Source organism: Lagopus leucura, unplaced genomic scaffold, assembly GCF_019238085.1.
Source record: "Lagopus leucura isolate 7727_CA_CO unplaced genomic scaffold, USGS_WTPT01 Super-Scaffold_100014, whole genome shotgun sequence".
In the NCBI taxonomy this organism is placed as follows: Eukaryota; Metazoa; Chordata; class Aves; order Galliformes; family Phasianidae; genus Lagopus; species Lagopus leucura.
Genome location: NW_024962268.1, coordinates 17,356,581 through 17,428,669, shown reverse-complemented (window position 1 = coordinate 17,428,669; position 72,089 = coordinate 17,356,581). Strand labels below are relative to the sequence as shown.

Genomic DNA, 72,089 nt, shown 5'->3' with positions numbered 1-72,089 from the left:
AGAATCATAGAATCACTGAGGTTGAAAAAGACCTCCAAGATCATGCAGTCCAACCATCCATCTACCACCAGTATTTCCCCACTAAACCACGTCTCTTGGTACAACATCTTAATGTTCCACAAACACTCCCAGTTCCATTTCTTCCACAGTTTTCCAGCCCCTGTGCCCCAAGCCTGTAACGCTGCCTGGGGTTGTTGTGGCCGAAGTGTAGGACCTGGCTCTTGGTCTTGTTGAAATTCATCCCATTGGCCTCAGCCCAGCAATTCAGCCTGCCCACATCCCTCAGTAGGGTCTTCCTACCCTCTGGCAGACTGACAGTTTCTCCCAGCCTGGTGTCATCTGCAAACTTACTAAAGGTGCACTCAACCCCCTTATCCGGGTATTCCACCAAGATACTGAACAGGGCAGGCCCCAGTACCACCCACCCCTTTGGGAACGCCACTCAATTATAGAAGTGTGACGTATCAAATGATTTAAGAGAATGTACTCCAGAGAAATAGGAGTAAGTAATTCCGGAGAACCAAAATTAATTGGAGGAGGAAGAATATTTTAATTGATATATCTCTAGACTGCAAAGTGGCACTTAAGTGATAGGCAATTACACGTCGAGCAGCTTCTGCTGTACCGCATACAGTAGCACAAATACAGCAGGAAGGAGTAAACAAGCCTAAATTCACCACAAAATAAAATTTATGTGTGCTGCCCATATGATCAATGTAAATAACCACAAATATTTGCATTAAAATAGTGCAGTAAATAATCACCCCACAGCTGAGACATTTACAGCCGCATCAGTAAATACAATTCTGCTTTTTCAGAGAGGGTGGTAATTCGTTAAACCACCCAAACAAGACATCTTGCAATCAGCAGTCATGCTTTAATTAGGAAGGATCCTACTGAAAGCAAAGCAAAAGGCTAGATGACCCAGCAGGCCCTTCCCGTCCTGGTTATCCAGGAGCTGTCATTCACCATTCTTACTACTATGAACTTCATGGAGGTTTAAATCCTTTGACAAACATGTTGGCATGGACTGAAAGAAAAGGCTGTAGGCCAAGGAAAGCTCATTACACCCAGCTCCCCATAGACCCACAGCTGTCAGGAGCAACAGAACACCAACTAGAATAATCTATTTGTGCCACCCACTTCCTATTTATTTCCTTCCAAATGAGCTAAGGGACAGAAATTGTGTACGGGAAATAGTTTTATTCAGAGGAGAAGAGGAAGAAGTCTGTTACTCCATGCAAGAGGTAAGGTGGATTGCTGATGGAACAGGATGTGCCACATCTCATCCCGCAGCCCAAGCCCCATCATACCAGCAAAGATACATCCTCATCACAAGTGGAAGATTCAAATGCAGTGAGTATGGAGGAAGCTTGCACAGTGGTGTGGATGAAATGCTTTGTTTGTCTGATGCAAAGACTAGAAGAGTGAAGGGCAGGAAAGATAATGGAAGGAAAGGTTATATAATCTCTGCTGCTGGACCTGGAGGGCAAACTGAAAGTTGGCCTGAAGTTAGCTCACCTGGCTGTACTGCCAGATAAACTTGGCAAGCATGTTCCCAGCAGAAAGAACCATAGATGCTCAAGAGCTGAAAACTGTACATTTGGGATACAGAAGACCGTGTGATAGCTAATCACTCATGGAAACATCAAATCCTTCATATTTGATCATTTAAGAAAGAACATACGACCAGGATTTGTATTTTAAAACCAAGCAGCTGGTTAATGACTAATACCTGTCCCCACTCGTCATCTGACATCCTTCACATTGCCGTTTCAGCATGGGCGAGACAGGACCTTGGTTTTCAAATAAGGCCTGATGCTATCACAGCTCCTGCTGGCTGGATTAAAGCCATGCACTACAACAAGCATGGTGCTGCCATGTGTCCCCTTCACCGTCTACCAGCACAGCAGACACTGAGGAGTTGCTGAGGCTGCATCATTGCATCAGCGCATCAGGCTTGCATTAAGTAAGCAGAGCCTTTAAGCTTCGGGCTTTGGCACACCTTTGGATAAAAAACTTTCCCAAAACCCAGTTTTGAAGTCCTTTTTTGATTTTTGATTATACTAACACCAAAACATTGCAACAGATCACACTCCCTGATCATCTCAAGACCACCACAATGACTCGAATACATAGTTCAGTATTACAGCTAGACCTACCCCACACTACCAGGCAACACTTTCGCTCTTGGAGAAGAGAGAAGCAGCAGTGCATCAACCCGAAGCTGTGGTCAGACAGTGATGACTGATTTATATAGCTGTTATACCTGCACACAGCTGGAGGTGAGGAAAACCATGTTCCAGTGGGGCACAGGCTGCACTTTACCCATCTACCCTGGGGCACTGTCAAGAGCATTGCAGAACTTCCAAGACAACCTTCTATGGGACGATGGTACTGTTAAGATGGTATATCTTAGCAGGTGTAACCACAGTATTTGCAGAAAAGCAAGCATCTGGACTGCTCTGGTGCAGATGTCAAACACCCGAGGGGCAACAGCAGGTTGTTCTTCCCTGGAAGACAACTGCGACCAGAGAAGGCTCTGCATGTGTTTTAACTCTGTCAATCTTCTTGGCAAAGCCTGTTTGTCTGAGACTTTGGGAAGCGTGAAGCGAGCATCAAAGCTCTCCTTCATTTTGTAGGTCAGGGAGGCTTTGGGGTTGGTGCAGTGTCAGTTCACATTTATTCTGCAAAGTGCGCTCCAATTTTTCATTTTAACAGCACCTACAGACTTTGATTGAAATAAATAATGAACCGATTTGTATCACGGATCTAAGAATCACTCTCTTCTGGTCCCCATCACGGATGGGATTTTCTTCCCAGTGACAAGCGTTAATGCATTTATGCCCTAGTTTTGCACGGTGGAAGGCACGATTGAAGTGTCAGGAAGGAAGGTTAGCACTGCTTTTTCAGACTGCTCCAGTCAGCCGCAGCAGTCCATTTCAGATGAAAACATCCCGACAGAGCACAGGCTGAAAGGAGCCTGGATTTTAAACAGCACAGCAAAAGTCTTTTGTGTTGAATATGATTAAAAAATAAGACTGAATAGATTTTTCTCCTGTCTGAGATGGGGAGGATGGCTCCACTCTGTCAAATTGTAGGCTTTTTTGCAGAGTAGAGGATGTTTCACACATCTTTAATGCGGTTACAGACTCTTTTTTCTACACTTCCCCCATTTTTCACTTTGGAAGATCCTCCAGCATGAATCCTGGCTGCCACCACCCCACTTCTGGGAGCTGACAGAGGACACCTGATCATCAGCTACAGTGTGACCCAAAGCACCAGGCAAAATCGGCCAACTCCAAAGACCCAGTGAGGTCCTCAGTGACCCACTTCAGCTGTGTGAAAAAGCATCATTTTAATAACGTGCAGTTACTCACTTGGAAAAAAAAAAATCAATTACCAAAAGCAGCCTCATGCCATTTCAAAGTTTTGCCAAATTAGTTTAATACAATTCCATTTCAAGAGGAATACAGATTAAGCACACACAATAAGCCACCCAGGTATTAATCCCCTTTGGTAACTGTAACACTGCAGGGAAAATTAATCAAGTGCTGGCCACAGCAAACAGTAATGAAATTACAGTGCAAGTGGCACAGCTACCACCAGTTTCTAGCAATGTATTTGGGAGGCTGCACCAAAGGGAGCAGCAGCAATTAGCAGGTGTGACAGGGGAAGCATCACCTTGTGGAATTACAGAACTGCTCCTGTCTGCTTCTCAAAGATTTACAATGGCAAGACAGCAATATCAGCATACCAATAATAGACCAGGAGCCCTTTTATAGCAGAAAATAATTACTATTTTTTTAATGGTGAGTAACCGCAAATTAATTGTGTTCACCCACACCACCTCTGTCATTGCTGGGATTGCTGCTCAACAACACAGGCTGCCCCAGCCGGCACGCTGCACGCAAACCTTGGGCTCTGTGGCACGAGACACGATGTCTTATGACATGGCAAGGGCTAGAACAGACTGCTCGACCTCCAGGCTGAATGGATCAACCTAGTAAAATGTCTTTGTACCACAGTTTTTAATGAAGACTACACAATGCAGGGCAGTGTTGCCTGGTCCACCACAGATCTGTATTAAAGCGCAATATTTGTGTAACCACTTCTGTACACGATCCAGTCAAAATTAGCCAGAAGAGCTGTTACTGCAGTGCATGGGCACTGGGAGGAGAAGGAGGAGCTCAGCAACATGAAGCCGTGGCACTTTGTTACGAGTCCATGGAGGCCACATTGGCTGGGAATTACAAAATGTGGACCACACTGTGCAACATACTGAGTGAATGAAACAAAGGAGCTCATAATTTGGTATTGTTTCCAAAGAACCAAAACCCAAATTGCTTATTTGTTGCAGTTACTTGCACTCCGTCAGCACACAAATACGTCTGATCTGGTGTCGAGCACACTGTGGAGCACAGTGCAAGGCAGTGCCAGGCTCCCCCAAAGCCCACAGCAGCCAGCTTATGCATGGACAAGTGGGTCAGACTCAGAAAAACACTCTTTTCTGCTCTCTCTCTGCATATATTACCCTACGTGCTTATTCCTGTATACATTATGAGATGTATGCCATTAAGAGCGCACAGGATGTGCACTGCAGCCAAGTTAATATTGCTGTTGGAGCCTCAGCCCCTGCATTTCCTGACTTCATGTTGCCTGGTTCAAATTTTGTTGATTTTTTTTTTTTTAATTCTGCATTTGTCTAACAGAGTTTCTAACGGGTTTGAACACATTTGGGACAAGAATGCTATGCTGAGCACCTACTAGCACCTGCATGAAACCTGGCAGAAGAACAAGCCCTATACTGAAGGCAAGAATAACAGAAATGTCAGTACAAAAATGTGTACAACACAGCAAAGCAATATATGTTTAGCAGTAACATTCAGAAAAAAATGTAGGACTGTTTGCATTGTAGTATTTCTTTGTATATTTCTACTGATAAAATCCACAGCTTTTGACTTAGCACAACTGACCTGTCAAGAGCCACAGTGTGTGGTGTACACAAGTCTTATAGCTAAAACAGTGACAAAAACCAAGAGCAAGATTTTTTTTCACAGATGTCATGACTTGGATTTTAAAGGCAGGATGTAGAAATTTGTTTCTACTGAAAATAAATGGAACCAAGCATTTCACAAGGCTTGTGACTAAGGCAGGACCTTGAGGTCCCATCACACACCGTGCACACCTGCACACATCCAGACTTCCACCTAGAGCTATTCTTTATTCTATGAAACTACCAAGAACCTTGCAAGACACCAACAGCATAAAGATGTGCAACTCTGAAATCCTCTGAAATATGGCTCTTACAACACAGATGTTGGGCTTCACCAGCACAGCCAAACAACCCCACAGGAGACACCCACAAGGAGAGGTTGCTGCTGCTCTTCACACCTCCATCAAAGCTTTTCCAATGCAATGTCTGCTCATATTGCTTAGAGTAATGATCCCCCAATAATGTGGTAAAGGTAACACAAAAAAAGGCCTCCCATCTGGAAAATCAGAAGGCTTAGCCTTTTTCTTTTTTAATAATAAAAAAAAAAAACACATCCTACTTCTGTAAAATGTTGGTGAGTTTTTAAAAGTGAAGAAATAGATTTCCTCTAGGCGAAGCACTGAATAATTTTAAAGAAAAGAAGACTTCAAAGGCGTGTTTTACATTCTATTTGCATTCAAGCATTTTGTTGTTGAGAAAGTTAACTCAATAACGTTGCAAGCTGCATGTCTGCACACTGTGAGCTCTGCCCAGCAGACAACTTTTCCAGTGCAAGGACCACATGAGACATGCAGAAGCTATTCTATAAACAGCAAAGTTGGTGAGTTCTCTGGAGGAATTAGCACAATCTTTGCAACTGAGTGCATTCTGGATGTGAAAGTAAGGGTTGCTAAGCACACAGCTACTTGCCTTAAAATGAAGGTAAAAGAATTTTGACCAAGCTTTACTATCCGCTCACAGCTGCTCCTTTGCCAGCAGCAAGTGAAATGCCTGAGCTGTGATGAATGAAACCAAGAGGCTGATTTAGGGACATCAGGATGGTGCCCCAGCACACCGATCCATCTTATCCCTGTAGCTCCCAAGGGACAGAGGTGAGGTGGCACTGAGATTTCCCTTCACTTGCCCTCCCAGCCAGCACAGGGACCTGACACATTGCCAAAGGATGATCAAGGAGGTTACTGCTCATTAAAAGACTACCGAGGGGAAACATGGATGTTAACGGGCTGGGCTGTATGAAGTTCATCTATAGCTTAATGGCACTTTCAAAGGGGCAGAAGAGTTTTCTGCAGTAAAGGACAATGGTCAGGGGCTTAAAGACAGGTTGAACTGCAGACCTCTGCCACCCAAGGAGGGGCAGGACAATTAACTTCAGAGGTCGAGGTCAGCTCCTGATGCTTTCCTCTAATAAATCTCATTCATAACTGCTCCCAGGCTTACAATACGGCATGTATCACAGCTTGCTTTGCGTGGATAGGAATGTTTCACAGTGTAGAGAACTACTTTATTATTATTTGGGTGGGGGGATAGTGGAGAAGTGAGGGAGAGATCAGCCAGATGTTTCATGCTGTCTGATTTTATTACTCTGCTGCATGCAGAGTATGTGACTGCACCTCTCTTGCTCATATCCCCAGCACCCTGGTGCACTGCAAGGTGCTCACACACACACGATCACAGTGGGATCTAATCCACACCACAGGGAGAGAGCATAAAGCAACACAATGGGGACAGAGCCCCTGCCCTCCACGTCAATGCATTGGGGTCAGCAAAGCCAGCTCAGGATCCCCTCGGACCAGGGGATGTACCCCACTCAACTAGGGATAAAACCAAACGAAACCTTAGAGGATGGACCGACCCTCCTGACACCTGTGGGGCTGTGACCCACTGACCGGAGAGGGATGCACCCTGCTGGCCACCGGTCACAAAGTCGTACTAGTGCCTGGGAAAGAATCCCACCGACCCCCGGGGGTTGCGGAGGTGAAGCACCCCAGTCCCTCGGCTGCGGCGCGCACTCTACAGACCGCAGGAGACGGAGCGGCAGGCAACGGGGGAGGCACCCACCGCCCCCTGGAGATGGAGAGCCCGGGAGCACGCACCTCACCGACTGCCGGGGGACGCAGCCCGCCGCTGCCGGGGGGGGCAGCAGTCAGCCCAGCGCAACCCCGTACGCCCGCTGCCCGCGGGAGCGAAGCTGCCACCGGCGCCAGCACCGGCCGCCTCCCCGCTCCGCGCTCCCCACTCACCTCGGAGGAGACGCGGGGGAGCACGCAGCGCCCCGATCCCTGCCCGCCCCTCAGGGCCGGTCGCCCCCCAGCCCGGCGTCGCTCCTTCGCCGCACCGCTCCGCTTCTCCGCGCCGCCCGCCTGGCCCGGCCCGGGGAGCGGCGGGGGCGGCCCCGTCGGGGCGGGCAGCGCCGGAGCCCTGCGCGGGGCGGTGCCGCCAAACCCGCCCCGCCGGGAGCCAACCCCCCCCTCCTTAGCCCTCCGGGAGCTCGCTCCGGTGGTCCCCCGGGGCAGGAGCGGGGATGCGGGGCTCGGTGCCCGAAGCCCCCGCCCCTGAGGGGAACGCATCGTGCGGGGCGGGGTGTCTGTGTTTTCGGGTGTTCACTATCGCTGTTTCCCCTGTGTTGCGTGTATCTCTGGTTCTCACTCAGCAGAAAGTGCAGTTTCCAAAGAAGATTCAAATGAACATTGAATTTCCCATTAGAGAGAGCTAAAAGAATACCTTTTTCTTTTTTAATTAAAAAGTTGCTTTTTTATTCAAAACTTCAGATTATTACAGTGAAAGTGTGTTTTCCAATGTTGGGTTGCTATTCAGGTTCACTTTTCCAGGCAGCAGGAAAGGAAGAGGTCAGCAGCTCTGATTTCTGTTGAGCCAGAGTCCCTTCCTGACTTGCACCCTGTCCAAGGTTTACAGGCCTAACATTAAGTCTTAAAAAAAGAAAAGAGTTCAGGATAACCAGAGAACCTCTCAAGGACTGCCTTTATTGAAGGCTGTGACAGGTAGCCACACAGCAAGGTTTTCCACAACTCTCCTTTGAAGCTGATTGCTCTCAATAGTTCCAGCACTGATCACATACCCAAGGCCGATGCTGGGAGCAGGGCTGCCTGGAGCTGCTTGGCACAGCAGCAGCAGCAGCACCCATGGGATGCCCCGTGCCCTGCCAGGCCCTTCTGAGTTTGCTATTGGACCGACTCAGACCTCTGCTGTGATTTTTCTACTCTTTTTCTGGGGATTTGACTGTAAGTAATGCTCTGTTCATGGTTTGTCCCCGTGAGAATGCCAGATTGGCCCTCCTGTTCCCAGGCAGCTCTCTGAAGTAGCGTCAGCTCAAAACAAGGTGGGTGAGGGGGGTGAAGCAAGAGAAACAGCAAACATGTTTCCCCCCACGTCCTCTAAGATAACTCTATGAAGCAGTGAGAGTCCGGGGCTCCTTCTGCAGAACGTTTGGCTCCAGGCAGGATCACACCAACAAAGCAAAGCTGATGCTCAAAACCAGCAGTTTTTCTGTATGCTCTTCAAGGCAGCTACTGGCATTCGGTTTTGTGATGTGAAATCTATCATTGCTTCTACTTCTTGATAACAGGCCAAAAAGTAGAAAAGATACTACACTGCATGCATTGGGTTATTTTAGGACAAAAGGTAATGGCCTCAAGTTGCGCCAAGGGAAGTTCAGGTTGGATATGATGAAAAATTTATTCTCAGGAACAATGGTGAGGCACTGGCACAGGCTGCCCAGGGTGCTGGTGGAGTCACTGTCCCTGGAGATGCTCAAGAAACATGGAGATGTGGCGCTGAGGGACGTGGGTTAGTGGGCATGGTGGGGGGGTTGATTGTTGGACTGCATGATCCTGATTCTGTCCTCCAACCTAAATGATTCTATGATTTTATGTTGCAGATCTCTGTGGAAAGGTTGGCTTTATCCACAGCTGAAGTCAGGAATTCCAGAGGCTGACGGCAATATTTTACACTCTTCTGTTATACGTCAGACAAATACTATTTTTCTCCTGCTCTTCCTGAAGGTTATACACCTCTTCTGCAATGTGAGCATCAAAGTCCTGATTAAATAAGGTTTCATGAGTATGGATCTCCCAACACTGATGGATCGGATTTGCAATATTTGTATTTTGCATCCTGGTTGGATGTCGATAGCATTAGCAGCATTCTGTGTTTTTCTCGGACACCAGCTGGGCAGAGATTAAATCCATCCCTTGGTGTTTTCCGTGCTTCGCCACACAGGGAGTGCCCCACATCTCTTTTTACTTTGCTTTAGATGTGGTAATGATAATGAAAGTAAAACACCTATCTGGATGCTGGAGGAATCTGGAAGAGGAGCTGGACCATAAAAAAGGAGAGACACTGGCAAAGCACGGGGAAGATTGGTGTAAGCATATGGAGCAATATGCAGCTTTCAGGATGCAAATGCTGCTCACATCATAGAATCCAGTGTGATTGCATCAGCAGGACTGCAATTCAGTGGCCTCTTTCCTGAAAGCAGGAGCAATTTCAAAGTCATGGTACAGCAGATTTTGCTCATGCTAACAACATTTAACCCAGATGCCAGCTTCAGCAGTCTGTAATTTCGTCACAGTCCCTCGCACAAGCAGTGCTCTGCCCTGACCTATGGCAGTGTCCAGGCACCCAGGCAGATGTGCTGAGCTATCCGTGCCCTTGGTGACCCCCAGTCCCCCATTGGAGGGGGGTCATACAATGCTGACACCATCCTGCAGATAGTTGGACGCTGCTTTGGTGTGGTCTGCTGACCTGAGGCTGGCAAGAGGCAGAGCAGAAAGTGCAAAGGAAAAAGTGAGTGGGCTGTGCGTGGTGCTGCTGCCTGCACACTGCAGAGCAGGGTTGAGAGCTTCTGGGGCTGTGTGTCTGCAATTCTGTCTTCTCCACAGCAACTTCCGAAACTCAGGCTGTGATTCTAAAGCTACTGAGCAGCTCCTGACATGCTATGAGCTCCACTACTAGCGCTGCTGTTCTGTTTGCATGGAGCAAAAGCTTCACCACTCACACTGGTCCTCTCTGACCTTTTTGCACGCACGCTCTCTTGTGTATAAAATATTTGTGCTATTATAATTTCCATTTATAAGGAGACTAAAATGAACTATCCCGTTGATTTCCTTATCTGTGTGGAAAAATTAACCAGCAGGACGATGGTAATAACCTGGAGTTATCTTGGTCCTCAGGTGGATGCTCCATTTCAATTTTGTTTGGAAATAATTATCCCAAAAGTGGAGTAATTTCTCCAGGATGGTGCCTGGTTCTGCGCACATCCCACACCCCTTCCCCTGCAGCAGCGCTGACAGCAATTTGCTTTGCATAAGCAAAGCCCAAGAGAGCACACATTGCATGCATCTCCTCCACAACAGACTGCAGTGAATACGAGGCTGGAAAGGCCGAATGAGAGAAATATGGGACATCGGAAGGAACTCTGCACAGAGCATAAAAAATCACAGCAGACTCAAAGCCACAGTCGCAGCTCCGGCTCTGCAGAGCCTATTGTCATCTATCATGAGAGCATTCTACTTTGTCCCACCTTTAATTTCTATCAGCTGCTGCAAGTGGGAACAACAGCAAAAAAATCACTATGCTGATCCAATAGTTTTTTTTACTGCCTTTTGAAATCCTACTACAGTTTTGCAGAGAGGGGGAAAAAAAATCAGCTAATAGCTGTGAATCTATCACTGGGGATTTCTCTCTTTATGCCTTTCCTCCTGTATTTTCGTAGACTAACTGCAAACCTTCCTAGTATAGAAAGTTCCCAGATGCAATAGCCTTCCCCCAGAGCACAGCGGTGTGCAGACCTTAAGAATTACTTATTTTAAATTAGCATGAAACATAGAAGATAGATAATTTCATCACCTGCCTCAAAACCTACCGGGGGGGGAAGGTGGTGGGCAAACACGGGGCCACCAACAAGAGCTAAACTTTAAAGTAAGAAAACATACACTTGTATTTATTTCCTGGAAGCTGTTCATGGATGCTACATACTACATTATTCATTGACTGCTAGTCTAAGATATGTACAGTGCATAAATACTACCCTTAACAGACCAAAATAAGTCAATATTAAGGGTCAAAATTTCTCAGATTCAAGCATTCAGCTGCAAATTTCCATAGAAGCTTTCATTTTCCAAGCTCCTGAGGGTAAAAACCTCTCTCTAATATTATTTTGCAATATGCCTAAGATACAATTCTCTAAAGAGTCTCTTTCATGTAATTCCAAGATCATCACTTATTTTGATTACAGCAGTCTGAGATATCACAGGTCAAATCCATGACTGAACGTGATAGTAGATCTAATAACTGCAGGGGCCAGATACACTGGAAGAAGTAGGCACAACATACTAAGGTTGAAAAAGATCAAGCGCTGAAGTTCCTCCTAGAGCTTCTCATCAAGATTTTTTTTAATTTCCTTAGCAAATTAATCATCCTCTTGTTACTGCGCAGTGGTTATCAGATCTGCTCTGATGCTGTTTATTTTTCTTTGAAGGAGCAAAATTTGGACTTAGTTGATTTCTATTATTAGATGATCAACTCATAATTCCTCCCTTTTCTGCAGCGCTCTTCCTCTGCATTTCAGAATTTATTAGACTTCATTGCTAAGTACAAGGGGGCACATATGGAATCATTTACTGCATCAAAACATCTTCTAAAATTTAACCGTATACAGAAACCTGGGTCTGCACACTCCCGTTGGAGGAACCAGAATATTCTATTTGTCACAGTTCATGGAATCATGGAATCATAGAAACATTAAGGTTGAAAAAGACCACTAAGATCACCTAGTCTAACTGTCAGCCTATCACCACTGTTTCCTCCAATGCCACATCTCCACAGCTAATGAACACCTCCAGAAGCCATGTTGCCACCAGTTCCCTGGCAGTCTACACCAATACCTCATCACTTTTTCAGATAAGCTATTTTTCCTAATATCCAACCTGTACTTCCTGTGGTGCAACTTGAGGCCATTCGCTCTCATCCTGTCAGTGTCACCTGGAAGAAGAGGCCGAACCCCACTTCTCCACGACCTCCTTTCACGGAGTTGTAGTGCACAGTCAGGTCTCCCCTGAGCCTCCTCTTCTCCACACTGAACAATCCCAGTTCCCTCTTCTGCTCCCAGTAAGGCTTGTGTTCCACACCCTTCACAGCTTCATTGCCCTTTTCTGGACAAGGATTGTGACCTTCTGTTTGCTGTTTGGACACAACAAACTGATGGAGTCCTTCACTGCATAGGATTGGCACCAAGGATGTATGAAGTAATGCTGCGCTATAGATACACCATTGCTGAAGCAAACTATAAGGTAATGTCCGTGTCTTCAACACAGAAGGTAGGCAAGCCAATGTCTTATCACCATGATTTTAATCGACGGCTGTTCACAGAGAGGTGCTTTGAGAGATCAGCCAGGTTTTGGAAAGTGCTGCCCATGGCCATCACTGGCACAGCAGTGCTCCAGTTTTCCCCATCCATTTAAGGGCTTCGTTTTTGGGCCAGTTTTCTATAATGTTTTCATAAGTGACTTGGATGTCAAGGAGGAGTTCTACTCAGAAGGAGCTCTGAGTAAATTTGCTGACAATACTAAATTGGGTGGACTTGTTGACTCCACTGAAGGTGAAGAGGCCTCACAGGAAGATACGGACAAATTAGAGAGCTGGGCAATCACCAATCATGTCAAGTTGAACAAGTTCCAATTCTGCACCTGGGGTGGGACAGCCCTGGCTACGCATACTGGGGGACAAGAGGCTGGAGAGCAGCCCTGCTGAAGGGGAGCTGGGGATTCTGGCTGCCAGCTAGTTGAACACAAGCTAGTGGTGAGCCCAGGAGCCAGTAGGGCTGACTACCCGGGGTGCCTCAGCCCCAGCGCTGCCACCAGGCAAAGGGCAGGATGGTCTCTGCTCTGCACTGTGCAGCCTCACCTCCTGGTGCAGAATGGGTGCCACAATCTCATGACTGTTGGGTGAGAGCAGGGATTCTCCATGTTCATATCACAACTCCGCAGCACAGAGCATCACTTCAATGTCTTCTCCAACCCAGAGCAGAAGGCACTTACTGCAGACAGAGCCTTCAAGCCATCTGCCCTCCTTCCATCCAAAACTCATCACACATGTTAATCATTAAAGGCTTGCAGTCAGAAAGCAGTGCTCATCTGATGATCTCGGTTGATAAATTTAGCATGAATCTGGCCTGGTGACTGCACTGTGGTATGCTTTGATTTGACAGTTATGTTAAAATGCTGCCTGGATTTGTTTCCCTGTGTGCATGTGTGTGTCCGCGTGCATCTGTACACATGGAAATAAATTCCTGGTATTTCAGTGCTGTTTGAATGAGCGCTGAGCATCGTAGCCATCTGTTAGTAACTACTTCTAAACCAGGAAAGAGAAGAGAAGAGATATTTTAATCCTTTTGCTCACAACAAGCAATTTGGAAATTTGCACAGCTCAGAAAGAGATGTGCAGCTTCCAAAGGCAGGTTGTGCTCAGCACGCCTCTGGGCCTTTCACGACTCTGTGACAGAGTGTTCTGCTATGCCAGATAGGGATAGTAGTGCACCTACATCCAGTCAGGTGCTTTCCAAAAGTTTGGGAAACTTGGATGTAAAGTGCTAAAGAAAAACAAAATAATACCACTAAATGCTGGCAAGGCAAGAATGAAGTGTATAGTCAGAGTGTCTGTGGGGATTGTGTATAACACTATATACACAGATTTAATATTCAGGAGGGACTTAGTTTAATCTGCTTGGTTTTTACCAGCATGATACATGCAGCATCCACAAATCCCTTTTTTCTTCCAAAACAGGCTTGAGTTTCTCCCCAAATCATGTTTGATGGAATCACTTCATCAGAAGAGTTTTCTGAAAAGAAAAAAAAAAAAAAAAACTAACAAAACAACACAACCCTATCACCAGCTGGTTTGCAGTTGGCATTTCTTTGTCATCCCACATATTCTCTGGCTATTAATTTTCTGTACAGGCTGGAGCTGGACAGGCTGGATTGCTGGGCTGATGCCAGTGGGATGAGGTTCAACAAGTCCAAGTGCTGGGTTCTACACTTTGGCCACAACAACCCCAGGCAATGCTACAGGCTTGGGGTGGTGTGGTTGGAAGGCTGTGTGGAAGAGCATCCAGCACTGGGGATGCTGGTTGACGCTTGGCTGAATATGAGCCAGCAGTGTGCCCAAGGTGGGCAAGGAGGCCAACGGCATCCTGCCTTCTATCAGAAATGGTTTTGCCAACAGGAGCAGGAGATGACCATCCCTCTGCACACAGCTCTGGTGAGGCCACACCTTGAGTACTGCGTTCAGTTTTGGGCCCCTCACTATAAGACAGTGAAGCCCTGGAGCATGTCCAGAGAAGGGCAGAAAAGCTGTGAGGGGTCTGGAGCACAGGGCTAATGGGGAGCAGCTGAGGGAACCTGGATTATTCAGTGTGGAGAAGAAGAGGCTCAGGGGAGACCTCACTGCTCTCTTCAACTCCTTGTGAGAAGGTTGTGGTGAGATGGGGGTCAGTCTCTTCTCCTTGTTATTAGCGATAGGACGAGAGGCAGTGGCCTCAAATTGAACCAGGGAAGATTGAGGTTGCATGTTAGGAAAAACTTATCCAAAAGAGCGGTCAGGCGCAGAACAAACTGCCCAAGGCAGGGGGGCGTCACTGTCCCTGGAGGTGGGAGAAACATTTCGATGATGTACTGAGGGACATGGTTTAGTGGGGAAATACTGGTTGTAGGTGCATGGTTGAACTGCCTGATATTGGAGGTCTTTCCCAACCTCAGTGATTTGGTGATTCTGTGATTCCATCCACAGTATGCTGTCTTGAATGCCTTTTCATTTATGCTTTCTAATAGTTCCTTTGTATTTCTTGTGCTTACTCATTTCTTAAAAAAAAAAAAAAAAAAAAAAAAAGAAAAAGAGGGAGAGAAATACAAGGCTTAGAAAATATGAACCAGCAAGTGGAAAAAACTGCACGCCTGAATTTTTGTAGTGCTCATAGCATGTGATGGAAATCCTATGAAGGAGCAGTAGTCTCTCCTGAGTGTACCCAGATCTTGCTTCAGTGTATGGTTTCAGCAGCCAATACCTGGTTTCCTACTTTAAATGAAACATGCTGTTGTTTAGGTTGAACTGCCTAGGGTCTGGAATTCTGAAGAAACTAATAAGAAAATTTTCTCCATTATATTTTTGTATTATACCCATAGCACTGCAAGCCAGAGCTGTTCATTCAAATGAACATTTTTCTGTGTCGTTGAGACATGGGTGCATTGTAACAAGCAAAAGCACAGGCAATCCAAAGGAGCAGTGAATCAAATAAATCACCAGAATTCCTGACAGACAAGGAGAGACAAAGGGACAAAAAACAAACCTCTGTATCACTCTTGAAGAACTGCAATCTGCAGCAATCAAAAACCACCCTTGCAAATAACATCACTGAAAATTTCCAAGAGCTGAAATGTCAAATATTATTGTAATTTGACTAAATTATCCCACATAAATCCCAATCAGAATGCAGCAAGTTGTCTCCAGGAGGGACACCACTCCTGGCTGGGATGAGTGTCCTGCTCAGTCCCCAGCCTGGTGAGTTTGCACATGAAAGTGAGTTGGCACAACAGCTGTTTGTGCTCCTGTTTCTTTTCATGAGTAGTGAATGAACAAGCTCTCTCTCCACTGTGAATTTGTCAGGTCTAATGGAAGGCCAAGCCTGATTTAGAGTCACTTTGCTTTGAGCAAAGAAACCTAAGCACCGTAAACATCATGAGCATTAAAGGAAACTAAGTGATGCTAGCGTGATACAAAGGGCTGTTACACAGGCAAGACAAAGGCTTCTGCTTTGGTACGTACAGCTGTTTTAAAATTTTCTTGAAGTACCTCATTGCTGGTTTGCAACCTGAAGAGGTACCAAACCAAGGGGCTGTAGGGGTGCAAACAGCTCCTTCTGCTCTGCTCCATTAGGCTCTTCCTATCATTGTGAAGCAGAATTCACCAAGCGTTGGATTGTTCACCCACTAATAGGGAACATGAGCTGGGATTAGACCGTCGTGAGACAGGTTAGTTTTACCCTACTGATGATGTGTTGTTGCACTAGTAATCCTGCTCAGAACAAGAGGAACCGCAAGTTCAGACATTTGGTGTATGTGCTTGGCTGAGGAGCCACTGGAGCGAGGCTACCATCTGTGGGATTATGGCTGAACGCCTCTAAGAAAGGCAAAAGGAGTGGCTGCAGGAGTGGCAAAAGCAGCATTGCACCTCATGTGCAGCCCCTCTGCTGCAGGGCAGTGGCACTGAGCACCCATCTCCATCCCATTCTTTTCCCATACCCTCAGTCCTCTCAGCACCCATACAGACAGTGACAGGGTGAGCACCTACACCCCCAGGAGCACCGTTCACCAGCTTGGACCAGCACAGATGTGATGAGAGGGCAGCAGGCATTCATTGCAGTGTTGCATGGTTGTTAAGATATGTCGCAGGGCAGCTGGGGTAAGAAGAATTTTCTACGTTGCATCAGCTGAGTGCCCAGCCCTGGGGGATCTCATTAAAGGCAGGCAGCCTGCTCTGGACCACCGAACCAAAACAAGGTACTGATGGAGACTTGTTTCTCTTTGGTTCAGCTGTGTTGAGAAAGCCAGCATTTTGCAGAGAAAATCTCATTGAGAGCAATGCCAAATCTCCCTCAATTGAGCATCCCACATCTGCTGTGCCTTTCTCTATGGCTCAGCTCCCTGTGGTGCAGAAAGCAAGAAGACACCAGGGAGCTCTTCAACGAAGAATTTAAAGATGAATTCACTGCTCAGTAGTTTGGCTCTGCTCGTGTCCCTGTCCCCATCCAGTCTGTTGGAGATGCTGCAGGATGAGTGGTCTCTGTGAAACTTTTACAAAAGAGAGGAAACTAATGGAATGTTGCTATTTATGGATCTGCCCATTAGAGAAGCTTTTCTGTGGTGCACAGCATGCCAGTGCACTTTTTAAAAAATAAATAGGAACTAGGATATTAGCAGAGGAAGCATATGTGGCCCCAAGACCATGACTCATCAGGTTGAATCAACCAGCTGAGGTCAGCACTTCTACTTATCAGCTCTGAGTTGCAAATATGGTGATGGGGACTGTGATTCTATTACTTAAATTTTACATGCTGTGTAAAATACAGCAGTGATTAATGTCTGTTACGAAGGCAGTGAGCTAGCTGGATGTGCTGTTTTTAGAATTTGGAAGCTATTTCAAGGTCGAGAGGTTTCGTTTTCTTCCTAAAGTGGGTTTTCAGCTGACAAAGTGGGCTTCCTACAGATTTCAGTGTCTGTATTTATAGGCAGTAAAAAGTATTTTGTGCTCTCATTGGCATCCAAAAACAGAGCCCAACCGCAGCTCATTGAGAAAACCCCGCTAATTGCGCTGCCCCAGCCACATATCCTCTGAGCACTGTATGACTGTGAAAGCATTGACCATAAACTGATGCCAGGCAGGAGGCAATTTTGACAAAGATAGAAAATGTTTCAATAACGTGCTGTTTGTTTTTTTTCTTTTGGCATCCCAAATTTTTGACACAAAGCATCTTCCTCTCTAGCCAGTCATTGGGTGGTGTGGGAGAAGGCCCATGTTTGCTCATGCATCACTGTGCTGAAGCCCAACCTCAGGCAGATGGTGGGAAACACCTCTCTGAGGAAGGCCCATTTCTGTGGCCAGGACCAAGCATGCAGAGCATTATATTGAATGGAAATAATCTTTCATCCCCGCTGTCTTATCTACGAATTGTCGCCATTTTGTGTGAAATTTTTCCATTCTGGTTTTACAGTCAGTTAAAACAATAAAATAAAAAGTCACAGGTAGTACTTGACGGGAGGGCAGCACTGCTCACTGTCAAATACCCAGAAGTCCTGGTCAAATACATCTGTACAGGAGAAATACATCTGTACCCTTTTTTCCTCTGTTCTCGCAAGGAAACCGTAGCACAAGGACAGGAAGAGCCCAGAGCAAAATAGCAGTGTTCCCTGCCCTGTAACTGTGTGGGGACAACTGTGTTTATCCTCATTTCCCAGCAGAGCTAAGTCAGCCCCCAGGGACTCACATCTCGATGTTGTCCTCCTCCACCCCACAGCCCCTGGTGCAGGGGACTGAGTGCATCTGGCAAAGAAACCCCCTGGGTGAGGCACCCTGCCCTGGGGCACAGCCCTGGGAGCAGCTCCATCCATGCACAGCCCACAACCTCTTAGCAGTTGGGCTCAGCCAGCAAAACATCCAGAACTTCTTCTAGGAGCCCTGCAGGGCCACAGTAATTACAGACACACTGCAGTGCTGGTTGGGGCTGTGCTGTAATTACCAAGAACAAAGATAACACCCACCAGCAGACTCTTAAGCTATTGAGACCACGGCTCTGCTCTGCTCGGCATCACTTTACACAGCTGCATCCCTCTGTAACCAGTGTCAGCTCCTTGTAGGGCTTATCCCACCTTACCTGCTCTCCAGTTCTTCTCTCTCTTCTCTTTTACCTTTTTTCATTTTTTATTTTATAACCGCAGTCTCCTGTATGAGACATTTTTGTCAGGATTTTCCTCTCTAAAGCCTTCACAAGACACCACTTCCAAGGTTCACACTTACGGATTTCATTATTTCCCAGTGAAATTGCACACATCCCATCTCCCTTGAGTATCAAGGGAAGGTGATTTACCTGCTAATGTCAGTCTGATAATTTTGTGCTTAGGTTAGAGGCATCCTCTGCGGCCGTTTCTCCACTAAGTGCTCGCTCTCTTGAATTTTTCATGTCCAAGACATCTATGACTAAGGCACCCAGAAAGATTATTCTTTTTTAAATACAGGTTAGCTACTCTTTTATTTGATTTGTGTGGGTGTTATTTCACTCAGCACTTCGGCGTCTTGTGACCCACTTACAGGCTGAAACAGGCTCCCGTGAACTTTCATGTCTTTATATTCAGGTTGCTCTGAACTTACAGAAAAACCTCTGAGGCAACCCTATCCTTGAGTTTTAAATCTGAAATGGCTCTTCTCAGCAAATGACTGAAAATGTACTACGGCAGCTCAATCCACGATTCGTGTGAGCCATGAGGGCCAAGTGGGATCTCAGCAGTGTTTATGGTGTTGGGTTTACCAAGAGAGACGCGAAGCACCAGGGGCTGTCGAGCATTTTTAGCTGTATGAAATCTCACGTCCTACATCCAAGGCGAGGGGAGCAGCACGGAGCCTAGATGGGATTCTCCCACTCTACAAAGCCCAGGTGCTCCTTCCCCACCCCAAATCTTGCCCCATGCAGGTGAGAGCAGTGAGTGACCACCTCACACCAACACGCCTTTGGAAGAAGTTTAGAAGAAAAGAACTTCTACCCCAAAACAAATGTCATTGTGCGGAGCTCTGCTGGAGCCTGGCAGTTTTATTTTCTGGTATAATCATGTCAGTGTGACTTGTCTACTCTTCTGTACTGATATGCCCTTAAGGAATTGAAGCTGTTCAGTCTGGTTTTGAAAACATTGTGAAGTGACTTAATTACAATACAAATGCATCTTCATAGGGAAAACAGCACAATGTAACAGCTGGGAGTTACACTTGGAAGACCAGCCTTAGAAATGTAGGACAATTGCACGATATCAGCACTGATTTAACCCTGTACAAACAGAATTACCCAAGCATGAAACAGAAGACATGCAAGGCTCCCAGTCTTTTGCTATGCTCACATCAAGGCAGGATGTCTCACCAGAAAACTTGATTTAGCCAAAACACAGGACACAGAGTGGGAAACAGGATTTGGTTTCCCACTCTGACTAAGTCCCCCTCGTCCTTCAAGGTGCCCTTCATTAGCAGCCACTGCACAGGTAGCTGTGGCCTCGGGAAGGAGCCTAGCTACTCAGATAGCAGTGTAAGGGAAGACATGGCTAAGCAGAAATACCCCAGTGATTCTCAACAACCTAGGATATGGACTTGCATGTTCTACTATTCATCTTAGTGCTGAGTGCTGCAACGCAGCTGGTCACAGAGGAAAGCTAACAAGTCACTTATTCAGAGAAAACACAGGAAGGAGACCAAAATTTGCCTCTTCCATCCTAGAAGTAATGAGAACCAAAAGAAGGTGTATTTTAAGTGAAACTTTAAAAGTCCAGGTCACATATTATAAAAAATGAGCAATCAAAATATGAGGCCTTTACACATGCAGAAGGTCAGCGCACAAATAAAAGGTAGCTAGCTATGAATAACCTTGTATCCACATAGAAAAAAGCCATTAGAAGAATCACTACTGTTGCTTCGCATTACCTGTGACTCAGTGCAGACGGAAAGCAAGAATGAAAGTGCTTGTTAGTTCCTAAAGAAACCTAGAACACCTACATACTTTTTAATTACACAGCTGTGTGTGCGTTTAATTAAATTAAAAAACAATTACCACAATTTACGATATGAATCAACACTTCAGCCAACTGTGATTACAGCTGAGTTTGCGTTTTGACCCTTTTTTTGTTGGTTCTCCTGGCTGTTAAGTAGTGCAAGCTTATGTTTCTGTTATAGCAGAGCTCCAAAAGGGAGTAATTCCATGGGTGCTCCAGCTGTTTATTTCTGGAGTGACATGAGCCTTTTTCTCTTCCCAAGGGATGTTGGATAGAGGTGGCAATTTGTTTTTTTTGGCTTTAGTAAAGTTGATTTGAAAATTAAAAGATGCCAAGAGTCTGCACTGAAAATTATGATGTGAATGAGAGTTTTGTGATACATGGATTGGCACATGAGGAGAGACCCCCACATGAGAAAAATAACACGCTGCAGCAATAAGTTCCATGATGTCCATTCATAAGTAAGGATGGGTATTTAATAGGGAAGGCAAGTATTTCTCTGGTGTAGATGCATAATTCTGTATTTGAAGGAAGTGACAGATGCGTTTATCCGCTGAAAATATCCTAGAGATTCACACTTTTGCGAAACAGTTTCTCACTTTCTTTTGTTTAGCAGTAGTATCTACAACAGGAATCCTTTCCACAGAGGAGACAAATGCCTCTCTGAAGTAGAAAACAGCTATATAAATAACAGCCATGGGCTTGAATGGCTTTGCATGTCTTGACTTAAGCTATTCCAACAGCCACGGCTGGAGGTGCAGAACCTTTCCCCCAACAGACTCCTAGGGAAGGTCAGCAAGGAGAAGTGGAGCCTTGTGTGGGCAGTGTAAAAAACCTAATGCAGATGTCTGTTGACCCTGTTTTAAGATTCTCCTTGTCCCTCTAAATGGAAGCTCTTCCATTTGGTGCATCAACAACTCTTCCCTAACTTAATATCATCAACATGTTTTCCAGAGATGCATGCGGTCTCCTCATGTGGCTAATGAAGCTATATTTAGAGAAATACTAGACCCAGTCTACTACAGGAGCCCAGTGGCCAGGACAGTTCTCACCTCACCTCACCATCTGGCCCTCCAGCTCATGCTTTCATAGCGTCCTTATGAGAGTGCTGTGGATATGGTGCTGAAATCTTCGCTGAAACCGGGTGGTCTTATATCCACTGCCCCCTCAGCCAGGCATTTCTTCACAGGAGGTAACTGAGGTGGTCAGGCACAATTTCACTTAGTAAATCTTTGACCAATCCCAGGCACCTTCCATTCTGTTACACATTTGGAAAAGGATACAAGAGGACATACTTGCTGTGTTTGCCCAGCACTGGAGACAAGTCTGACTGTGCTATGTTCCCTGTCCTACAGACAGGCATAGTAATTTGTTTTTGCTCTGACCCAGGACCTCCTTAAGCCTCTGTGATTTCTCCTGGCTGGTGCTCAGCATCACTCTCAGCCCCCTTGGTAAAACCCATAGGTTTACCTCAAGGATCTTCACACATCCAAGTTGTGTTTTCCTTTGGCTGCCCCCTCCATCCCGAGCTGCCAGGGCTCTAATTTAAGATTTTCTGTCAATTTACATCAGCATTTTCCACGTTTGATATTTATTTTCTCCCTCATTTGCTGATGGACCCATGGCATTCACCCATGCAACTTGCATACAGACCTGCAGGCTGAGGTTGCATGTTCATGGGAGAGGAAACAAACCTGGAGGAGAGCAGCTTGAGGGGAGCCTGGGCAGTTGACTGCTCATCTGAGGCTGGCCAGAGGCACATCTGCAAGCCTCAGGGAGCCCAGAGACAGGTGGAAGAGCTGGGAGTCATCTGACTGCACAGCAAAGGAGCTGAGGGCTGAGCAGTCTTGAATCCCACCATTACCATAACACCTGGGGGTGAATGCTTGGATTTCTGAACTCTTTTTAATGCAGATGATAAAAATTGCCTGCAAGACATGCTAAGAGCAGGATAGTCACCAGCCTGCTCATTCCTGTAGTTATCTTCTAAGTGATTGCTTCTGAAGATACACTTCAATTAAAGATGAGCAAGGGGTGCTTCTTTCCATCACTGTGAAGAGTAAACAAAAATACACCATATATCTCTGCAGCTTGCAGCTTACTGTCCTGAAACCTTACACTGATAGACGGCCATACATGAACCTGGCAGCATATTCTCTACAAAAGAAAGGGAAAAAAAGAGGTTACTTTAGCAACATCAAAAGAAAACTGCCTTCTCTAAGAAACAAATGTAAGAAGTTAGTTTAAATGCCTATCTGTAAACACTGTGTACAAATTCCCTTGCACATCAGCCCACAAAAAGGAGATCCAGTATCCCTTTGGCAGAGTGTGTCAGACTTGGGTATACTAAAACGCGTGTAAATCTTCAGCTAGATTTCTCTCAGAGCTGGTGCCTAACATCAGACAACATATTTGCAGCAAGAAATTTATTAGTGCAGCAATTTTAGTTCCATTTCCTGCTTGCAACACATCCAACAGTCAGCCCTCAGTTGTTATTCCCAATGTGTTTATAATTTCATTTTATTCCAGCCTGTTTTATTTGTATGTATTCCAACTCATGGAAGGTCACACACACTCCCCATGTCAAGCACAACCACTCACTCCCCAGACGTGGCGCTTTCCTGGATGACTGGAATTTCTGTGAACAGCCGTTGTTCCTCTCCCACGCAGCCAGGAGCACACCCCAGACATCTGCAGAGTGCTGACCAGCAGTGCTTCGGCCAGACCCCTTCAAGCACAGCTCTCCAGCTTCCTCCGCTGTGCTCAGAGAAACGCTTCGGCCCTAAACCTCTCCCTGGTGCACAGGGGACGGGATCCCAGTAAGAGTAAGCTCCAGTGGAAGATGCCTGGGTCCGTCGCAGAGCTGGCACGGCTCACAGTCTGCCTGAAGCAGCAGCAGCACTGCACCACCAGGGGCAGCAAGACTTCCTCATCTCTGGCCCACAACCAAATCCACTCTCACACGGGCGTGGGCAAAGAGCAATAATGCATGCATCCATGGAAGGTCTTTTCGAAATGCCACTAAGAACATTGCATAAACTGCCTCAGGAACCTCGGGCCTTTGCAGGAGGGGAAGCCCTCTTTGACCCGTTTTTGTTCAGGCACCAATGCAACTTCTCCATCAGGCTGACTTCTCTGTGGTTGACGTGGGTTACTGTGAACTTCTGCATGGATAAAGGACCTGGGTTTACTAAATTCCTTCTCCAAGTCCTCTGAACATAGGATCTGAGATTTTAGTGGTGTGTAGGTGTTGTTCTGCTTAGCATTGCGACACATGTCTTAGGTAAACCTTTCAGAAGTGACTGAGGTCCTCAGGGAATTAAGAAGTCAGAACAGAATTTTAAAAGCTGGTCCTAACATGATTCCATTTGAGAAGGCAGGAAACAAAGAAGGACCCATACAGATGCTCTGATAATGGCAAAGCAAGATTATGAATACTACCACTTTTTACAATAGGCTGCTGAAGGCTTCTCCTAGCATCTATTGAGGGAAAAAGTAAAAAAGGAGGAATCTTGTCTACATCCTCACTACAAGAGAAATTTAATAAGGAGACAGCAAGTCCTTGGAACACTGACTCAGAAACAAGATCTACTTACATTACAGAAGTGGCAAAAGTCACGTTATTCAGCTGCAAGTCTTCCCTCTGCTGCATGGACAATAGCTTGCTGTTGAAGTGAGCAACAAGCAGTGTCAATGTAAATTAAATCATTTTTTTGTTCATCTTATGAAATTGTACCTTATAAGCTATATCAGAAATCCAGCTGTTTCAGTTTGGCCACAGAGGCAGCTAGAACGGACAAAGCTATTTGTTGGAGGGGAACCTGCTCAAACCATCAGCCAGAGAAGAGGCAAAAGCAGTTCTGACAACAAGGTGATGGAAAGCTGAGCTCAAGGTGGCTCTAGATCTGAAAGCAATAATAAAAGGTTAAAATGAAAAGGCAAGACTGACAACATCTGAGGCTGGAAGTCGGTACAGATTGCTTATGAGCACAAAAGAGGAAGTCACTGAGATACACAGAAAAGGAACAGAAGACCAGGTGCCAAAGTCAAGAGAGAAAAAAACTAGAAACAGCGAAATGCCTTAAAGTTCAGATAGGTTATGGGGAGAAAAAAAAGAAGAAAAAAAAAAAAGGCTACGATGCATCAGCATTTCCTTCCCTACTTCTTCCACTGTTGTATAAGCCAGTTATAACTGTGTACACAAGTTTCTCCCACTTCCGAGTCAGAAGGTGTTTCTTCTTCAGCTCTTCACAGGGTTCACGTTGCTGCTCTCTAGAAAGGAGAAAACAAGAACTGATGGGAGGAAACTCCAGATGTTGTCCAGAGATGAGCACAGGCAGTGATTCTGTCCTTGCTTCTTCCCCACCCAAAGAGCCTGCCTTCCTACCCCAGGTCCTCTGAAATCTCACTTCAATGTTTAACACTTAGAAAGCACTTGGCTGCAACTCTTTTCCTGAGTAATTATGTCAATGTACATACTAAGCATTGCTATAGAATAAATGAGTTGTTCTCAAGAAATGCATACTTCTCTGCAAGGAGAGACACAACAGGCTCTGACTGCCCAAGTGCTAAAAGCCCAGTTTACACAGAATTGATGCTGTAATGGAAATATGAGAAGTTCTGTTTCCCAAACTGGTGAAGACCAAAAGCTTAACACTTATGAACTGCCCAACAAATGAATAAAAAATCCTTTGGGTATGACGTGCACGTGATACACATTAACCACTTGCAGTTGATAGCTTGAAAGGGTGCTTTATTTTGATTGAGTACAGATTCAGTTCACAGAGAACACATCAATACATATCTTCACTTTGTAGGAGAAATGGGCATGAACACAAGCACTCAGTCACCAGTCTGTTGTAGCCAAATTATGCAACTTGTACCTTGAAAGCATCATGCATGAGAGTTTTCACTAAAATCCCATATAGGAGCACTGTAGTCATCTCTAGAAACAGAGGAGGTTAATCTCAAGGACTGTAACTGCATACGTGTACATCACTTGTGGATTTATCCTTCAAAATCCTGTTTTGATGTTAACATGGAAGTGTGTTTTAAAAGAATGAGTCCATGAATAACATCTTCCCCCTTGAGGTTCAAGTTCTTCTGCACACAGCTAGCAGCCTTCACTTCAAGCAGCCAGTGAGAGTTGGAACCCGACCAGCCAAAACTCCCTTAAAACCACATTAGTCAGCTGCAGTGGCAGCTATCAGGAAGAAGGGCACCGGATCTCAGCAAAACAGAGCAGTCTCCACGTTCAACCATTTTATTAGAACCTGATACAGTAACAAAGGCAAGGTTGTTTGCCAAAGCAGTCCCTATTCATCTACCTAACTTACCGTCATTGCTAGCCTTAAGGTTTGGTGGGACTTGAAGACTCCAAATCTTCTATTTTCCCCACATACCCAACTTCATATCAGGCAACCTAGCAGAAGATACTGTCGCTCTTCACAAACCACTCAGTACTGACACCAGACCTATCCAACATCTGTAACAAGTTCCCTCATCACACAGGTTCTACCTTGAAGGAACAGCAAGGTGCTAAGTACTGCAGGGAGTTGACATCTGCCTGTCTGCATGTACGGGGATGGGACACTACCTCTCTCCAGAGGCAGTTAAAGAGGAGTGACATATTTACACATGCTGGCTCAAAGGCAGACAAAAGCCCTGAATGTGGGGCAACCTAACGTGAAACATGGCAGGAACACAAGTATGGAGTGAAGATGACAGGTGAGAGGGCAGAAAGGGAATTATGAAAAGATGTCAGCAGACCAAAACGTTTCATTTCAGCTTTTCAAAGCCGTTCTAGAACTTTTGTGCACTCAACCAGCTTCTGAGTGCTCAACTGTTTTTCTGACTCTTACAACTAATTTATTTTCTCCTCTCAAAGAGCTCCAAAACAAGAAGACACAAGAAGACACCACCAGCAACACAATGAAAGCAGTGGAATAGCAAATACTACCAAGCACAGAAAGTATTCTGTAAGCTGTCAAATGTAAGTAACCTTCATTTTTCCTCCACTTACAACAATCAAGGCTTGAAAATGTTTAAAATAATTGTCTTAAAGCTGCAAGTTCATGCCCAAGGTCCTCAAAGTTCTGAACAGCATCTCACAACTGAGAAAACACTGTTTATCTTTTTATTTGTAAACCAGAGTTTGAAATACTTTATAATATTCTTATAGTTTCATCTTTCCCCCTTCCTCCCCCCCCAAAGAAACAGCATTTAAGTACTGATATGAACAGAGTGGTGTTAAATGTTAAGGAGCATGTTTTTAAAATCCTTATTAAAAAATGTAATCATGAATTTAATTTGTGTTTTAAACTAAGCTACTAAATAATTTGAAATAAGCATCTAAATAATTTGAAATGAAGTGCAAAATTGGAAGTCCAGTCACAGATGAGGCTGCGTTGTGCTCATGACAGAAGAGGCCTCCCTGGGCAGGCGCAGCTGCACACTCACAAGCTAACTCTGCCTGTCTCTGTCATGAACGCTGCAACGCCACTGATCTATGCAGTATAAACTCACCCTTTCTAATAAGAAGGATATTAACTAACGCTCTCAGTTAAGCAATAAAACCTTTCTAATTAGCAACAGAAAATAAAAAATGACATGCTTGCTCTGTTTCAGGCACTTTCAAGATCATAGTTTATTTACTGTAGGTAAAAAGCTAGTATACAGATTAAGAGATTCCTTAAATTTCAACTCTACAGTTATACACCATCTAGTATTCTTGCTCTGAATATTAACCAATAACATTTCTAAACACCTGTAAGCCCCGCTATAAATCTGCGTTATGAGGAAAAAATTATATAAACCAATACTTATTTGTTCAATGCATAATATTTACATTGTGAAAACTGTGGGAGATGTAACAAGGAGTGGTCAAGAGGCAATAAATTTTAAAAAGCCAAAGTTGTAAATATTTGTTGTTGTTTGGGGGGCCCCCCCCCCCGCAGTGGGGTAATCAGCATAATTGTATACAAAAATTAAAATGAGTGTCCCACTGCAGAAATCTTAATCATCCAAACTGCAGTCATTACTTGCAAACCACGTACATGCAATACCTGCTAGGACTGACTTTGTTTTAAAGTGTAAAATAGATTATGACACTTAGACAAACATTAACTTGCGTACAAACAAAATTAAAACTGCACTCAAGAACTGTACTGGTCACAAGCATCTTCCATACAGGAGGGGAAAGAAAAACAAACGCTTAACAATGACAGAAAGTGGTCTCTTTCTGTACACTAATTATCAAAGGCAATGTATAGACTGAGAATATCTGGATGGCAAACTCGGGAGACACTGGAAACAAAAAGCTTTCACATACATGCTCTTTATAAGAGGCCTTTCTTTCCAACAAATGGCAACAACTGACAGCAAGTAAGGGGCACCAGGCGTACAACTAAATAGATCTTGCAAAATACTAAGATAGGGCAGTTGTTAATATACAACTTGAACTATATATACAATATAATGGAATGTATTCCATCCCCAAACTGGTTTATGAAACAACTGGACCTTTCTACACTAGCCTTCTGACTCAACTATCATTCTAATGAAAGTATAAGTACATGAGAGACTTACATGAAAAGTAAAACTTTATAGGGCATCTTCACAGGACCATTGACAAAGCTGCTTAACGGAATTTCTGCTTTTAAAGTAATTTTGTTAGACATAATTGAAATAAAGGTCTGTGTATAAAATGCCCTGACAGACACTTCAACATAGAGCTTTGGTGATTTAAAAGGCCCTTTTTGATCTGCTATGAATCATACTGTAGAAGTACTGATGCATGCACACATCTGTGTCAGCTGAGACTAGTGATCCAATTGCATGCACATTTCCTTGAGGTGCTTTCCATGTTAAACCACTTCAGTAACAATAAAATGAAAAACAGAGTAACCAAAGTACTTCAGATAACTCCTACTTAACATGAAATGCAATGCCAATATGGCAGTAAAACCTTTTTCTGTTGTTGTGTTAAACAGGAAGCTCTCTTGTACCAGCAGAACCCTGTATACAAATGCACAGAGAAGGAAGGAATACACCATTTATAATCCCCATTAAACAAGAGCTGATTCATCATGTGAGAAGGTACAAATTACAGGAAATATGAATAGTCAATAGAAGAGAAACAACTGGTTTACATGGAAGAAAAGAGAACACTTCAGTCTGATTGCAGTTATTTTGTGAAAGCTGCTACAACAGCCCACAGAACCTCATTTGTGTTGGCTTTCATACATTCAACCTCAGGGTCTAAATCCAGAAGCTGCCGCACTCTCTTTGTGGCTAAATCATACTGCTCATCCAGAAGGGGGGCAAAAGCGTTCTCCAGGACATCTGAAGCATGGGCTAAATAAACGAGTGCCAGCAAGCGCTTGTCCATGCGGTGGGGGTCATTCACCCATTTGTCAAGAACCGCCTCCTGAACCTTCTTGATGAGGCGCTGTTTGATGTTGTTGTTGGTGAGCGGGTGCGTAGTCATGTCAAAAAGAAGGAAGTTCTGTTTCTCTGTGGTCAGTACACCTTTTTCCACTAGATTTTTAGCTAACCGTTCACGGACATTTCGTAACTGGTAGTGCAACTTCAACGGGTTCCATGTTTCACCTAAAAACAAACAAACAAACAAACAAACAAGCTAGTCAGGCAAAAACTAAGCTGAACTACTACAGTTATTTTCTTCCCTGTGGTGCAGAATGAGCTGTCAGATTCATATAGCTGACTACTACAGTAAGATATTGTGGTCATGTCAGCACTTCTCTGATCTCTGACCTATCCAGATACATGGATAAGGACACAAAACATGAGAACAAATTTGAAGAGTTTCAGGGTATGTTTATAGCTGGGATTCAGTGTTAGCTAAGTCATGCCTTGACCAAGAATATGATAAATAAGCACTCTTGTACTTATGAAGAACAACCACAAAGAGTTTTACTAGAGATACCAAAAACAGTTATTGTTTGCAATTTAAAAAGCACTTCCTCCAACCTTGTGTATTTAGAACAGAATAGTTGGGTTGGAAGGAACTTTCCAAGTTTGTCTAGACCAGTCGCCTGACTTGTTCAGGGCTAATTAAAAGTTAAAACATATTTGTCTGCTTCCAGTATTTACCAATTCAGAGATGGGAGGAACTGTCACTGCCATTCTTTCTGCCATAAAGACAGCTAATATGTGGCTATCCTACATGACTCTGGTTTTTCTATTTCCTCAAGTTTATGCTCTCCATTTCTGCTCCTCTCAAGAGCACCTCAGAGCACATGTATGCACTTCAGAGAAGGGAATTTTTAAAGCACAAAATGTCAACAGCTACATATGAAACTGAAGTTGTTAAGCACTGAGAAATCCATCTCCGTTTAGAAGTTTACTTCACCTAATATCTTTAGGGTCAGCTTACCTCAGTATTTCAGCATTAAGATCTCCTCCTGATATTAAAAAGCCATTGCACTTTTACAGGTGAGGAAAGAAACAGTACTGAACATTTCTTATGTAGAAATAGCTTTTCCATAAACAATATGGCAACTTCTACAGCACTGTGTTTCTATTTTTTGGTTAGTTTTCAGTAATAATAAATAAAAACACAGAAGAATTTAAGTCTTTCCCACTTGTTGCAAGGTGACAAACTGTATGCAAGTAACAGCCAAGTCAAGTAAACAAATGGGGTGACGCCAACTGCGTAGTAAAAGAAGTCCTGTAGGTCCCACTCCTTACTGCTGTGGGATTGTCCAGCCTGAACATGAATGAAACTATCACACACCATCACCTCCCAAAAAGGCAATGTCCTTTTGAACATTTTTTCCTAGCTGCTTCTGAATCTGGTAGGTGGCTGTGCGATGATAAGAATTAGTGCTGTGGTGACACCTTGTGACCAACCTCTATCACTACACATTTATTCCAATAAAGATGGATGGCTTTTTTTTTTTTTTCCCCCTACAGGGAGATTTGGCTTTTCGACCCAAACTTCTGTATTACGTATACTTGCCTCTCTTTGAGGTTATCTTATAAGCCCAGCAAATGTAGCTTCCAACATCCATATAAAGATTTCCACAACGGCTTTGAACTCGCATGCACTGGAACAGAAGCAGCATTCTTGCACTTCTGATAACAATGGCTGGAATAACTATTTTCCCTGGATCAGGCTCCGGAGTAAAGAATCCATTAAAATATTCTTCAAAGGGCAGATCTCAACTATGAGAAATGCAAAGTACCCTAATGCCACTGAAGAACCAGTAATTAAATACTCATGTGCAAGCAAAAAATACTGATCTGTCTCAGTCAAAGCACTAATGATATTAACTTTCCTGGAGCCAAAGTTTATGAGGCTCATGCCTCAAGGAAAACCTACAAGATAGTTCATTAACTACATGATCTTTTCTGAATCAGTACTAACTTGATGTTGATAAGGTGAAACATCAGTATTTGTGAAGAGGAAAACAACTGCCTTTACAAGCTGTAGAAGCGAAGGAGAGCTGAGCAAGAACAGCCTAAATCGTGGGGATGTGCTGCAGCCCTGCCCCCTACTGACAAGAACTCTCATTCTCTCTATCCACTGACCAACACTCATTGAACTAGAAAGAAGGAACGGAAAAAACGGAATATGGAAGAGCAAGGCAGGCTTTTTGAGGTAGTGCAGGAAGAACATAAACACAAAGAAGTAGAGAACTGGAGAAAATTTTGCTCAGTTTTGAAACTCATCTGTTTCTACAAGTAACAAACAGGTTCAGGTGAACAATCCCAAGTCTCACAGTCCCCTTCCTTCCAAAGCCATGTTCTTGACAAAACGGTTTTCATTTTTTCCTCCATTATTCACATCATTGAAGTACAGCTCTGATCTTCTGCAGAAAAGTTGCATTTTGTGTGTTTTGTAAAAACAGGTGAGTCTTAGCAAAGAATTCCCGCTACAGAAAAAAAAAACAAAAAACAAAAAGCAAGAAAACCAGTACACACTACAACTGTTGTAGAGTTATATGAAGAGTTTTAACTGCAATTGTAAAGATGAAATCAAACTGATGTTTATTTCCTCTCCTTTTTTTTGTTTTGCAAAAAACGTTTAGCTTTATATGAAGATTGGTGCACAAACCCTTCATTTAGGTCAACTAGAAGTGCGATGCAGTGTTTGAAAATATTTGTTACATTTCTCCAGGTAATAAAGAACTCATCTTTATTATTTCTTTATGACTGACGGCTGAATTTTCACTCTCAATTTCTACAACCATACAGGTAGCTTCTTAAGTTCTTATCCAAAGTTCTGAGCACTGAATCCAAATGACCATGCTCCAGGCTTCCAGTAGCTTTCATTTCCAGTTACAAAGAAAGACAGTAAAGATAGTTATAGCTCCAGGGCAGAGTCCTGATTCACTTCAGATTACCAGAAGACACATTTTAGTGCAGAGCTGAGGTGTTCTCTGACATTTCTACCTAGATCCTTTCTGTACCAAGTTGAAAGCAACAGTTACTTACTTTTGATTAAAGGCTACAATCAACAAGAGACTACTCTAGAAGGAAGACTAATTAAATTTTTGCATAATTTCTTCTCCAAAATTTAACAGTATAATCTCTAGTGATTCCAAGTAACCAGCTTTACTGAGAGGAGAAAAAAAGCAAATACATTATGTCCAAGGCTTACCACTAAGCAGTTCAATCCAATTTTGTACTGTTTCAGGAGGCTGGGTCTCTTTTATGTGTTTCAGAGCTTCATCAAGCAGAACATCCCCTGTAGGAGCATCAGACTTGCAAATCACCTAAAACAGAATAAAACACAGTATTTTCACTTAATTCATACAAGACAAACATCCAATAACAAAAAAAAAAAAAAAAAGAAGAAAATCTACTTGTAATGAGAACAAAGGGAAATAAAAAAGTGACAAATCTTTTTGTTACGAATATGCAAGTTTTAAAAATATCTCATTAAAAGGCTACTCAATATTTTAATTGCAAAAAAAAAAAAGTGTTGAGTCAGTTATCTATTATCAAAAGTTAATTAACTAAAACTATAGCTATTAAGCATGTGTTAACACTAACTGTTATTTATTTTAAGGAAGATAAACCACTAAGGTGGTCCTTCCTTTCCTCCTCAAAACAAAAAATGCACTACAGTTTAAACTGTTCTCTGGTGGCAGTCTACTTCACTGTTTCAAACCAGTTGAACAAACTGCAGTTAACTGGGCAACACAAAGTTGAGAAATCAATTAGAAAAATAAAAAAGCAGGTTTTCTTCTCTCAAAGATCACTGGGTAATGATGAGCTCAACAGAACATCTGTAATTTTTACAGCTCTGCAGAACACACTGATGAGAAACTTTACTTTCCATTCACTAACAGTTAAGCAAACTATATACATACAAAAACTGGTATTGCACACTACAGGAATTAATGCTTGTCAATTTTAAAATGATTTAATTGAATTATTTCCCCCAGAGAGCACTGGGGAAAAAATCATTCACAGTAACATAACAGAGCATAAGAATTTGAGCAACTGCTTATTTAAAAGTACAAGCAGTTATATAAACCATGCACTAATACCAGCTTTTCTGGTTAAAAGACAACAGCATGAAACTGAAAAGATACAGATTTAAGTAACCTGAGTCAATGTATTTAATAAGGAAGATATTCCTCTTTCCCACAACAGTATTTCTTCAGGAAAAGACTAATGGCCAGATACAAAGCTGCTTATGCAAATGATTAAATCTGGCAATTGTTTCACAGTTGGCACTTTATATGCAGGTAAAGAAATAACAGGAAACAAAGAAAAACTCAACCACATCAAAACAATTCCACATCTACAGGAGAAGCAGCAGGTAAGAAATGTTACTTTTGGGCAAAGCTTCCCAATAGTCAGAAGGTGCCTGCTATCACATAGAAAAAGCTTAAAGTATTCCAAAGAAATACAGCCCAAGTTTAGCTCTGTCAATCAAACAATCCATACTATAAGCTACAGAGGAGTTGTGTTTTCATAGTCTGCAGATGAACAGAACAAAATGAGTGGGACAGCTCTGTAATGTCAAGATTATCCTTAACCAGAGATATGTCCAAAGACAACAACGTGAAATGAGAAAGAAATGCAAGTATTTTAGTCAGGATGAGAAACCAGGAGCACATGAAAGATTCAATGCATCACTATGTAATTCAGAACAGAAAAAAAACAAAACAAAAAACCCTCCAGCAGCAGGCTGCAAGTCAAATGAATCAACAAAAAGGAAGTCCTTTAGCAAGCTGAAAATTTCATTCTAAGCTGTGTTAATAGGAAAACCACAGGAAAGATCTCTATATAGATATCAGGTCATTTCTGGAACTTTATTTCCATTTTAGACAGCATGCATAAAGCACTCAATTTGAAATTTGAATAAAATCAGCAAGAATGGAACAGTCAACAATGACAGGCTAAGAAGAATTAGATTTGCTTAGATATAAAAATAAATCATGCAAAATATTTTTGCAAAGTGGGTATCAATCAGGAGTTTAGAGTTTAATTTTAGTCCAGACAAACCCTACTAAAAACAAACCCGAACACGTGCATCTTTCTGATTTACAAGCCTGTAGCTCAGCTTAACTCAAAAACCTCATTAACCACACACACACCAAGTCATCAAATCTCTTCCAGTTTCACACCATGTTTTTCTGAACTTCTGGAAGTTTCTATTCTCTAAATACATCAGAGCAAGTTTCAACTGTTTTTGGTTGCTACACTGTGTTCTATTAATAGCAACCTTTCATGCCTTTTTTTAAAGATCAGCAAAAAAACAACACATAGAAAATCTCTTACAAAGTTTAGAAAACAGCTTCCCTTGATTACATGGAGTGAAGAAACCTTTTATTACCACTGCAAGGAAGCTTAAGAAGGTAGTCAGCACATGATTCATGATGACAGAATGAGCCTAAACATACAGGCACTTAGAGGAAAGCTACAAGGAGCACAATCTTCCATTCAACTCTATCAGGTCTCTCTGAGCCCTTGTGAAGCCACAAAATGTGGTGGTTTTTGCCCCCAAGTTTATCTCTGCAGCAAGGCACTCAGAGCACTGTCTCTTCTCAATTCTCTGCTAAACAGAACGATCCCTAAACAGATTCTTTCAATTATCCTCCCCTCAAAAAAAAAAAAAAAAAAAAAAAAAAGTGTGTGTGTGTATATATATAAATATATATATATAATTGTAAAATATATATATAAATATATAAAATATATATATTTTACAATTATGCTTTACAATTCCACAGTATTTTTTCTTCTTGCTCTCTCAGCACACAGAGACATGCAGTAAGGGGAGCTCTACCATCTTTTTCCTCTACTCACAAATCTGCCTTCTTGGACAAGGATTTACTGACTAATATCTTTCGGTTAATTCTTTCCAGAGTCACTGAAGCACAAGAAGAGTGGAAATTGAGTGAGTTGGGCATGCTGTGAATTGAACCATCATAGAAGACAAAGTATCCACATGGGGGAATATTTTTTCCTCTTTTTAATAGATGAACAAAGGTAAAGGTAAAGAAGCTACAAACCTGATTACTCAGAGATTATGATCCTTAGACCTATTGCAGAAATCTTTCTTTACTCCAATTCTTCAGGAATTTATCACATACTGGATGTGCCTCTTATCCAGCCACTAAGAATATTTCAATAGTATAAAGTATTTAATTTGCATTTTCCACAACATCGTTCTGCAATTAAGCAGCACTGAAGATTAAGCACCTCATGCACTAATTTCCCGAGTGAACTCTTCATTACTTAGTTTTAGTAATAACAATAAAAAAATCACTCACGCATGAATTGCTCAGAATTGTCAATTATAAAACAGAGGTTAATCCAAGGGTTTCCTGAGATTTCTTTCATTTCAAGAAAAAAAGCTGTAATTATTGGTTTTGCTTTCTGAAAGGGTAAAAGGCAGCACAAAATTCCATTTTCCATCTTCAACAACCATTAGTCTTAGAAATTATTTTATTTACATACAAACCTCAACTTTCTTTGTGACACCAGTAGATAGAACTCTGAAATAATACAGTGACTATATACTCTCCAGACAAATTCACTAGGACATACCAACACAGAGACCAGTCACAGTGGCTATCAGAAGTTTTTCCTAAAGTTCATCACCTCTCTGCCAGTTTCTTAGTTTCATCTGTATCTGGCATTTAAGCACAGTTACGATCCTGCATACTGTCCAAAAAACTAGTCCTGCTGTTCCCCCTCAGCTTATTGCTTGTGTTCCACCTCTGATGACAAGATCAAGACAATGATTCAAGTAAAAATTTAACTGAGCAGAGAAGTGAATGAGTTTTAAGACAGAGTGATTACCTGATAAGGCTGCACAAACAGTATTAACAGCTAAAGGGAAACTCAAAAAAAGCCTCCTTGCAAAGACAGAACTGCGCTTCTTAGCTGCAGCACCAACTGACATAACTGAAAGTTAAGCTTTCCCCTTCAGAACATGGCTGGAACGATAACATGGTTTGAGTTTGAGTTACAAATCAGAGAACCGAGTTCTCAGAACAGCTACACAATATTAAACACTGCAAGACTTGAAATAACACAGGAAACAATACAAGAACGATTTCTGTACAGAGAAGTGAAGAAGGAGAGAAGAAACACCAGACTATATATCAGTAGTTAGGAATTTTACTTGCACAAAGTTCCTTAGGTAGAAATCAATTGCATTTGAATTTTATATTAAATCTTCTCCAAAGAACTCTCTTGCCTGCAAAGCAATCTCTAGATTTGTTGTTTTGTTCAACAACAGAAAGAATAAAGCATTAAAACGTTATGTAGCTTTCAGCTTTCCTTAAAAGATGAAAAAAAAAAAAGTCAAAAACCAGACAAACAAAACCCCAAAATCACATGCTTAAAAATAAGGAGGAATACAAGAATTTGGTTTGTATGCTGCAGTAAAGGTATGGCACAGGTTATTTTTCTATTTTCCTAAAAAGCACAGTTAAAACTTCAGTTAAGCAGACCTGACAAAGTTTGCACAGAAAGAAAATAACTGCTAAAGAACATTCCTGAATGCCTAAGGAGCCAAAAGCTTTGTGGGGGAAAAAAAGATTGTGCAAACTAATAAGTGCTGAATATGCTTACATAAACCTAAAAGAAGTAGGAGCTGTTTGCCTCAACAGAGGTTCAATTCTTCAGTAAAGAGGGAAGCTGAGAGATGTTTGGGGAACTTGGAAGCTCTCCTTTAAGAAAAAAAAAAATCAGCAAAGCATAATATTGATAGAGAAATAGCCCACAAAAGAGAATTTATTTGTGGTGAATAGAAATATCTGACCATGCATTCAGTAAAGTTATTTTAAAAATATCCACTAAAGCTGATGAAGTAAAAATTCTTCGAAGAACTTTTGCACATTTTGTAAAGGAAAAATCCAGCAGCAGAAGGAATAAATTAAAGCTTCTAATCTTCAGCTTAATTCAATCAGGAACCTTAAAACCCACCTTAAACATAAGTGACCAAAACCATTTTAGCTAGACAGATTTGAGCATTCCCAGGGACCAAATCACAGAGATACCTCCTATTACAATTCAGGATGCATCTAGCACACTGCCAGTGAGTTGTCCTTATCAGGCCCAGCCCACATCTCGCTCATGCTACAAGAGCCAGTTCCTTCAGCAGATCACAGCTGGTGTTTGCTGGCTCCTAGTAGCAACTGCTGCCATGGCACCCAGGCCACCACTACTGCCAACTGGTTATGAAAGGTTCCCAAGTGCAGCAGGAACATGTCAATGAGAACAAACAGGAGCTGTGAACAAGTACAGAAAATTTTCCAAGGCACTTCAGCTCGCTGTTTAAACTCTATGCATGCAGCTTAAGTCACTACTCAACCTCTAACCAGATATTAAAAAGCCTGTTTTGTTACAACTGATTGTAATTTATAGCTACTGCACTGTCTGAAACACAACTCAAAAGCAAAACTGACCACAACTCCACCTACTTTTCTAGTCAGCAGACTTTTGCGCCTCATTCCACAAGCCTCTAGCTGAAGACGTCCACGCAACGCAAGTTCAATTAGCATGCAGCCACGCAATCCTGAGGAGATGCAATCATTCCAGAAGGATGTGTAACCCTGTGAAGAATGAAAGACAGTCAGATACTTCCACCTGCACCTGAAAACAAACAGAAAAAGAAACATGCTGTGTACTCTAAGCAGTTACCTTGCCTTCATAAACTTTTATGACAAAAAACCATCGTATCTATACTGTAAACGTTAAAGAGAAACAGATAAATTTTCTTACTTTTGAGGTTTTGTCAATTTTTTGAAGAACTAGGAAGCTTCAAGAAAGTGACAGAAAAAAAAAACCAGCAAGGTAGGCCACCGAGTTCATATACATCAAAATAAATCTAACATATTTTTAAGACATCAGACGCTTGGCATTACTAATATCTCACAGGCTTATCTGAGTTTCATGATAAACAGAAACATGCCATAAACAACATGGCACTGAAATAATGATTATCAACATTAAGTAAGATAGAGAACATCTTGTAAATGGAAAGATTAAACAAATGCTGCAATCAGCACAAACTGAAGACCAGATTTCCCAGGCTGAACAGAGTACAGTGACGCAAGGCAATGCTACATGCTTGGGGCAAAGTGGCTGTAAGATTGCAGAGGGAAAGCATCTGGAGGTGTTGGTCAATGCTCAGCTGAACACGAGCCAGCAGTGTGCCCAGGTAGCCATGAAGGTCCATGTCATCCTGGCTTGTGTCAGAAACAGCATCCTGTGAACAGCAGGAGGTGTTTGTCCCTCTGTACTTAGCCCTGGTGAGGCTGCACCTCAGGTACTGTGTTCAGTTTTGGGCCCTCACTACAAGACATTGAGGCCCTGGAGTGTGTACAGAGAAGGCAGTGAAGCTGTGAGGGGTCCAGTGAATGGCTGAAGGAGCTGGGACTGTTCAGAGTGGAGAAGAGGGAGACTTTACTGCTCTCTTCAACTCCCTGAAAGGAGATTGTGGCGAGCTGGGGGTTGGCCTCCTCTTCCATGTAACTAGTGACACGATGAGAAGGAACGGCCTCTAGTTGCACCAGGGGAGGTTCAGGTTGCATGTTAGGAAGAGTTTCTGTGAAAGAGTGATCAGGCATTGGAATGGCTGCCCAGGGAGGTGGTGGAGTCACCATCCCTCAGGTGTTCAAGAAACATGCAGATGTTGTACTGAGGGATGTGGATTAGTGGAAAATACGAAATATTGGTGATTGATGGACAGTTGGACTGGGTTATGTTGAAGGTCACATTCACATTGGTGATTCGACAACTGCAAACCAAAAGAAAACAAAAAGTTTCCAAATAAGTATTTGGAACAGTTACTACTGTCATCTAAACCCCCTGAAAACATTAATATTTCCGAAACATGAGGCATACTTTTCTCATGTGGACTGCAAACCACATTTATTTTATGAACCACATCACACCTTTTATGCTTCATCTACATTTCTGCACTGATAGCTGTCGGCAGAACAGAACACTTGATCCAGTAAATTTACTTACCAGTTAGAAACACGCATTTATTGGTTTTTGTACTTCACTGCTTGCATGCAGTGACGAAGACTTATAAAAAGGATTCTATTTTAATCACTAAACACCCAACACTGTTCTTTTTGGTTTTGTAATGCTAAGACAGAACAAAATCATTTTGAGAAATGATCTGCCTTTTGATAAATGACTGCAAAAACAGTGGTATGATCCAGAAAGGCCTTACAAAAATCCTGTAGCAATGCATCCTGTCCATGAAAACAGTCACTTTGGATTACAGGAAACAACAGAAAAAAGGAGAGCACTCAAAATTTACCCTAGCCAGTAACTAAGACTAGCTCAAATTAACACAACCTTACAGTATTTGCAAATGACATCTGTCAGAGACACCAGACAGACATACCAGAAGTCCACTACAGCATACACAAACCATTCCCCAGCTAATGCATGCCATTAAATACAGATTTCTAAGAACATAATACTTGTTTCCACTTCGGATTTAGATGTTTTCAAGAGCTATATTCTATAAATGAGTAATAGTTGTAAAAATTCCACAGGAACACTGAATTTCTAGGAAGTTGTTAATGAAATATTAGATCTTCACCTAAAAGGCCGTAAGTATAAGGCCCCAAATGCATTTTGGAAGTTATTTTACCAGTCTTTTTACTCAAAATGGATCTTTGTGAGAATCAGCTACTATCAGATGTCAGCCATTCCACCAACTTTTTGGTTGGCATCAGACCAGTTCTGTCTTAGAAGAAAAACAAACATGTAAGATAAGGTGCAGTACTTGCTTTATGAAATAAAATGATGACTCCTACATTCAATTTCAAACCAATTACGCCTTTCAAGTAAAAAATAATTTCTGAAATCAGACAAGATACACACATACTAAAAATCTACTGGACAAACAGCTGTGACTTAATAAATGAGTATTTCTTTATACTTACTAAGTATTGTACTGTTAAGTGAACAGTTTAAGTCCTGGAAATTATTCCCTTGTTTAGTAAGAAAAGATGAATTTATTTTTGAAGTATTTGCCAAGGAGACGACAGCAATTACTCAGTATTAAATCCTTTGTTTCAGCAATTATCCAACATGTATGACCACAGACTGTGGGATGTAGATAAATGAACAATCCTAGGATTATTCAGGTCAGAAGGGACCTCACAAAGTCTCTGTTCCAACTTTCAGCTCAAAGCAGGTTCAGCTATGAAGTCAGTCCAAATCATACAGGGTTTTATTCAAGCAGGTCTTGAAAACTCTACGAGGATGGAGACTACAAAACCATCTGATGATTTAATGAAGCAATCCTAAAAATCAGTTCGAAAGGATTATGATCTTCAAAAAGGGAACTGCTTAGTCTACTGAGTTCCATGACATTAAAGTCACAAGAAGGTACATTGCCTCAACTTTTTTTTCAGGCTCAAAGTTTGCAGGGTATCCACAAGAAAAGGAACATCTCATTAGACACAGATTATGTTAGCACGGTAAGGAACAAGGTATTCTATAACAGCCAGTGACATCCTAAACATTTTACAATCTGTTAAATTGGTCTTTCTAGATAGTTCAAGCAGATGGACTGACTGACCGTGCTCAGGGTTACTGCAAAGATGTCAGTCAACTGAAGGAACCTTCAGAGAAGGTAAGGTTAGCACACAGCGGTCTCACTAAACCATCCTTTAAATTAACTGGAAGTTTCTGGTGTAGCTGAAACAAAGTAAAAGCAGGCATTTATCTTCCACAATCATCTACCTCAAATGATACATGTAGACAAAGTAAACAAAAGAAAAACAAAAGTGGTCAGCATTATAGTACTATCTGTTAAAGAGGTGAACAGTGAAGAAAAGAAGAATGAAAAGGGTAGAGAGAACATGCAGAGAGGAAGAACAGCTTTGTAGAACTGCACAAGAAACAATTACTTCTCCTTTTTCCAGACAAGAAATAGAGGGTGGCAACTGAAATTATCTTTTTTTAACCTGTCAAAGGCCAATTTCTTGTCTACATAAGAATTAGACTGTTTTCACAGGAAGATGGAAGTTATTAGAAGAAAGCTTCTAAATGGGTTCTGTAAGCAGTACACAATCTGGGAGATTTCCACAGAAGTACACAGCATGCACTGGAAGTCTTTCTGTGCATGTTAGTCCCTGGCCATTGCTGGTTAAAGAGTACTGAAGACAATAAGGATTCAGTTTGACTTTTAACACTGTTTTTATGTTATGTTCCAAACAGCTAGCAGTCTCAAAATACTTAAAGAACAAAGATCACTACAAACAGGCACCAGTCATTTCACTGTTTGATATTCTCAAACAACATCAATATTCCCAGCAATACAACACCAAATATTTTTCTCTCTTCCTACAAGCCTCTGCTAATTTTATAAACATCCTAACTGAGTGAAATACTTATTTTCATTAAAGTTGATAGCAATGGTGGTGGGGAAGACTTAAAATGTAGTGAGTGTTTTTATCTGACAGCAATTGCATCAGTGTAGCACAAAGCTATGAACAGCTCACAAGACAATTTTAAATCTACACTGATTCAATGATCCTTAGCCTGCTTACAACCATCATGTTTATTTACAGAAACACAGTAGAAAAGGGGTTTTCTTTTGAGATAGCCTAGGAATTCCAATATAGAAAATAGTTTTGCTAGACAAGCATAAAGGGAAATAAAAAAAGTTTATAGTGGAAACTTGCAATTATATTAACTTTGAAAGCTCAAGCTTTCCGCTAGAGTACAGCAAAGCACAGAGCTAAGACTAACATCCTCTTTCTATTTAAGAAATAGGTTATCCAAAATCCATGCTCATTAAAACATTAATCTCTCATCACACAATGAAGTACCCATTCACTTTGTTCTCTTACCCACTTCCCAGCTCTCAGAGGTCTTCTGTCCAGTAAGCCACTAATCACCACAGCTTCTACCTACTGAACACCACCCATTTCCTGACCATGGCTCTAAAACCATTGTGTCACCCACCCTACTGCATTATCCTCCATTCCCTGCCTTTACTTTGACTCTTCAGCTGCATGTCTACACCATCTGCTCACAACGCCCTTTCTCCTATAGCAGCTTGCTTCCCTGCTACATGCTCCTGTGACAATAAGATATTAAATTCTCACATCTGCATTTAACAGAGACTGAGTTTCTATGGTCGTCATGGATTTTACTATAACTATTCAGGTATACGTGGCAGACAAGATGGCAGACAACATATTTACACTGTTTATGGTGAGCAGTCATCTTATTCTTGTTTTCACTTTAAAAGGGGAAAAAGCCACATGATTATACTGGCACACATTCAAGCAACCCTTACCAATAAAGTAATCAAAAAAGCTGAGCAACGCTGAACTAAGCAAAACTCCTAGAGCTTCCTCCTACGTGCAGTAGGAATCCAAAAGCTGGGGTATGTAAACAAAAATGTGCAACCACACACAGGAAGCCACATCCTAGAAATGCTGGCATGCAGAGTGTAACAGGAGTCCAGATTGATGCACATACCCCATAGAAAGGAAGTGACCCTGACTGGAAAGGTCTACCAGCGTCCCTTGACACCTTCACTTGCTTCTTAATGTCTTTACCCTACTTACCTCCAAGACTCCTGAATCTCAAACTTCACAAAGCTATACTTTAAGCGGAATCTGAATACATTAAAAAAGAACTTCAATCTAGTGGTAACACTTACTCCATCTCAGACCCTCAAAGCTACTGCAGTAATGACCACTACAACTAAGTACATAAGCAATCAGAATGAGAAGACTAACACGACCAGAACAACTGACTGCATATGGCATCTTTTACTGTCAAAATGTTTTAGGGATTTATACACAACTTATGTTACTTCAAAAACCTGAACGTAAATTCAGAAATATTTCACTTTAGTATTAAACAGTCAGTGAGCAGTCATATATCCACCTGTCTTATTGGTTTACTCAGTTTCAAAAAGCTGTGAGGCCTGTTCCGTCAAAAAAGAAGTTCAGTATTCTGGCTCAAGCATAAATTAAAGCCAGCTAGTAGCAAAGCAAAGAAATACAACAGAATTGCAGATGCTGTTTTACATTTGTAGACATCATCTCAAAATACTGACTGAGGAAGTTTCTAACATTGCAGAGTGAAAGTTCAAAAATACTTCCTATTAAAAGTGAGGACAAAAGACTTGAGTGGGACCATGTAATAAGCTACTTCAGAAAACTGTTTTGCCCATAAGAGTTACTAAAAACCTCTTTATAGAAAGACACCCTCTCTCCAGTTCTTCAATTATCTCATAATAGGAAACTAGAAGTTCTACTACACTCTGCATGGATCAGAAAATGGCAGAGAACTTTGAAAAACATCACAGATTCATAAGAAAAGAGGAAAAATAGTTGCGGAGCTCCAACCCTGATGCTTTCAAGATACACTCGTAGTAACACAAACCATGCTTAAAGCAGTTGGTAAAGGCTGTCTGCTTATTGAACCTTCCACAGCACATGGTAGACTGTAGCATTCAGTGCATTTCCTTACCTAATGTAGCAAGTCTCAAGCTATTACTGATTACTTTACAGATCACAGAGCCACAGCAAATGAATGTGAGCTTTCTAAGTCTTCATTAAAAAACATCATAAAGCTATGTAGTAGTCCATGAAGGTTACTGAGAGTTAATATGACCCACTTGCTAAAAAAATAAATTCATTTATTAAGAGAACAAGTCCTTCAGGCTCATCTTCAGCTCCGCAGACTCAATAACAGTCAGTATTAAGGTCAGTGCTAGGCTGAAGACTCAGCTCTGACTCAGACTCATTTACATTTATGAAGAGCCATAACAGCAGAGCTTCTGAGAGGAGTCAACTCTTTACAACAGTAGGTAACAGCAGGACAAGGGGAAATGGTTTTAAGTTGAAGGGCAGGAGATTGAGGCTGGATGTGAGGGGCAAGTTCTTTCCAGAGAAAGTGGTGAGGTGCTGGAACAGGCTGCCAGAGAGGTTGTGGATGCTCCATCCCTGGAGGCGTTCAAGGCCAGGTTGGATGGGGCCCTGGGCAGGCTGGTCTGGTATTAAGGGTGGAGGTTGGTGGCCCTGCCTGTGGCAGGGGGGTTGGAACTTGATGATCCATGAGGTCCCTTCCAACTCAAGCCATTCCATGATAGCACACAAAGTAATGTCACCCAATCTAAATTTCTCTCCTTAAAAACCTTTTCATTTTATATTCCATCCTCACAGTACTCCCTCCCTGTTTAAAAGGGGAACAAAAGATCTACTGTAACAAAACTGAAATGAAACACATAAAGGGGAGCTACCTAAAAATCAGACATGCTTGTACTCAGGAAATTCCGAATTCTTCTTCTTTTACAAAATACACAAACAAAAAGAGTTCAAAAATTTAGTAAGGAATGCAATTTTTGAAGCACTTTTCATCCACAACAGTTCTACCGGTAGAGAAGTTGGCCAAGCTGGTAAGTAACAGAAAGTTAAGATAAATAACAATCACAGCTCCTGAGGGGTTCAAAGTCCTAGATACAAAACAATAAACTGAATTATTGACCACGAAACCCAAAAAATCAGGGTTTCTCAAATAGGAGGCATAATCAAAGAAAGCCTCCACGTTAGTGCACAGTAAATTCTCTATTTACAGGTAGTCTTTTTTCCATTAAAAGGGGATCTCAAAGGAAGATATTCAACCATCTTTTCTTGGGTGTTTAAAGATAGCTACTAGTCTTGAACTCTTCAGGATTTTGCCTGTACTTTTCTTACTTCAGCACAGCATTCAAACACTGTGTGAATGGCAGCCATATAAGGCCTCTAAAACATAAAACTATGATGTTTATATATGAACAGATATCTAGTTTTCCCAAGCAGTAGTTTCTTCATTGGCTTCTATTCTTCCTGATACTGGCAGACTATTTTTACGTTAAGTTCTTAGAAATCACAGATGACAAACATGTTGAAAAACATTCCAGGCCTGACAGCATTGTGGGGCATTACTGAGCTCAAATGTACTAGGTCTCCTCAATAAGTTTCACTAAATTAACATGCCAGCATAATAAAGACACAACGCTGGAAATGTCATGGTCTGTCTGTGAACCACAGTTCTGGAAACACAAGAAATACAAGGTGGCTCACCTCTCCTTCAAAGATGAGGAAAAGGAAAAACAGTTGCCAGCAGATGTATAATTTCAGATGGACCAGATACATCAGATGTAGAACTTGGAAGAACTCAGTCAGTTTGATTTATTTGTAGGCTAAGGCAAAACAGTATGATATAAACAATAAGCTGCACTGCGCAATAAAGAAATGGCATTTACACAGCATGATGCATAATGAAGCAAGAAAACTCAAATGATCACTGAGTAGCCATCCCAGTAATGAGAGAAAGACTCCCTTAGTACTCACTTAAGTACTTAGAAGTTCTTAACACAGCAGCAATAAACATCAGGGAGGAAAAAAGAAAAGCAGGAAAAGAAACAGAGGTCAAAACAATACCCCAGTGCATAATCATTTTGACAGCATAAGAATCACTTTGAAACCACTACTTTCCATATATCATTTCAATTGCTCTTCCTTCAGGAGTCTCATTTCAATTACAGCGACTTTTAAAATCACAGCATTTCACCTCAACCTTGCACAAAACTCCTTGAACCTGAGAAGGTAATTCCTCCTCTGTGTCTTCATTTACAGCCATTTGAGAGCCAGGCGAAAATAGGCAGTCCGACAGAACCTGAACTGCTGCTGATAAACAGTATCTGATTTTTGCAGGGGTAACTGCATACACCGTCCAGGCGCACTGCAGTGGGTTAAAACTTTTTCAGCCACTGTTTCCACACCAAGAATGGCTGCTGCCCTTCCCTTGCATTCTCTGCAAGCATAAATTCTAAAATTGCTACAACAGATTTTATTTTCTGCTTCGCAACTATGATGTTTAATGGAATTCACCTTCTTTAAGCATTTTGTTTTTAATGAAGAGTACTAGCAAATTAAGGAGCATGGGGCTATCATAACTCTCACAAAGAAGAGAACCACCTTAACATACTGTTTATTTTTATGTAGGCCCTCTGCAATCATTACTAACATTTTGAATGTTTAAAAGCAGCCATAATCATTTCAAAAACTGCAACATTTCCTTAAAGCTGTTCTCATATTCAAACATGTAAAATACCAACTAAAAGCAGTACGTATACAAAAAGGATAAGGCAAGTATCTGGTTTATTACAAACTGTGTTTTTTAACAAAATTTCACTTCTTTATGTTGACCTAAAATGTTCATTTTATGAATTCCTAATGCATCTGCCATCAATACTCTTCTACAGACACACTACATCTCCTCAGGTATTTCTATCACATCTTGCAACTAAATGGATATCCCAGCAGAGAAGGGCAGAAGAGGACAAAGAACAGAATGGGAACCTTGAATTCAGAACCTTTACATAACACTGCTGAAAGTAAAATTGCTGCTTAGGAAATATTGCCCGGTATTGTTGCAGGTAAGTAAATCTATCCTCTGTGACACTGCAACTTCAAAAAATCTTATGCAAATCGAAGTCAATAACCAAGCTGCTGTAATACAGGCTTCTTAGATAAGGAAGCCCCTTCAAAGTGATTCATTTAGGAATACTATCATTCTACAAAGAAGAACAAATACAACTGCTGAATTTTCAGTGCAAGTCAGGAGGACTGATGCAATGTAAGCTTAATTCAACACTGACCATACTCATCAAAGCATCTGTCCAACAAAACCAGTACCTGACTTCTGCAGCCAATCATAAAAACTTCAACGTTCCTTTTTAGAGCAGGAAATGCTTATATCAGAATAACAAAGTCTTCTAAAAAAAATTACCTACGTTTGTTCTTACAGAAAATTGTTGCAAGAAGCTTCTCGACATAAAAATAAGCAAACAATTTTAGTAAGAAATGAACACTAAGTACAAAAAAAGCAAAATTTCTTAAGTTCTCAATGACCCAAATAGGAAAAACAGGTCAGTGCTTCAAGAAATAACTGCATGCTCATTCTGATAATTTGAATCCCACAAATCAACACTTGCAAAACCATGGTCAGCATAGCATGGCTGGGCAGCATAACTTTAGGTAATATATAACACCACACTAGCAGGAATTGTTCGGAATCAAACATCTTCACACAGAAATAGCAGAAAAGTGGCTACAAAAGTTATGAAAGCTGTTAAGCTACCAGAAGCACTGCAAAAATGCTACTTGTGTCTCTGACCTGTACAAATACTGAAATGATGTAACACTGTTTGCTTTATTGGCTTCTTACATGTTTCTTTATTTTTTTTTTCCAAAATTAATTACTGTGTAAAACTATATACTTAACAAATGTGCTAATTCCATTTTAATGTCTAAACAATTATTTCAAGTACCACTTCTATATAATTACTACAGACCTACATATATTTAATTCTTCATAAGCAGGAAAACTGGAAATTTAGCTTTATCAGTTAATAATCTTCAAAGTGCCAATAGTTCACTGCAAGTAGAGGAGACATAACAGGAATATAATGGCAATTCTATGCTAGTTCTGCTCTACTCCTCTCCTGAACAGCCAGCATGAGTTTCTCCTTAACTAGGTCCTCAAGTGGACCTCTGTCAAGTCCTCAGCCAGCTCTTCAAGGAACCTTAGAGAGACTGTAAACATGCAAAGCACCCTAATTCCAGAAAGAACCAACTGAAAGTCTTTTTACTAGCATATCTAACCACATTCATAAGGAGCTGGGGGAAAATGCAAACAATACATAACGATGATAGAAGAGAAAGGAAAAGCTTAATTGTAACAAAACTTGAAGACAGGCTGGAATGTGTAAAATTGTTTGAATTGTCACAATAATACTGGGCTAACCTCAGTACAGGTATGTTTTATTACAACACTAATTCATTTTCACCTTCAAAGAATCAAAAAATACATTCTATCTTTTCCAAGGCATGTTACTGTAGTTTAATGTTCCTGTAGATGAGCTTAACAGCACAGAAGCTGCAGCTGACAGTGGAAGTCTTAAACAAGAAAAGCAGATGTGGTCAAAATCTGTATGTCCTTTAATGACTCAGGGAGTCTCTCTTACTTTCCAAAAATGTTCAAAGCTCATATACTGATCTCTACGTACAAAAGCTATAGATTTTTTATTTTTATATTTTTACCTCTAAGAAAATCCGTGTCTAAGAAATCCAAGAAATCCAACCTAAGAAATGCAGTAACACTACAGTTGTGCACGATGCCAAATGAGTTAAAACATAACATCAAGTTCAGCTTCTGTGGCAGTATACTCTGCCAAGACCCAAATCAATTTCCTTTGCAAGGGATCTGCACGGTCTCAGCCCAACCTACTCATGTTTAGCTGAAAAGAAAATGTTCAGGGTTAGAGTCTTGCTTAAGAATTCTTCAATAATCATTTCCTTCATTTCCACTCATTGTTTATCCTTCTCTTCCCTGTATTATGGACCTAAAAGACAAGCAAATAACAAAAACCTGTTATGGTGAAGACGCTCAAAGTTGTTTCATTGTGTTTAGATTCTAAGACAATAAGTTTCCCTAAAGTGCAAAAAATTGATTTTAGTTTTGGCAACAATAACACCTGGCAGATTTCAATTTTAACTTCTTCCCTAACCAACTTCTTTTAAAGAATGGCACAACGCAGCTTCACCTAATAGGAATGCATTCAGAGAGGGTAATTTTGAGTACACTTTAAATCTGGTGAAGAAAACAGGGAGTCTCATTTTTCAAGATGCCCTTAAATTGGTACAAAATAATTTCAGATTCAGCAAAAGGAACCATTCTACCTATCTGCGTAATTGGAAAAAAAATGAGAATACTAGAGAGACATTCATCCCTCATCAGTCATACCTCAAACACAGTAACATGGAAAAAAAGGATTTGAGAATACTCAAAATATTCAAGACAAACTTCTCTAGGAGAATATTTTGTATTTTCTGATGCGTCAAAGCAAAAACATTTCAGCTCCATACCTGGATATTTAATTTGCAATTATAAAAAATGATTCCTCTTTACTGTCTCTAAGAAACTGTGCCAACCTACATTTAACCAACTCTTCACAGCAATTCTTACCTTTCAGGCAAGCCAGTGCCTTCTCAGCACTGCAGAGGTTTAAGACAGAAAAGCAAACTTGAGTGCAGAACTGCTCAAATACTACAATTTGAAGAACATAGTGCCAAACTGCAGTCCTTTTTCTAACTTCAGCGACATTTAAATCATTAGCCATTTTACTGGAATATAAATTGTAGTCTAGTTATAAACACAAGGTCGTAAAGAAAGTCTCTGAAGCGTTCTGACAGCCAAACAGTAGAAATACTACAGGAAAGCATGCAGACATACTCTGAAAAGTATAATTTTGTTGACAAGAAACTTGTCAGTTATTTGACTGACTTGAAATTGCATTTAAGAATAACAAATAGCAATTGCTGTTGACTACTGAAAGCATTAAAGCCAAATGCTACCACCCAGCTTTGTAAGCATGTGCACAGACATATACTCAGGTATCTTCTCACCAAAGGGAAGATCTAAAAGACAACTTTGCTGAAGAGGAAGCAACTTATCCATGCACAGTGCTGAACCTTTAACAAAAGACACAGAATCCTCACTTCTGGCATGATTAGGTGCATGCACAAGCAGACAGCTACTTCAATTAATGTGCAGTTCATGCAACACTGCCTTCTGAGAACTTCTGTTCTCCATACGCTGCGCAAAATTTGCAATAAGCTTGTTCCATAACCTGCAACTTAATTTCTACACTACCAGCTATTGTCATTGAGCATACAATCTGGCCCCAATTTGAAAGAAATGTTTAATTAGAACTGGTGCTCAAATCCTCCACAGCAGATATTTCATTCAAAAGGAATCTTCCCACAGCAGTAAGCAAACATGGCAGGAACAGACACAAAGAGATCACATCCTGCCTAGGTGCAAATTTAACAAGCAGAAGCTCACAGTACAACACAGCACACCAGTGGTGCTGGGCTGACCCTGGCGGGCAGCTGAGCCCCATGACTAATTGCTCTCTCCCCTTCAGCAGGATAGGGTGAGAATGAAAAAAAACAAAAACAAAAACAACCCACAGTGCAGTCAAAATCCTGTGTGCTGAAATATGAAAAGTTTAATAAGAAAAGCAAAGAAGAAAGAAAAAAAGAAAAAAGTGATGCAAAGGCAACGGCTCACCACCTCCCACACGGAAGACAGAACCACCCAGTCCCTGAGCAACGACCCCCACCCCCTCTTTATTTTGCCGCGCATGAGGCCATATGGCACATAATACCCGCGGGCCGGCTATCCTGGCAGACTCCCCCACAGCTGCGGGTGAGGCCTTCCCACTGCGCCCCAGGGACAAACAGGGAAGGCCTTGATGCTGCTGGGCAGCCTTCAGCAACAGCTCTAACAGGATCCTTTATCAGCAATGGTTAGGTCACGAATGGAGAACTGCATACCAAACCAGCTGCTGCAGGGAAAATTAACTCCACCTCAGCCAGACATGGCACGGCTCTTCTCACAGAAAGAGAAGAGCTGAAATCCTGTACGTCCTTCTAATGCAGAGAAAGTGGGTCTAATGCTGGCTAAGTAATAGGGGGATGCTTAACTGGTTTGGATTGACTAGGCAACACAATTAGAACTCTCTCCTCTTGACTTACCAATATACTGGTATCAGCCCCTAAATACAACAGCCATCCTTCTCTCCTACCTTTTTTCTCCCCTCCATAGTTGTGACAACTTAAGCACAAAGTAAAGCACTGGGTTAATACAAACAGAGGAGCAGCAGAGTAATTAAGTTTGAAGGAGGTGAACCATCTTTATTTATCAGTCATTGTGAAGATAATGAATTTCCAGAGCAATGTCTTAGAGGTTTTAAAAAATGTGTACAAAATGAGATTGTCGGAATTCCCCTAGATCCCTTCAGCTTGTTGTTTTTCAGAACAGCCTTTGTTTCATCTACCCAGGTGCAAAAAGTTTGCAAGAAACAGACCATCTCCTAAGAATGCCACGTCACAACATTCTCTCTATGAGATAAGAAAAAATCCACCTGTTGCCCTGCTCTTGCACTAAAAGGAACAAGTCATTCCATTTAGTGTTTAAAATGTACCAACTGCAAAGTCTTGTACACAGCCTGCAGATGCTGCTAAAGCAGAAACCATATTTAAATAACCTATAGGAAAGCAGCTGTAGTTGGTGCTTCAGAGAGAGCCCTGGCACCCTTCCTGCTGTATAACTCAATCCAATCAGAAAGTACTATACTTGCCTCCTCCAGTAAGGCATGCAAAAAATGTGCTGAAAGTCAATACACAGGAATGATTCTCTCCTAGTCAAGACTGTCAGATGGGGAAGAAAAAAGCATCTGCAGAAGTAAAAACTGGAAAGACCGTTTGCTAAACAGAAAATCCATGGTACAACACCTGCCTGCATACAAAAGACTGCAAGCCTGTCAGGTAATGGCTGGCTATAATGACACAATGCTATCCAAAAACACTGTAAAAGGAAATTATTATAAAATATTTAGCAATAAGCAGCTTACACATGGGAAGAAAACTAGCAACAGAAAGATATGCAAAAAGCCCAACAGCCTAACTTCCTGGTGTGATGAACAGCACCCTGCAATGTCCACAAACAGCAGTAAGTCCTGCAAACATTTAATGCCTTTTCAATTACAAAGATCTAGCTCACAAGGCATACCACTCATCATCTTAATGGTTCACCACAAACAAAATGAAACAAAAGGGCTGAAATACTGTAGTTCAATGTAAGTTAAGAGGTGGGGCCAACCCATGGTTCTGCACTGAGACTAACAGTCTTCCTCATACCACAACACGCCTATCTGCTCCCACACACCCAGCTTTACAGGCAGCATCTTTTAGAGGAAGAGAACAGTTTTGTTCTATTTCATGTTTTTATGAATTTTTTTATTTTTATGTCAGAAATATGCATGTTAAATTTTTCTGCAGTAACATTTCAATATTTCATTCTGAAACTAAAGAAAATAAATTACTGAAATTGACATTTTACAAGCAGGTTAGCTATGGAAAAACAAGTACTCAGCAGCAGTACACAGTGAGACAATTGATATTTTTACCTTCCTCACTAAAAGCTCAGTGCAAATGTGCCTATGCAAAAGAAACTGACCTGCACTGTTACTGGGAACTAGCTTCCCCTTCCCCAGCTAACACAACACCAGTGAACGTGTGCTGCAGTCACTTGCTCTGAGAAGAAAATTCATAGCTGACATACTGCCTGCAATTCTTAGGCTGTCAATTCGGCCTTGCAAAGAAGGCCCATTACATGCAGCTTAATTAAGTGCATCGGTGCCTCAACTGCTTCGCTGTCAAAAAAAGAACAGAAAAAAAAAAACCAAAAAACCAAAAAAACCCAAACCCTGGAAATATATATTTTTTTTAAAAATAAAACCCTGCTTTTCTGTTCAACAATTACTTACTCCACGACTAACCAGCAGTACTTTCTCAGGTACACATTATGAAAAAATCTGCCAGAAAAACAGCTTGCTGGAAGAGAAGAAGAAGAGTTACAGCTTTCCTTATTAAGAGCACTAAAAAATTGTGATGTATCACTAGAAAGGCTCTGAATAAGTTTTTGTCTGGTTTTCCTACACTAGACACTTGAGATGAAAGGAAGAATTATGCTACACTTGAAGTTATTCATGAATAAATAATACAGATCACAGATTAGCCATGCTAGAGGAGTGGGGATAACACACACTGCATCCTAACTTTGAAAAATGAACACCTTTTCAACACAAAGTCAACTTATAGATATAACGCTGCTTCCAGATCCTCCAAAGACTTGAGGAGGATTTACTGGCAAGCACAGTAAAGGGGCACTTCACTGCATCTCAGAATTCGTGTACTCCTCAGCTTGCACCTCTCATCTTCTGCCAGCTCAGACCTTGTGTTGGGAGGTGAAAGAAGGGCAGAAAGGCAGAGAACTAGGAAAGGAATGACTTAATCACAGACATTACCCCCCTCCATTGTTATACCATGGATATGATTTTCTTTTAAGCAGAACTAAGAAGGTTACAACAAAACTTTTCAAAACCAGTATTTTTTTTTTTTTTTGCCTACAAATTATCAACCCCACAACCTTCTGCATCATCACAAAATCAAAATTTAAGACTGGACAAAACACCACTCCATTTCAAAAGTTGTAATTTTTTTTCCCCACTTTTCATGAAAAACTCTTTAGGATTAGCAGGAATTTCACTAATAAATCTAACTGCTCAGATTTTTTTTTAAGGATAAACAACATTATAGCACTAACCTGATCAGCATCAAACAACACACTTGAAACAGGTAAACCAACTCCCAAATAATTTATTTCAATAGAATGAAAATTTAACATAGAAGCCTTCACGTTATTTTGACAAAAAGCTACACTGTAACTCTACTGTTAACACTGAAACTTCACCCATAAAAGAGGCTTCCAAAGGCCCAGCATGAGCAAAGATTCCAAAGAATTTCTGCACCTAATTAAGTGACTGAATATTGCTTCACTCTCACAAATAACATCTTAGGCTTCACCAAAGGAACAAATAACAGAGCCAGAAACATTCCCTGTTGGAGCAGGCAGTAGTACAACTTATTTCAGCATACTTCACATGAGCTTTCTTTCAGCAAACAACAGACTAGTTACAGATCAAATATGAGTTTTACCTTATTAGCATTATTATCTAAACTATAAACCTCTGTCGCTGCTTTGACTCATCTAGCTGTGACATAGGATACATATAACAGCTGTAAGCACCACTGCATTTCAACAGATTCCCAACCACTATCAAGAGAGACGTCCAAAAAGAAAAAAAGGAAAAGACAAAACAAAACCTACATACAGAAAAAAAAAAAACAACAAACTTAAAGAGGGATGGCTACTGAGCACTCTGTAGCCTTCCAGCTTCCTATGGGACAGAGCTGGACAGTATCTGGAAGAGCCACTGTTGAAGAGCCCACTGGCCTGCACTAGCCCTTTCGCTGTCATTTACAAATAAGCAGTCAGTGTTTACCACTCAATTCTTTTGGCAGTGACGACCTCAGATGCTTCAGAAGTTCCATATAACAATCTCCCTTTCACCGCAGCTTTGACCTATCCTACCATAATACTATTTTTAACTTCACACAGCAAAGTATTTTATTTCAGTATTTTTTATTCCTGTAGCAACAGGCTACTACTCTGCTCTAGATGGATGAACAAGACTCCCCTTTGCAGCCTCATTTCCAGAGGGATTCCAGGTATTTATTGAAGGATGTTCCCTCTAGAACTGCAGTAATGCATTCTGTTCCACTGAATTATCTGTTCCTCCAAGGACACAGCATTTGACACCTTATGCAAGCATGTGCGTATATCAGCACACACCCCTTGCAACCTGTCTCAACCTTGGAATACAGAAATAGTTATGAATACATAGGAGATACAGAAAAGGAACCATCAGTGGAAAAAAAAAAAAAAGAAGAACAATCAGCCCATGTACATAAATCACATTTTAATAAGATCAAACTTACCAGAAAAGAAAAAAAAAAATTAAAAAGACAATGCCTAGGAAGCATGTGTAAAGGCTGTTAATTGTGTTCAAGCATTAAGAATGAGGTGCTCTGCGTTTGTTAGGGCAGCAGGATGTGCTCATGGCTGAACCAACAGTGCGGAGACAACCAGGCAACAACTCAAGCTCTGCGATGGCTGCTGAAGGCCTTGTGCTGCCACGAAAGCAGGATTCTCACAAATACCTTGCCATCTCCTAGAAACACTGAGCGCACCTCTCCATCACTGTCTGAATCTTCCTGTAAAGCTCTCCGAAGAGCAAAGGCTCTTCCACCTATACAAAGAAATTATAAACAGTGTCCACTGGCACGCGAGGCATTCCTGATAAAATTTACATGTTATGCCATAATTCACTACTGTTTAATGTTTAAAAAAATTAACTCCAAAACTGTCAAAGCTAAGTTATCAATGCAGTTAGCGGTGACTTTTGTGAAGTAACTGTTTTTAGGGAAATGCATTCTTACCAAAGTACAGTCTTGTAACTTTTATTCTATTCCAACACAATGAAGTAATTCAGCATACAGTCAAACAAGAACATTGACAACTGCAGATTCACTGGCTTTTAGTTGAGATTAAAGCTCACATACCTGCTTTTGCCTGTCTCTTACCCTTTGTGCAGTTTCACAGTTGTTCTTTATAGACCTTTTATTACTTTTCTCCACTTGCTGTCATGAGAAAGCCTCAAACAAATGTCAATGGGGATCAATTCTACTGGAAGTAAAAACTTCATAAAAAGCATTCCCAACTGCATAAAATAAATTTGTTTTGCTCACTAGAACAACAGAAAACCCCAAATCTTCAAAAATTTATCTAGTTTTAAATTTAAAAAACCCTGAAGATAAAGAGCTTTACTTCTATAAAAGACAGAGGTACAGACACAGAAGTAAAACACAGGCTCTAGTGATTCGTGCCTAACCAGCCTCAGAAACTGCGTGCTAGTTGGTGCACATAAGCCCCCCACCCTACAGATGACATTATCATTCTCATCATTCTTCTTGTCTGATGTTTCAACTGCAAAATCTCAAGGGAGTCACGAATACCCATGCCACTGCAATCAATTCCCTTTTTTGTACACAGAAACACTGCATTACCTGTAGCATGTACCATCACCACTTATACTAAAAGTCAGATGATTTAGCAGTGCAAAGCTGCATTTTTTAGGCCCAGTATGAATTACTAACTTCTGATATACAAGGAAACACTCGTGCTGTACATTCTTTCTAAGCAGACAGAATGCTCCCTAGTTTGAAATCTTTACAGCCCAGAACCCACGGATTCAGCAGATTTACCACACGTGAGCAAAAAAAGGGCTGGAAATTCACCTAGTCTAATCCATCTTTCTCAGAGCAAGTCCTCCTATCCTGACTTGACTCAGCAAGCCCAACTCTTCCCTGCAACTATTCAGGTGAGTTAGAAGAGCAACACACATAGGCACATCTTCAGGATCAGTAGGAAGAAGCACACATCTCTGTGAGTATCTGCTGACTTTACTGTGATGCCATGGCAAGGTCCGTCTGGGAAAAATGGGATTAGAAAAACGTGAACTGAAGTACGTGGACTGAGAGAGAAATAAAGCATGTTATTGCACCAGATATATACACAGACAGAACCCCAACAACAAAATTACCATTATTTAGAAAAACTACTTCCTAATCTACACAACATCAACCAGTCAAGTTATTCTAGATGCAACCCACTGCCAAGGAACACACTGCTTGGCAGTTTCCTCTTGTTATTTTCTGCTTGTGAATGGGTTTATGATACTTCCACCCAAATCAGTCTTCTTTAGTTTACTTGCAACACCAACAGAGAATTAAGCAGGTCACTTAATTAAGCACACGTGACAGCTAGTAACTAAAATAAAGGCATCACAACAAAGGTGTGCTTCACCACACAGCATATCAAATTGTTTTCCCTGATAAGGCTTTGCACAGTGTGCACGTCCTTTGTATTGATTATCACTTCGTAATGATAAGTCAGTACGAAGCTGACCACCACATCCATAGAAATACGCTTTGCTGTTCACACAACCACGACAAACAAGGATATCATAAACTCACTGAAACACGGAGTTACATAAAAACCTATTTCCTCATTTTGACCCGCTTAGGATTCGAGGCCCGTTTTTATTATGTCTGTCTCCATCAACTTTCCGGCCTTTTTCGCACGCATTAGCCTCAGAAGCGTTTTCAGAAAGGGCTGCCGAGCGTCCCGAAGCCCTGCGGGCACAAGGCGTTACGCAGCCCAGACTCCCACGTCCCAGCGGCGGGCGAGCAGCAGTAGCACAGCCACCGCAAGGCTGCCCGGGCCTCACGGCTGCGCGTCCCACCTGCAGGCACCCTAACCCTGGCCTCCAGAGCCACCCCCGACCCACCCGCGCCCCGGCCCAGCCAACACACGGCAGATCCCCCCTCCTCCACACACGCTCCCCGTCACCGGCGTCCCCTCTCCCCGGACCCCCCCCCGCACGGTCCGCACCTCGCGGTCCTTGAGGCCCAGGAGCAGCACCTCCTCCATCAGGGTCAGCCGCGTTTCCTTGGAGTCTCCCTTCTCGTCGTCTCCCGGCTCTTCCCGACGGTCTTCGTCCTCCGGGCCGCCCCCGGCCCCCCTCTCCTTGTCGGCGGCGGCGCTGCGGGACGCCTCGGTGCGGCGCTGCACCAGGCCGGAGCTGCGCTGCGTGAGGGACGTCATGGCTGCGGGCGGCGGGAGGGCAGAGGCCGGGCCGGGGGTTTAGGAGGTTTGGGGGGTGGGGAGGAGGAGGAAGAGGAGAAGGAGAAGAAGAAGGAGGAGGAGGAGGCGGCGGGGGGCTCGGCGACAACTCGGGAGCGCGGAGCCGGAGTAGCGGGAGCCGCTCCCACTCGGCCCTACCCGCACCGCGGCTGCGGCCGGCCGGGGGCGGTCATGGGGAGTGGGGCCGGGCCGCGGAGGCGGAGGCAGCGGGGGCCGAGCTGGCGGAGGCGGCTTCGCGTGCAATATGGCGGCGCGGGCTGATGTCAGCGGAGGATGTGGCAGCGGCGGGAGGGGGGGGGCGCCGGAAAAGGCCGCGGGCGGGAGGAGCCCCGGGGGGACGGGAGGAGACGACGGCGGTGGCGGGAGGGGCGCTGTGCTGCGCTGCGATCCGCCCCGAGGAGCGCCGCCATCAGCGGGGCGGGGAGCGGCCGGCCGGCGGCGGAGCTGAGCGCAGCTGGAGCCCGCGTCGCGGCTTTGGCGGCCTTTCCGGCTTTGGGCTATAGCAAGTTGCGTCCAGCAGGCGTTTGCGTAAATAAAAGGTGCCTCAGTATCGCCACAAGACCTGTTCTGCGGAAATGCCTTCGCTGAATAGTGCAATCTCTGTTAATTCGGTCCTCCATAAGCTGCGGCAGTTTGCTCAGCGCTGCGATCAGGGTGATGGGCTTGCAGTCGTTGCAACAAAGCAGCGCCGTCCTCTCCTCCCGCGTGGACGCAGTGCGCTGTTGGGGCTGTTAAGATCATTTCCATTTTGCTACCGCTGTTTAACTACGTTCTTTTTTCCCCCTAATTCCATTTTAGACGTTAACCGATGGAAGGCTCGCTAACAGCTCCTGGTTATTCACGTCATTTCTTTTTCATTATTTTTTGAGTCCTGTTCTGGGCAGCCACAAAGGACTCGTCGTTGGTCTTTGTTTTGTTTTTCAGTTTTGTGAAAATTGATTTTAAAAGCAGTTGCTGACCATGTTGCTAATTGCCAGCTTTTCCGTTTCGTATTACAAAAGTGACCAAATGAGTATAACTTGTAGGTCAATAAGGGTGTTAAAGTTTGTTGGTCAGTTTCATGTCTGTTAGAGTGAGACATACTATGAAATCATATTTGACAGAGTCACTTTTCTGCCTTTACATGCTCAGATGTTTGCATGAATTTAATGGTGTAACTTCAAAGAAATATGTTTTTGTTATTAATTTCAATTCCAATTCCTTATCATCGAACTGAACTAATAAGCACAGTATGAATCAATATTTATAATCGAATTTTGATCTGGTCTTTTATTATTGTATCTTTGGTTTTTCTATACCAGATCACTGCCAATAGACAAAACCAAAGGAGGGCAAACAAGACACATTTCAGCATCCGATTTCACTAGTGTTAAAGCCCTGAATAGTACCAAGAACTGCTGTTTCAGAGGGGGACCACGCAGCTTGTTGGATCTTCTTCACCTGGCAGATCCCAGTGTGCCACATAACAACCTTCTCTGCAATCTGTACCAGAACATATTCCAAAAATACTGATGAGTCCAATGTGGTTGTGTCAGGAGCCCAGGAGGCTGTATCCCTAGCCCTTGTGTAATATGTGCATCCCATCGTATGGGCTGTCACCTGGCACGTCCCAACTCCAGAGGCACCTGGCTGCAGAGCTGAAGGGCTACATTTTTTAATTGTTCTGTTAAGAAGAAATAATGCAAATGCAGGGGCTGTCATCTATAAATAGTTTCTGTTTGGCTTGCAGTAAACTCATAGCACATCCCTGTTTGTTCCTAAGCCAATATCTGGCAGAATTTCTCTTAACAGCTGCTGACAAGCTGAAGTTATCCTAGCCAGGTGTAGGAGACTTCAAAAGCACTTGGATTTTCTGAACTGCTGCCAGCCCTTTGGGTAGCAGAAATAAAAGGGAAAATAGCAAAGCGTGAATCTTAGACTCGCTTTGTGTTGCACTGATTGCAGTTCCCATGATTCGCTTTGCAGTGGGAGTAGGGCTTATTCTGATATCAGCAGAAAAGACAATTAACAAACCAAGTGCAAATGTCTTGGGATAGCAGGTAAGACAAAGAGTAACAATATTTAACAAGCAGGAGGTCAACTGCTATTCATTCTTGACAAATGTGTTCTAGCTTAAATGTCCCGAGCTTGGCATGTAGTTAGTCAGTACTGGAAGTTCTAAACCATGATATGCTCCAAAACTTTGGGCTTTGTAGGTAAATGTAGGTTCCACTGTTATAATAGCAAGATACTGCTGGGCTGATTTTTCTTTTGAAGGACAATCAGGTTAATAACTTGTGCACGTTTTGAGGTTAATGTCAAGAATACAGAAGTTATTTTCTAACAGAAGCAGCATCTAGAAGGCTGCTCACCCTAGTATTGCTTCCCCATCAGTGTTTTGCCAGTTGAGCTCGTTCACATTCCTATCCATGTCTTCCATTCCCTTACAATGAAGGTCTGCCACCCATTGTAACTGGTGTCATGTGGAGATGCTGCTGGAATCACTGAAAGGATCTGCTGTGACACACATGAATGGTATTAACCATTAATCATTTCTGGAATCTGGTGATTAGGAAGCTGCGCAAATTGGCATCATATCATGACTGAAGGAGCTCTACACTCTCTTACAACATGGAAACCAGTGGCCAGGAACAAAGGAACACAGGCATATCCTAAGGCCAAACCATCCTTAAAACTGTACTGATTACAGATATGTGTTTAAGTAAATTCTGCAGTGAGCATTAATAATCAAAAGCAGTTTGAAGGAACAAAATATCTTGAGGTTTGTTCTATCCAGTATTATTGCTGATCTCCGACAGCAAGATTTTGACCTGCAGTAGGAACAAAGGCATAGAAGGACAACAGGAGAGGGAGCCAGCGATTTTGACTTGACTTGCAAGAGAAGTGAGCAGACCAACATGTGGCATTTGAGGTGGGAAGAAACTGGAGTCTATGGCCAAAAGTCTGTAAAAAACATGTTTAGAATGCAGTGGCTGCACACTGCTCTGTAGTGTTTTCTCTCTTGCAGTTTCAGCTGTACCTGTTTCACTTGTACTGTTGTCCTGGTACCAAATAAAACCTTCACTAGCCATTGCAGACCAACTGGCATTTTCTTCTTGGTTTTATCAATGAACTTCCCAACACTAGTAGCATAGCAGCAAATTTTGCTAAGTAAGAAGCTCCAAGTGTTACATTTCTTTTTGTCCATACAACAAACCCATGCTCTGACAGCAATTGGCACTCAGTAGTCAGATATCATTTAAACTACCACTTCACAAAGCTGAAATTTGGCAGTATATCTTTTCAAATAAGCTTCTCTTTAATTCTCTTCCTTGGCAGATTTAGGAATGATATTGTCTCAAAAATATGAAGAATTACTCCGTATTTGACATAGACTGGATCGGGTTATGATGAACTCACAAATTACATCCAGTGGCATAGTGCCAGGCATTAATACCTAGCTCATATGAAATCTGGTGTAGCCACTAAGTCAGTAAAATGATTCATCTTAGATTCACAGTGCTTTGAATTAAAAATTTAGTAATGCCTTTAATATTTTTAAAAACAAAACCAATAGTCTTTTTTCTTGCAGGCCGACTGACAGACGTTTTTGGGAGACCAAATGCAGGCACAGAAAGGTGTTAACTTTCCCAAAAGATCTTCGTTTCATGTATTTCTAGGTCCTCTCATTTTCTCCTCACCTGTGGAGTTCAGACGATTGCTAGTTCCTGAAATCTTTGCATTTTAATGGCATCTTCTCCCTGTGTGTGAGCAGTGCTGCTCAGTAGCAAGAATCTGTACTCATTATTTTAATACTGCAATTATAGTACTGAAATAAGGAGGACAAAGCATCAGTTAAAGTGCAGTTTGTAAGGAATATGCGTTTTCATTTCTACACAGTGATTCAATCCAACCGTTATCACTAGGAAAAATATGTAGCTATCTTAGCAAGTTCAGTGTGAAAAATGGGGTGGAAATTTTGTGAAACCAACACCACAATGGTCATTGGGATCCTGGCAAAATTTAAAGCACTTAATCCAATGGCTTGTATATAAAATCAGTTTTGAAAAAGCTTTGTTTCCCTTCCCATGTAACAAATCAGTAACTATCTGTTCTCTCTAGGGTGTGTAAATACTTATCAACTCGTTGAAAAATACATGAAGCCAGATGGTGCACAGAAAATGTTTCCATGGAGTTGTAATTTAAAAGCCTCTGTGCAGAGAGGTGAAGGAGAGGAAGGGAGTTAGATTGTTCCTGAGGGCTCAGCCAAGCACATCACACGGTCTGTTCCACACCTGCTTTGTGCAGGATGGTTTCACTCCTGACAGCAGCCAGGCTGTGATCACAGCACACAGAGGGTTTTGAAGTAGCACCAGTGATAGTACTTCCAGTAATGCCATCTACCAAAGCATGCGATAGGCGTTCATTGGTGGAAGACGCAGACATCTCTGGGTTATGCTTCTCCCTGACTCATTCAGGACTCAAAACAGAGTGGAAGCACATCTGATTAGCTGGATTTGTTATGCTGAAAGTTGACTCTGAAAACACAGACAAAGTCTCGTGCTAGTCAAGCATTATGGAACACTCTATCGCACATTCTCGCTGTGGATGTGCTTGATCTGCACTGAGGGGAGGAGTGCAGCAGCACAGCACACCGCCAGGCACTGACAGCTTTTTCCATTTTGACCTGAATTTGAAGTGCCTCCATCGACTGTGAAGGAGAAGGCTGAGAAAATCACCTGCAAATGTTTTCCCACAGGGTTAATGCGAGCCAAATGTGGATTGATTTTCTTTGGGTAAATCCTGCACTGGACTATGTCTGTGCAACACCATCTATCTTCAGTGTCATAACATTTTCACTGGATCATTTCTGTGCAATGGCTTTTAAAAAGAGCTTCTCACCAGCTAACACTTTACCATCAATGCAAACCCTGATTAATATATTTGATGCTAAAAAGCTGCTGTCTCTACAAATCTCTTCATAAGGGATTTGCAAGAAATTTTTGAATGAAATCAACTCCACAGACCACATCTTTAGCTTAAACTAAAGTAATCATTCAAAATGGTGGGACAGAGACAACTCTATTGTGCCGCTACCTGCATAATATTGATTGAAGAGCAGCAGATGCATAAGAACTTCTGCTGTGCGCTTGTGCAGCACTGGGCACAAGACAACCTGCACATGGCTAAATAAGATGATGTATAATATTCAAGCATGAGTCTTTAGAGAGACATTTTAAAAACATTAGTATTTTTAGCAATCACCATGGATTCAAACAGAGAAGAAGCTTGACTGAGTAATCAGGAGCCTGCCTTGTGTTTCCTGCTCACGCTTCTGCCTTCGAGTGGATTTTTATATTTTTTTCCAACTGAGAACTAGATTGGGAAAAAAGAGAGAGGATTTGGGGCTTCGTTCTTGGAGATGAACAGAGCTGAAACAGCACCAGAAATAACTGATATATCTGGAAAGATGAGAGTGATGTTTGATTTATTCTTTATGATTTCATCCAGTTTTTAGGGACACCTAGAAGGCCTGCGTAAAAGTGCTTCCCTTGCTTGTTTAGCGAATGCTCCCATTTGAGTCTGTTGGCTGCCGAGCCTTAGGCTGGCTCTCACGCTCCCAGGGGTCACTGAAGTCAGGATCAGACAGGCCTTCAAGACTCCAGTGACTTCCATGGGGAGGAGAGAGAAAAAGAAATAAGCATCTAAATTATCACCATTCACAATTTTCAATGAAGGTTAGAAACACAGATTCAGTGGAGAAACCCAGCTGATGACTAGAAAAAGAAATACATCCAGCAGTGTGAGGTTGTGGCCAGGATCCTCTCAACAGCACCAATGCACCTACATGGCTGTACAGAGAATGAGACATGCTGCACATCGGTATTTCACCTGCATAGAGATTTAGCTGAGATGCCATCTGATTTGTAAGTCATCTTCCAAAGATAAAATACATTTCTTTTTTCTCTTGCTGAGAGATGACATATGAGCTTTCCATATTTAACGCAGAATATGTCGAATTGATGAGTCAGCCATCCCGGTCAAGGTGTCCTACTTTGGCATGTATGATCTTTTCTTACTAAATGTTTTCACTAATGTTTTCTTAGGCAGTTGCTTAATTCCGTCTGCCAAAGGATAAAGTAATGATTTAACAGCTATTTACTGCACAGTAAGTCCTTCAGAGAGAAATTAAAACAACCTTTAAAAATCCCCCAAGACCAAAATTACCCTCACTGTTCATATTCTGCATCACACAACAGCAAATGCAACCCTTGTGTTCCTGCAGAACAAACACACAAGAAGAATACATTTTAGCCTTTGCTGACTGCTCCTGTGGCTGCCATCCCTCAAGGAAATGGCTCTCAGCTCAGAGTGGGTGAGCAGCTCTAGGCGTACCCCAAAGTGCTGAAAGCACTCCCAATCCTGGATGCATGGTCCCACTCTGAAGACTGGCTCTAAAAGAGAACTTTAGGAGGCTCTCTTTTTTTGCCTCAAATGGGTTCTGTTTTCCTAACTGGAAACTCAACGTGGAACTGGAGAACCAAGCTGGCACTTCGCCATTGGTGATGAATGTCCTGTGGCCAAAATAAAAGCACAGTTTGCATCTGCACAGAACATGACATGCCCTCAGATATGGACATAATCTTTGAACACGTGTTCAATGGTACACGTAAAACCAGGGTTAATACAAAGTGCTAAAGCATCTCTAGCATCCTGTTTTCTGACAGGAGCTGTATCTGAAGTGTGATACAGATACATTGCTCTTGGGTATGCGATTGCAGTTGAACCGCACACCTCAGCAAATGCCTTTTACTAAGGTGTACTCTGAGCTCTCCTCCCTTCCCTGGAGTGCTGACAGTAGCAGGGACTTAGTTTTGATGCTAACATCAATAAATAGGGCATGGAAATGAGGGAGGACCACAACTGTTGCAGTAAGAAAATGCCTTTTTTACCACTGTTTCCAAGTGCATTCTGAAAATATACTGTCACACACAAATCATGTTCAGTTTTGAAAATACATGGATAAAAACTTCGAAGTTTTTACTATGTCTCTTCAGCACATCTGACAAAAATTTTATATATATATATATATAATATATATATATATAAAAATTCCTGATTATGCTCCATCTGCCAACTTTCCTTTTGCAGGAAGAGATCTTTCTTGATCTGGGCAACTGGCCAGCTTATAGAGTCCTACAGGTTACTCCAGTTAGGAATAAAGCACCTTTTATACCATTTGGCTTGTTTACAAAAATACACAGCCCTGCTTCTTTGAGCATGGCTTAAATCAAACAGCTGGAGACAGCTTCTTTAAACATAGCTCCATCAGCCAGAACCCTGACCTCAAAGCCCTTCTGTGAGGCTTCTCCCACCAGTTCTGCAGGGAGCGATACATCTTGTGCTCTTCACCGCTATCACATACACCTCAAAGTCTGACCTGACACACCAAAGCTGCCCACGTGCACTTATGCTGCAATTGCCTACCTCAACACAGACGTGTTCCCATAGCTCAGCACTGAGGGATTGGTGATGACCAGGTGGAGATTACTTGCTTATTAACGCAAAGCAAACCTCCCTAAAGCTGACCCAAGCAGACATCCAGGAGAGATAGGAAATCAGCATCAGTGTGTGATTTAAGATGAGAAGTAACAGATTTAGCCTGCACCAAGAGAGGTTCAGGTTGGATATTAAGAAAACTTCCTTCTCCAAAGAAGTGGTGAGGCATTGGAACAGGCTGCCCACGGAGCTGGTGTAGTCACCATCACCAGAGGTGTTCAAGAAATGAGATGAGTCACTGAGGAGTATGGTTAGTGGGAGCGGTGGGGATGAGTCAGTGTTTGGACTAGATGGTCTTACAGGTCTTTTCCAACCTTCATGATCCTGTGATTCTATGGTTTTATCTGGAAAAGATCCTGCTGCCAGTCTAGTTGTCAGTGTAGCACCTACTGGCGAGTCAACAGCTATGCAAATTGAACAAAAGCTAAGATAGATGAATTAAATACATTTTCTGTTCTTTAGCATTCAGCCACATCTTAAGAAAATTTCACTAGGGACTGAATCCATCCAATAAAGCTTTCCATAGTCACCCCAGCTAAGCAAATGCTGTTAAAAGGTTTTAATCCCTCCAGAGCCTCTTATCCCCTGCACTGAAAGAAGAGGTAATATTACTTCCTCACTTAAAGGAGTTCAGCTCTATTAAAGAATTGCTGGTGAGCCCTGTGATTAAGTTTAGTCTTTAAACTCCAGTTCTCACACAGAAACAATGGCACGTGAGGGACAAAGAGGTGATCTGAAACAGCCAACTTGGCTTTACCAAGGGCAGATTGTGCCTGACGCATCTGGTTCAGTGATGGAGTGGTGGCATCTGTAGATAAAGGGCAGGCAACTGATGTCATCTACCTAGACTGCACAAGGTCTTTGACATGGTCCTGCACCACATCCTTGTCTCTAAATTGGAGACATTTGAAAGGTGGAACGTTTGCAGGATCAAGAATTGGTTGGATGGCTGCATCCAGAGGGATATGTTCAGAGGCTCTATGTCCCATGAACGTAGAGGCTGGTCACAAGTGGTGTTCCCTAGGGATCTGTCTTGGGGCCTAATGAGGTTGAACAAAGCCAAGCACAATGTGTTGTGCTTAAGCCAGGGAAATCCCAGGTATGTTTACAGACTGGGAGAAGAACTTGAGAGCAGTCTTGTGGAGAAGGACTTGGAGTAACAACAGAAGCTTGGAGCGCTGAAGCACCTCTCCTACAAAGACAGGTTGAAGGAGCTAGGCTTGTTCATCCTCGAGAAGGCTCAGGGGACACCTCATTGCGGGCTTCCAGTACTTGAAGGGAGCTTATAAAGAGGAGAGAAACAACTTTTTACATGTCCTGATAGTGACAGAGCAAAGGGGAACAGTTTTAAACTAAAAAAGGGGAGATTTAGATTAAATGTTGGGGAAAACTTTTGACTGAAAGGTGGTGATGGTGAGGCACTGGCACTGCTGCCCAGAGAGCTGTGGTGCCCCATCCCTGGAGGTGTTCACAGCTGTGTTGGATAGGGCCCAGTGCAGCCTGAGCTGGCAACTAGCCCATGGCAGGAGGATGGAAATAAGTGATTTTTGAGGCCTCTTCCAACCAAAACCACACTTAGATTCTAAGAATATAAAGTAAATTTCTTGGTGGCAAGAGCAGCTGTACACAATGTTATTCTGATAAAGACATCAATGAGCATGTGTTTCAGCTGGAGAATCATTTGCTTTGTGAGGGAAGTCCTCGCTGGCTTCAAAAGGGAAAGGATGTCTGCCAGTCTAGACGGAATAATAATGTTAGCAGCCAGCACCAATAGGGCTACTAATGCTTTAATAAGGTACAAAGATTATGAAGAATCATTTATGTTCGATCATTTCCTGTTGCCTGAGTCCAGGTCCCTGGTAATTATATTTCAGCTCTTTCTAGCATCCACTGTTACCTGCAGAGGCCTTGTGTATTCATGGAGCTTCTATTTAATACCGATACATTGAATAATGATTTTACTATTAATGTACTTCATTTCATTCCACTTCATTTCATTTCAGTAACTAGCCCTTTTTATCATCATCTCTGCCAGATAGCTATTCAACTGCAATTTGAATAATAAAAATGGGCCACTACCTGTGGAAAAGCACTGGGAGGATGAATAGCCTTGGAAAATTAGGGTCTTGGTCAGAAGGGAGAGACTTGCATGCTGCCCCTGGGATGGACAATGGGCTGCATATGGACAAAGCACGTCAAACACATTAAAACTAACAAGAAACGAGATGTGAGTGAGTAAAATATGCTGAAAACGAAGAGTAACCCCTCAGTTATGTATAACAAGAAGCTTAAATGAGAAAAGCAGAAATGCGTCAGGAATCCAAAGTCACTTTCAGAGTGATGATTGTTTTCACATTACAAGCCAAAACATGATTTTTGCTTTTCAGCAGCCACAATCACTGCTAAATCACAACCCAGGCAGAATGATGATATTTAAAACATGCCCAAGTCCAAACCAAAGCACAGCCTGAGGAATGTGCCTGATGACTGTGGATCAGGCTGGCTTATTCTGCCTACCGTAGCTTCTTCCTGTAACAACCAGCTCAGATCCAACGCAGATCTGATCACCCTGGAAGGCTTTTTCAGGCAACCCAAAACCAAAGCTCCTTTTGTTTGGTTGGTGGCTTATTTTGTCTACTTTCAGTAGTGGTTTTGTGCTTCCTGTGTTTTCTTCTCAGAAGAGTTAAACAGCTATGTGTGCCATTTATGACCTTTCAAATAAATACACGTTAGGTCTGGTTCCCAAAGTTTCTCTTCTTCAACAACATAGCAGCTCCAGAGCCATCTCTACTGCAGTTGTGATTCCACCTTCCCCTCCTGCTGTAATTGGCAGTTGCCTGTTGGGAAAGTCACCCTCAAGCAATCTGCCATAGATGTTTCCCTTGCACAACCATGGCGTGATACATCAGCAAGCTGATGTAATAGAAAACTAATCTACAACAGCAAAATATTTATTTCTATACAATCATGTGGCAGCCAAACTAACAGCTGGGCAGCAGGAGCACACTGCTGGGTAGTGCTCAGCAGGAGTCCCTCAAGCAGCAGATGCCCCACATCAGATGCAACCCAAACCCAGGCAGTCAGGCACTCAGGATTCCTCGAGGCAGACATCAACCCTGCAAAGTACTGAAAGTTTCCAGAAGCCACGTTGCATTAGAAAACATAGTTTGGGATTATCAGCCTGTGTTTTCTTTATGCAGTTTCCATCTAGGAAAAATAACACACAACAGGATTTTATTTATTCTAAATATTTACTCTTAATTACAGGACAACTACCAGAGCTGCCATGCTCCATACTGACACAGAAGTGAGGGATCTTGCAATCTGAAAACCTGCACATTAATTGTCATGAGTTAGGACATCTGCAGCACTCCCTTACCTGGCTTTCACATGTTCTTACCATCTCAGAATGCAGAAGGAGAAACCACAGCATGTGTAAACTCAGTCTTTTTCAAACTTCATCGAAGAGCTTTCACGAGAGCGTGTCAAGAAAGAGTTGTTTAAGAGTGAACTCACAGTAGAAAGCTTGAGCTGGGAAAATATAAAGTGGAGGAAATGACTTTGTTAGAAACAGATAGTATTTATCTGTGTATGAGGAACGTGGTAAGAGGAATTCTGTTTTGTACATCGAGGTCACGGTGAAAGCTGTGCTTCATGTTTTTGTGGTGATGCAAGAAATGAGCTCTCCATATAAAGTCTTTTTATCTGTCATCACGTCCATAAACATTCTTTAAAACAATGTTTGTAGAAACAGAAAGAAAAAGTGAATCCTACTCGCTGAAATTGAGCGAGCTACCAGCCCACAGGCTTGGCACTGTTTACAAAATACGTGAAGATTTACACTTAATTAGCAAAACAGTACATTAATTCTAGCTCAGTTAACTGTTACTCATTTTTCTTTTTTCTTTTCTTTTTTTTTTTTTTTTTTTTTTTTTTCTTTCCAGAATGGGAATACTATTAACAAGGATTTTAAGTGTCTTTCAGAAGTCATAAAAATGCCATCTGATTCCCAGGAAAATCAAAAGGTTCCCAAGACTGAATTTGGGCTCCTACAATAAAATGAAAGAAGTATTTCAGAACACAGAAACAGACATTAACCAAGACAAATAAAAATCTTGTGGCATAACACGTGATATTTGATCTGACTGTAAATGAGCGGACTTTACGATCTGAGAGTTGCATTCATTTTTGTATGAACACCGCATGCATGGGGATTCTCACTTTCTCCCTAGTGACCACAGAGGACTGCTCACACTTCCTCTCCACCTACCTGTACCAGAGCTTTGGCAATCAGCTGGTAGTTCTGATCACGCTTAACAGAAACAGATTTCAAGTTACTAGATACTAAGAAGCAGGCTGCAGACCACCTGGCCTGGCCAAGCCACCACAAGCCCATTTATTCAGTCCCCCAGGAACAGAGTTACTGAAGTTGGCTTTTCAGCAAGTTACTAGCAATGACAGACTAACTGCGAACACTGCATCTCACTTCAGAACAGAGGAGATGAAGAGAGCGGAGATCGAAGGTGTCATGGTGTGAGCAGGGCTGGGGAATTTGAAGGAACAGCAGCACAGCCGGACAAGTCATCACTGTGGGAAAGCACTTTCCACGGTTCTGCTTTTTACAAAGCTATTTATCAAATGCTTTCCTAGGTAAACATAATGACCTTGTTTCAAGCAGCCAGGCAAAGCAATAGGGGAAATACTGCTTGTTTTGAAACAGCTATTTCTCAAACTCAAACAGCAGCTGTGTTCATCTTTTGTGCTCACTGCCTTCTGGGATACACCAGGTTCAGTGTTCTGCAAAGCCTGGCAAAAAGCATTTCTCACAGGGTAGTTTTACTATAAATAAAGGAAAAGAACATGGCCCCATCAGAAGGATCTTACCTCACACCCCTTTCAGTCACTAACTACAACATGGAAGAGCCAAAGGAGTTCTGAATATGAAATGCTTTTGAAGATTCAAAATATTTCATTACTCCACCTCTTCTTTGTCACAGAAGAAGAAACACACCTCAGGTAATTTATAAACCAAGTTTCATGCAAAACATGAGTATCAGGCAGTAAGCACTGTATACAAAGCTTCCAGCTCAAGACTTGAAGAAAGGAAACCTCTGTGTGACAAATAACCCATTGGCAAGACACGCACTACAGAGACTGTCATACTAACTCCTGATTAACTTGTTCAAAGCTTATGTGCTTTGAACAAGGAATGAAAAAGCTTTAATTGCAGGAAGAGAACAGGAGGATGAGCCGGATTTAAGTACCTTTATAAAGCACTCGGATTCCAGCAAGGCATGCAGCATAGCTGAGCACGTTCACTGCAGTGAATGCCATCTCAAAGCCAAGTGGTCAAAGTACACACAGGGATCTGAGATGTGGGTGAGGCTGTGGCACACCTTGTGTTACAATGCAACCCAGCACCCTGCTGCTGTGCCTGTTCCAACAGCAAATTCTTCTTAAACCTCACAGCAATTTTATATGTTCTCTTTAGGAAATTGTTTTTGAGTGATTTGTGCTCATGCTAGATTTCGGGGCAGGAACTAGTAATATGTCACCTCTGGAAAAAATAAATTACATGTTTTTCATTTGTGCTCTATAGTTTACCATGACCAGCACCCGACCTGGACTCAGAACACGTTCAGTTTGAGGAATACACAGCCACTGTAATTTCAGGAAGTTCCTGTGCTAACGCACTAAGAACAATGCTCCTCCTTGAAATGGGGAAACAACTCAATGAAAGACAAGCACACCATTGTGAATGACAAAATTTAATAGATCCCCAAAACAGTTAAGATTGCAATATTTTAATAGATCCCCAAAAAATGCCATTCGGCAGACACGCTCTCGATCAGTTCAGCAGCTTACCATAGTCATCCTATGGCACTGCACTCAATTTTGATCTTTTCTGAACCAATACACTCGTCCTACAGCATAGCCAGGTCAAAACTGTACAGCATCCTCTCCGTAAGTCTGCAAATACCCTGTGTACAACTCAACAAGCCTTGACACTGCGATTGTCAAGTTCACTACAATTTAAAGTGTCATTCTGCAAAACAGAGCTTAAACATACATTGTCATTTCAAGATAAGTATGACAAAGTATATTTTATTGACACTCTCCACACTGCCCACTAAAGAGGAAGAAGAGTTGCATTTATTTTTTTAAGCCAACTATACAATTTCTAGATCGCATTCAGTGTAAAAACTTGGAGGTATAAACAGAAGTTGAGTGAAAATATTAAGTACGTTTCCAATCCTGCAGTGCAGAAAACCAACAACAATGGTATTTACTCTACATTAGAAGTGTTCCTATGTTCAATTCCACATATATGCTTCTCCTCTATATAGATTTCTGATAACTTATGTACAAATCAGATGTCCAACATCTGTAATATAAATATGTAATCTTTAGGACTCAGCCACAGTAATAGTTTGATCAAAAGTACAGAAAATTTCATGTAATAGATTTTTTTTCTAATGACAGTGTTTAAAAACCCCCTGAACCCAAATGACCTTAGAATGACGGATATTTCTTCTCTACAAAAACGCATTGCTCAAACACACATAGAAATCACTGGATAAATGGATCGCTTGAGCTACACTAAGGTCAGAATGACATGTGCTGGGCAGCCCATTCCAATAAACGCTAGCTGTACAAACAGCAACGAGATATGTATCAAAGCAGAAAGGAAAAGTACTAGCATATTTTTAAACAAACTGCTACAAATTCAGGCTACTAAGATTAAGGCAATCAGCAGTTGAAAAGCTTCAATTTGGCATAGAGTTGCAGCAAGATCTCTCCCTCCCCCCCACTTATACATTTCTTTTAACATTAATATTTTTAAAGAGCTGCAGATGATCTTCTGTTACACGTATGAATTACAATTCACTGTGAAGTGACTGATCTGTAACTTAGTTTAATAACCCTGATTACATTGAGCTGCTCAAATTTTAAAGTGTTAGTTTTACTATTTAAATTTTCCAGCATGGATTTCTAAATCATACAGAGAATATTCAACATCCACCATCTCAAATTAACTGATACTATGATTTGCATTTATTCTTGGGGTACTCTACCATTTAAGGGCTCAAAATAGATTTGACAGTCAGATAGCACTCAACTTTACAAAGGACAGTTATTTGCAGCAAAAATACTTTTTATATAAACATACACACAGTAGATCAAAAATCAACAGGCTTTTCTTTATGGCTTTTTTCACTGAGGTACTGTTAGAACATCCAGTAACAGGACGCATATGTTTGTAGGGTATGAAAGCCACATTCATAATCTGTACCACTAACTCATGTCAAGTGGCAACAGACTGCAAATTCAAGACTGCCTTCCCTTCCGTGTAGAGGTCTCAGTGCAAAGCTTCAGAAAGCCGCAAAGGCAACTGGCATATGCAGAGAAATTAGAGTAAAAAAATGTTCACATCTAAAGGAGAGGAAAAGGATATCCACAATAAACTAGAATCTCTGTCAGGTCGTTTCCTACAATCAACAGCAAACATTTGGGACTTAATTTTCCAAGGC

The 72,089-nt window shown here is 42.0% G+C and overlaps 2 protein-coding genes across 2 annotated transcripts in view; both read right to left on the bottom strand.

Moving 5' to 3' along the window:
• Positions 1-27,255: 27,255 nt before the first annotated feature.
• On the bottom strand, positions 27,256-56,994 carry GOLPH3 (golgi phosphoprotein 3). The gene is made up of 4 exons (XM_042875205.1): positions 56,767-56,994; positions 37,224-37,355; positions 31,934-32,048; positions 27,256-28,917 (listed from the first exon to the last, which is right to left on the bottom strand). Exons 1-4 carry the CDS (start codon positions 56,977-56,979, stop codon positions 28,493-28,495), a joined length of 885 nt encoding a protein of 294 aa, XP_042731139.1. The 5' UTR covers positions 56,980-56,994; the 3' UTR covers positions 27,256-28,492.
• Positions 56,995-70,324: 13,330 nt separating this feature from the next.
• MTMR12 (myotubularin related protein 12) overlaps positions 70,325-72,089 on the bottom strand; it is a 33,870-nt gene continuing 32,105 nt past the window's right edge. Inside the window, exon 16 of the mRNA XM_042875356.1 lies at positions 70,325-72,089. This exon is cut by the window's right edge and continues 1,263 nt beyond it. The gene's annotated coding sequence lies outside the window, so the exon portion shown is untranslated.

What these genes read in the sequence shown, in the direction of transcription:
- GOLPH3 (XM_042875205.1), bottom strand. Translation starts at nt 56,979, where the DNA reads ATGACGTCCCTCACGCAGCGCAGCTCCGGCCTGGTGCAGCGCCGCACC. An exon ending in TGGGCCTCAAGGACCGCGAG is followed by an intron (nt 37,356 to 56,766) that starts GTGCGGACCGTG and finishes CATTCTTCACAG; the next exon opens with GGTTACACATCCTTCTGGAA. An exon ending in TTGGATTGAACTGCTTAGTG is followed by an intron (nt 28,918 to 31,933) that starts GTAAGCCTTGGA and finishes GTTTGTTTTTAG; the next exon opens with GTGAAACATGGAACCCGTTG.